Here is a 61249-nt window from a genome sequence, read left to right as displayed (position 1 = left end):
CAGCTACTGTCAGGAACGCCCTTCTGACAGTGGGCAGACATTGGTGCTGTTATAACGGCAAGGCTATCTCCAGCCCCGGGGGCACATAAAGGGGAAGCCAACAGTGTACTGAATTCCACGCACTCTCGGCTTTCTAGCGGTATATAAAACCGCATGCGCAGCCGGACATGAAAGGTCATCTTAGTAATTTTCTGAAGCATACCGGGCTCTATTTTGGAAAAAAAAATATATATATTTTTTGCAAAACTGCCTCTAAAACCTCTTTAGGTTAAAGCCCCGTGTAGCGCGAAAGCTGTTTCCATATATAGGAAGCCCTTCTACGTCTCCCTTCTGCTTCGTTCACTCTCTGCCTCTGTCACAGACTCTGGGGGGAGGAAAAAGTTCTGCACCGAGGAATTCTTTCACCATCATTTTCAGTCTTAAATTAAGGGACCCGAGGACTCCATTATAGCCAATGGGATCTGTCGGACTCTGTGTTACAGCTATAACAGTCCTCCATTGGACCAGAGCAGAGTCTGGCACCAGCACATAGAAGTGGTTAGTTTTAGCCTCCTTTGTTAAAAACCAAAAACTGGCACATCCCTTTAATTCGTTGTTATTGGAGAGGTATGAAATCCTATTAGGCTACACGTTGGAGGGTGACAGGGACCCCCGGACACAGCTCTAGTCAGTGCCCGGCCATCACAATAAATGTCTCCTGTAGTCACATATCACAAAGAGCTTCCGGTTTTCGGGCTTTGGGTCCCCCGGAAGTAGAACATTGCCCGGAAGTAATTGCGGAGTCACGTGACGGATGTTTTCTGCTCCGCGGGAAGTTTAAATCTTTGTGTCTTCCGCAGACTTGTCCCGGATCATGGCGGCGGAGTCGCTGAGTCTCCTGGAGAGGATCTCAGGCCGGCTGGCGGGGACTGTGAGTGTGAGAGAGAGCGCCACCTCCGGGGTGGAGCGGTACTGCAGCATTACAATACGGCTGTACCTCCCCCTCCCCAGGCCCTGTGGCTGCAGGCATCGCTCTGTGGTTCTGTATAATACAGCTATGGCGTTTCTCTGCTTTGTGTTGCCACAACCTGGGCTTGGATCACACTGCCATTCCTTCAGTCCATTGGTCTGATCCGTCACAGAATCAAAACCATGTAGAGAAATCTTGACAGAATGGCGGGTGCAGGTGGCGCCCCCCCTGCTGGTCAGTTTATTGCTACAAAGAGAAGCAGCAAACAAGACAGAAGGCGTCTATTGAATAGTGATAATGATGATGCAAATAGGGGAGGGGGATTAACCTCTGTCTGCGTCCCCTGTTCATGATGGATCAGAACAATGGCCTGAAAAACCGCGCTATAACTGTAGCATGAGATTTATGAATTGCTTTTTCCATCAGTGGAGTTGTACAAGGGTTTGGGGGCAGGCTGTAGTTTTTAGGGTTTTTTTTCTAATAGCAGATGACACTAGGGGGCGCCAGTGTGTCACTTTGGTTGTTGTTATTAGAAACTTTTTTAATTCATTGACATTTTAATGTTACAATTGTTTCTACCTGATCTGACACATTCGCTACGTAAAAAACGCAACTCTCTGAACACTCAGGCCCGGTTCACATCTGGGTTCAGTATTCTGTTTAGGGAGTCCGTATGGACATGCGGTGAGTTTATGAAAGCACGCGGACCCCATAGACTATAATGGGATCTGTATGTTTTCCGTACGAGACATGCGGAGAGGAAAGTAGTTCTCTCCGTATGTTCCGTGTAAACACCCCAAGAAAAACACACGGACCCCATTATAGTCTATGGGGTCCGTGTGCTTTCATAAGGTCACCGCTTGTCAAGGCGTTCGGTATTCCCTTCGGAGGGTCCCTGAACAGAATACCGAACACACTTGTCATTTCATTCATAAACATGCAGGAGGAAAGACAACCATGGGGCAGATTTACTAACGTTACTGCTTTACCTATTAGTGGACCGGGTCTACACCAGAATAATGCGCCAACGTAATGGGACCTGTGTTCTGCGCAGTGCCGCAACCTAGACTATGCTCGCTTTTCCGCAAAGCAATGTCCGTGTTTCCTACAAGTTGAAAAGGCGGCCTTAAACACTTGATAAATATTTTTGCCAGAAAATGACACCAGAATTATGTGACACGTGTTGTGCAGTGAATATCCCGAAGTGTTCCAGACCTGAGAATACAAGTATATAGAGAGACCCGACAGGAGAGGTGGCAGCTCCATTTAAATCCAGCTCTTTGCATCAATTAGTCGTCACCGTTCCATTGATTCCGACACAGTTGGATTTTTTTCTAGCCCCCACCATTCCTGAGCAATCAATGCTGTTAAATTTGGAGCCTGATAGGTTTAGTCTCTGTACTGTCAGGCAGGAGCAGACAAGGGGTGTGACTGTGACGCTAGGTTCTCACCTGCGTTCATGTGTCCGTACTATGGTTTCCGTCTTCTGCATGCCAGAAGACGGAAAGCACAGACCGGGTCTGGCCGTGAGCGGCGGTGAGCGTTTTATGCTCTCCGCCGCGAAACTGGATTTTTTAATCCAGACACAGAGTACTGCATGTCCGACTCTGTGTCTGGATTAAAAAACCCGGTTTTGCGGCGGAGAGCGCAAAACGCTCACTGCCGCTCACGGCCGGACAGCTTTCTCACCCATTCAAATGAATGGGTGAGAGAGACTCCTGCAGGTTTCCGTCTCCTGCCCCTGTTTTATGCAGGAAACTGAAACCTGCAGAACGGACACTGGGCGCAGATGTGAACGAGCCCTTAGCTCTGACACTGGCTGCCTCTGATTGGAGCTCTGAGTCACACACCCCTGCCTGACACCGCCTGACACCATTATCTCATCCCACTGTATATATATATATATATATATATATATATATATATATATATATATATATATATATATATGTGTGGGTGTATGTGATGGACTTATTTCCACGGTCACTCTTGGTTTGTATATTCTAGTCTTCAACAAGACAGAAGTCCGCACCCCAGCTCCTCAGTCCAGAAGCTGATTTCAGTCCACAGCTACCATCTTGTGCGCAGGAGTTACGTCTGACAGATTCAGAGGACAATACTCCCCCAAAGCCACTGACACAAGAAAACCAGAAGGTCAAACGTCCAGGTAAGGGCTCGTTCAGATCTGCGCCCGGGACTCCGTTCTGCAGGTTTCCGTTTCCTGCACAAAACTGAGCAGGAGGCGGAAACCTGCTGGCATCTTTCAAACCCATTCATTTGAATGGGCTTGAAAAGTGTCCGGCTGTGAGCGCCGGTGAGTGTTTTATGCTCTCCGCAGCTAAACCATTTTCTTTTTTTTTTAACCGGACACAGAGTTGGACATGCTGGACTCTGTGCCGGTTTAAAAAAAAAAAAAAAAAACAGTTTTGCCTCGGAGAGCATAAAACGCCGACTGGCGCTCACGGCCAGACTCGGCATGACAGGTTTCCTCAGAATGGAGACCGGACACTGGTGTGAACCTCACATTATTAAGGAGAACCTGCAATCCGTATATCAGTCAGCTCCTCCTGCTCTATAACATCCTGCCAGCAGATTGTGCAGCATTTTTTATAATAAATCTCCTTTAAGGGACCTCCATAATGGTTTTAAAAGTCCCTTTAATTATCTATAACCTAATATATGTATTTGGTTTTTCAGGACGTCAGTCTACACTGTCAAGTAACCCGTCCAGCACTGTGCAAGAGAAGCCGAGGTATCTTATTCCTGTACGCCTATTTGAGATTAACACTTGGCTATCTATGCCATATGTAAAGGACTTCACTGGGAATTGGGTAGAACAATATCAGGGCCCTTGCCCTTGTAGATGTCTCCATGCCCTTCGTAACTTGTAGGAGTTTCTTTTGCCTATATGGCGGCCAGTGCTGTTCTCTGTGTAAAACCTGTCCTAGAATGTTATTAGGATGTGTCCCCTGCTGCTTGGGGGGATAGAGTGAGAAAGGGTTAAAGAGGCTCAGTCCCAAAGTATAAAATAATAAATGCCATACACCGGTTACAGAATGTACAATGATCTTATAAGGTTTTCTCCTTGTCTAGGTCCGTGGTGGTTTCTGATTCCAGCGATGAAGAGTTTGAGAAATGTATGTGACTTATTCAATTTACAGATTTTTCATATAATAAATCTAATCGTGTCCTGAACCCTCCACCTACTCTGAATGTGAAACTATAGAAAATATGTGACGGCACTCCACACAGGATCATTAATAAATACTGTCAGGGTCCGGGGTTGCTCGGTGGGGTGGCAGAGACACACAAGTCCAGATTCTTTAGTCCAAAACAAAGGTAGAGTTTTATTTTCACTCAGAAATATAGTGCAGTAACAAAAGGAAACCATACAATAATAAATCCCTGCCCGGCTAGGCACTAACTAAACATAGAATAGGTTACCTCACCTAGAAGAACAGAAATCCAAAAAGCCAGTAGAATCATTCAGGACACAGCTCCACAAATATGACCTCTCTGTCAGCTCTCCAGCCAAGCTCTGCCCAAGTGTTGCTGCTGGAGCTGACTTCTTAAGCCTTCTTGATGAGCAGACTCTCTACAGCTGAGTCGCTGCCGGAACATCCCCAAAGTGTGGACTGGAGGGGGGGTGGAATGACAGGTCCCACTACCAATCCTACCTGTCATTCCTAAAAACCTAGCCCAATACTGAGCATTTACCAAAATGCTCAGCAGATGAAAGTTGTCTGCTGAGAACAAACATTCCTGAAGTTTTCTCATCTCACCCACCTGAGAAGTCTGGGAGAGATGTACACCCCCTCCATTACCTGACCAGCCATCGGCTTACATACATTATGCAAAAAAAAACAAACAAACAAACTGTATGCACACATGAACAGGTCATCAATATTAGATCAATGGGAGTTTGACACTGTGGACCCCCACTGATCAGCTTCTTGGTGAGACCTCAGCATTTAGGTGAGTGTTTTGGCCTCTTCACTATTATTAAGCATGGGATGTGCATTTTGTAGGGACTGTTATTACAGCTCACTTGAGTGAGACTGCGCTCCAAATGAGTCACATGGCATCATTGGCCCGCCGGTGAGCGCCCGTAAGCGTTATGTGCTTTCCGCGGCGACACCAGGTTTTGGGGGTTTTTTTATCAGACACAAAGTCCTGCATGTCCGAATTTGTGTCTGGTTAAAAAAAAAAAACTGTTTCACCGCGGAGAGCATAAAACGCTCACTGGCGCTTACGGACAGACACTTTTCAAACCCATTCAAATGAATAGGTTTGAAAAGTGCCTGACAGTTTCCGTCTGTCCAGTTTCTCGGGCAGGAAACAGGAACCTGCATAATGGAGTTTGGGCGCAGGTGTGAACCCGCTCTTATGAGTATTGGACTCCACCAACATGATATTGATGACCTATTGTAATAAGTTATCAATATTTAATCCTATAAAACCAGGGTTATGGAGTGAACGCCCCTATTTTTCCACAGCCAGACTCCTACTCTTTCATAAATAACTGACAGCCATTTTTGGAAATCTCTTTTGATATGCTGAGTAGAAAATCTGTATACTTGTGTAATGTTGTATGGTTTCTTCAGTTTTAGATAAGCAATTGGTGACAATGACAAGTTTTTCTTTTATAGTTTTAATACAACTGAAAACGCCAAAAACCTCATCAAAGAAAGTTCTGAATAAAGAGAACAGGTAAGTTATAAGTACATGTGCTCCAAGGCTGAATATTATACATTTACCTGGTTCAGTGAATGGGGCTCCTTCCATATTACTCCTTATACTAAGTATATATACTATATTGGGGAGAAAAAATAGTTTTACACAAGCCCCTGACTCTTTGAAGAGTGGAGGGGAAGAGGAAGAGGCTGCTGGGAAGGGCACTCATAATTGATATAATGGCGCTGCCCAAACTCCCGGGCCTTAATGAACAGGGACACATAGGCAATCGCGGCCCAGTGACGCACACACAGTTGTGTGCATGTTGCCTAATTCTAAGAGAGTGGACCCATGCGCCACTGACCGAGGCGCCGGAGGGGTTAATGCCCCTGATCAGTACGGGCACCGACCAGGGGCATTAGCGCTGGGTGTCTACTGTATAAAACAGTAGACACCCGGTGGGATGACGGCCGCCAAGGCTCCCAGGCGGCCGCCATAGTTAGACACCCGGCATGCGCTGTCCTAGTACGGCGGATGTCGGGAAGGGGTTAATGACCGTCTATAAATAGGTTTATACGTTTCACTTTGTTTTCTCAGTTTGAAGGATTTCATTGTTGGATCCGATGACGATGAGTTTGATTCCGTATTTTCCAAAAAGACCACAACTAAAAATGGTAGGTGATTGTTTAATTTTTTTGACCTTGTTGGCGAAAGCCATTAGAGACTTGTTCGAGGCGGCTGATGTTTCTGATCTATATTCGTAGGCATTAAGCCGTGTGATACAGGATCAGAAAGACCTCAGACCATTGTTTCCTCTTGGCGGTGGGATTCTCCAGTGTTTCTAAGTGACAGCGATGATGATGATGACTCCATAGTAATTAAAAGTACATGGCGGGAGCAACACCGGACAAAACCTAACCTAAAGGCTGATGGCAGACAGAAGCTGAACTCTGTGAGAAGAAATGGCAAAGAAATTGCATCGGAGAACAAGACCTTGGGTAGAGGGGTAATGGAGGACTCTGCTGGGCATCAGCCCAAGTTGTGTATTCCTGGGAGCTCTGATGAGGAGTTTGAATGTCTCATGGACCGCATAAAGAACCGCACAAAGACCCAAACCCCGGGTTCAACTGCAAGTAAAATCAAGCCAAAGACTGCAGCAACAGGTCAGCCCTTGAAAACCTGTATTAAGATATAAGGGAACATGCGTCAATTTATTGTTTAATGGGCAGAAGTGATACGTTCCTATGCTTAGTACCCGTCCTGGGAGGGCCGTATGTGGCACTTTAGTGTTCTTTAAACTTGTCATATGCTGACACTAAGGCTGCTTTCACACAAACAGTCCATTTTGAGCACAATGTAAAAGACAGTGTATAAAACCCTCACTAGATGCTGCAGCTACATCTTGTTGTCTCTCTGTCTTCCTCAGCAGCTCGTCCTCCTCCCTACTTGGGTACATAAATAGGTGAAGGTTTGATGCTCAGTCAGTCAATGTGTGACATAGGCTGTACTAGCACTAGTGGAATCAAACCAGACTCTGCACCAGTCCTAGAGGTACTATTACACTAATATAACTCTGTATGTCCTATCTGACAGAACCCGCAAAGGTGCCGTGCTTTGATCTAACAAACACTGAGACGAGGAAACCTTTATCACAGACAGACCTTTACTCAAGTCCATATTTCTCTAAAGACAAAGCTCTGAAGGAACCAACTCGTTGTGTGGAGAGGAACCCTGAAAAGAAAACGTGAGTTACAATGTTATAAGGAGAATGTCATAAGAAAAGGGCTATTAATACATATCCACAGGCCGGACCCGCTGCTGCTGCTAGTCTACCTACTGCTCGCTGGGATCAGGATGGGCCTAAAGTGGATATTTTGTTATGAGGATAATGGACTGTTGTTTGTTTGGAGACCATGACATGTTATGTTCTTCTTCTATTTTACCAGGACACCTCTATGTAAAGTCGAAGGCTGCTTCCTTCAAGATCTTTCCTGTCCAACATCTACGTATGTGAAGAATTTTAAGCAGAAAAAACTCGAGTTGACAACGCGATTGTACAGTCTTTACAACCAAACAATATTCGAGCAGAAGGTATCTTGTTTCATAACCATAGCTTATATACACACACTAGCTTATATACACACACTAGCTTATATACACACACTTATAGCGGCACGATGGAACCTTTCCTTGCCGGCCCTCCTTATTCCATCCTGCTTTGTATTGTAGAGATGACTCTTTCATACCCTTTCATACCTGATTATAAGAAACCTTGTAATAGATTTCATCAACAATAATCCCACTTACTCCACATAACATGGCCTCTCTTTCCTTTTCCCCCTTCCTCCTAAATTGACCTTCACTTTGATCTCTGCTAAATCTGTCTTGGATTCCCAAGATAACTGTTGGCTTACTGAGGTATTAAACAATACCATGTACATAGAAGTCTATGGAGGGGAAGGGGGAGATGAGAAGCAAAGGCACACACTGACTGAGAAGTTGTTGTGTGTCTTTCGCTGGGGCCCGATCTCCAGATTCCCCCCCAGGGCGAAGGACTGAAAGTCTCCCTAAGGCCGGGGCCCCACGGACCGGAAACGCCGCGATTTGTCCGCTGTGGGAAAAATTGCAGCGTTGTACAGTGCAGGCAAAGTGGATGGGAGTCATACTCCCTTTGCGGAAAAGATCGCAGCATGTCAATTATATCTACGGAAACGCCGGCGGCTTTAATGGGAAGAGAAAGTCCGCAGAGGAAAACTCTGAACTTTCTCTTTAAAAGCGCTGCGGAAAGAACCGCAATGCGATCACGCAGCGCTTTAGTGCTGCAGATACAGCCCGTGGGGCCTTAGCCTAAGGCCTCCTTGCGAATGGAGTTTGATTCACTTCTATGGGGCTGCAGCTGCTGCCAAAGATTAGTCTCAGCAGTCCCTTAAAAGTGAATGGAGTGCTAGTCACACAAGCGGACTGGTATGCCATTGCCTAGGAGGCCTTTGGGCGACTTGCAGGTCCCCGTTCTCATGATCACTGGGGTTCAGGAATAAGTGTCCATACAACCCCTTTAGATCACTGGAGCTGTCCTGTTCCTATGATGGATGGAGGCCTTATGAGGACATAGCATATTAAAACAGTAAAAAGTCTAACTTTTTTTTTTTTCTTTTTTTTTTTTTATATATAATATAATATAATACGATCTCGACAGCTGCTAAAATTTTCTGTCAGCCTTTTACATTGCGGGGCCTAGCCTTATTGCTTCCAGTGTTTTCTATAGCAGGTCTCTTACTATACTACAATATCTGCTCTTCTTCCTAAATTATATTTCAGCTTCCTGAGAATTTGGAAATAACTTGGAATAAAAAGATGAGAAAGACGGCTGGTTACTGTGTTACGGGGCAGAAACGGCCGACGTTGGGTCGATATGCCAGGATAGAGTTATCTGACAAAGTCTGTGACTCTGCCGGTAGGTTTCTCTGCATATATTGTATTGTATAACATATTTATTGGTGAAAAAACAAAAAGCCCAAAAGGTTTAACTACACAAAGATGAAAGCTATGGAGACTCGGGAGCCGTCTTATACTCATATAGAATCTCCTTGTCTTCAGATCGTCTCCGAGATACGTTAATCCATGAAATCTGTCACGCTGCCACTTGGCTCATTAATGGAGTAAGAGATGGACACGGCCAATACTGGAAATTTTATGCTCGGAAGGCCACACTTCTACACCCCGAGTTACCGATGGTGAGCCGGTGTCACTCCTATGAGATCAATTACAAGTTCACCTATGAATGTTCCCGCTGCAAGAACACGTAAGTTGCAAATTTGCATCTTGTCTGTGGAGAAGAAAATCTTCTTCTTTTTTTTTTTTTTTTTTTTTTTTTTTGAAGCTGATATGAGTCATGTCTAATTATATGGTAGGATCAATCCTTTTGCTATATATGCACCTCTGCTACCTGTGACCTTCAGGGGGAGTTCACACGGAGTAACGTGCCGCGTGATGTGGCATGTATGCGGCGTGTGAGACTTTGAGCACCGTATACGCTCCCATTGATTTCAATGGGAGACGGGATCGTATACGGCACAAAATCACGGCCGCAAAATAACACGGCGTATACGATCCAGGCTCCCATTGAAATCAATGGGAGCGTATACGACCCGCAAAGTCTCACACGCCGTATACGTGCCACATCACGCGGCACGTTACTCCGTGTGAACTCCCCCTCCCCCCCCCCCTCAGGCTTCTGTTTATATATGATCCTCTGCTGCCTGTGGCCTCCGGGCTTCCGTTATGTATGGGCGTCTGCCTCTTTTTGACTCCCCCTGCCGCCTCTAGGCCTCTGGGCTCCCCCTGCCGCCTCTAGGCCTCTGGGCTCCCCCTGCCGCCTCTAGGCCTCTGGGCTCCCCCTGCCGCCTCTAGGCCTCTGGGCTCCCCCTGCCGCCTCTAGGCCTCTGGGCTCCCCCTGCCGCCTCTAGGCCTCTGGGCTCCCCCTGCCGCCTCTAGGCCTCTGGGCTCCCCCTGCCGCCTCTAGGCCTCTGGGCTCCCCCTGCCGCCTCTAGGCCTCTGGGCTCCCCCTGCCGCTTCTAGGCCTCTGGGCTCCCCCTGCCGCCTCTAGGCCTCTGGGCTCCTCCTGCCGCCTCTAGGCCTCTGGGCTCCCCCTGCCGCCTCTGGGCTCCTCCTGCCGCCTCTGGGCCTCTGGGCTCCCCCTGCTGCCTCTAGGCCTCTGGGCCCCCCTGCCGCCTCTAGGCCTCTATCTTGATGTCTGCTTTTGACTGACTAGTTTTACCATTATCTGCATGTTCTAGCCTAAATCAATCTGGTTGGTAGAACAGCGGGTCCACAATCCACAGCCTGTTACAGCCACAGTCAGATTATGCCAGTTTAGTTTTACGGGTCCAAAAAATTCCCATGAAATTCACAGATGAACCTTTCATCTATGTGCAAATGTGCACAAATACAACCTGCTGTTACCCAAACCTTCACCTTACCTAGTTTCACTTACTAACTAACGCTCCCTTTTTTGTCTTTAGAATTGGACGTCACTCCAAATCTCTGGATACAGAGAAATTTGTCTGTGCTTTGTGTAAAGGAAAGCTTGTGCTACAGACCGCCACCCGGAAAGATGGAAGCCCTTCTGTTACTCAGCTTACGCCATTCGCTAAATTTGTTAAAGAGAACTATGGATCTGCAAAGAAAGAAATGACTGGAATGAGTCACGCAGAAGTCATGCGGAAACTGAGCAGTGATTTCTCCACCAAGACAAAAATTTCCAATTAATGTGAAAATTTTGAAAGAATTTATTGCATGGAAAATGCCTTCTATCTGCAGGCAGCATGTTATAGAGAGGAGATAGAGCGTTATAGGCTAAGATGTCAAGACGGAGGTCCTACTCGGAGATTGACAGTCTGCCTTGTGAGGGTGCACATATATAGCTGTCAGTCTTGGAGTAGGACCTCCGACTTGACGTCTCGGCATACAAAGGTAAGTGATCTAATGAATAAAACACCAGATAGACTAATCCTAGCCTGCGTCTACTCCCACAATCCTCCATAACGTGCTGCCTGTGCATCAGTGTGCAGGATCATGGTGACCGCTTCCCTTTACCTATGAATTACTGGTTTGTCTTAAGGACGAGCCTTGTCAACCTGTCTGGAAGAATTTAACAGAATAAACTGTGTGATTTTGTCATGTGACTGTGCATGTAAAGAGACTCGTAGGACTCTGTAGCTTTACTGTTTGTTCTTTGTATGTTTGTTTTTTTTTTTTTTTGTTTTTGTTAGTTAATAAATTTATTTTTTTAGAAGATCTCTGTATATTTGTCTTAACTGAGGAGATTTTCCTAAAATAAGGAATGCAAGACTGGATTCTTTGGAAAAAATCTTGGTAAACCTTCCCTTCCCCTCCCCCTTGTCACACTCACTATATTAATACTCCGTAGAGCCGTCTTTCACTGCAATCCCAGCTGCAAGTCTGTAGCTCTGGCTGTAGGTTTAGGGCCATCGTCTTGCTGGAAGGTGAATCTCCTTCCCAGTCTCAAGTCTTTTGCAGCCTCTAACAGGTTTTCTTCCAGGATTGCCCTGTATTTAGCTCCATCCATCTTTCCATCACCTCTGACCAGCTTCCCTGTCCCTGCTGAAGAAAAGCCTCCCCTCCCCGCAGCACGATGCAGAGTGTCCTTATAAAAACCTTACATGTTCATCTCATTTTTATTCCAAATATAATTTACACTCTGGTATTTTTTTTCTAGACTGGACAGGAGGTTGTTGCAGTGTAGAGTATTATGGTCTATCAGGGTGACACTATATATTTGGGCTCTATACACTCTGTATCAGGGTGGCATTCATATCATAGCTGGAAAACATATTTTTGGAGGGATGTTTGTTTTTTGGTTTGTATTGTTATTCTTTGTATTGTAAATGTACCCTTCTTATTTATTTTATATTGATTGCAAGCATGTTTGCAAAGTTAACATTGGCCACTAGGTGTCAGTACAACTTGCATTCCTATATGAGTAATAGAACACTGCTTTATAGCGTCGCACCTCTAGAGAGAAGTAACAACACACAGATGGAGACAACTTACCGGCCGGTGGCGGTGCCAGAAAAGGCAAAGGGCAGCGGCGCGGGTGAATTATTTGAGCAATGCCAGTATGGTCAGACGGTATGGAGGGTGACAGGGGAGCCCAGCCATCTACCCCAAATACTTCAGAATTTTTCCTCTTTGTCTCCATGCTTACATATCCATGTTTAGAAGCAAAGCAGTATTACAAACCAAATCTAATCCTGGATCGTGAGGGCTCGGGAGGACATACAGAATCCAGGTGCTGTTTTCCTGGTGCTATATAAGGTTTCGATCAAAACAATCCTGTCCATAGTAGACGGACAGAGATCTGACTCTATGAAGTCCAAACAGGTTTTGGGGTTATCCAGCACCACTGCACCCATTTTATCATGAAGGAACTTCTGCACCTACACAACAATCCCCTGACAACAGGGAAAGTCCAAAGAAGATGAAAGAACATTCCCGGGGCTGCTCCACATTTAGGGAATATATCTAGTGAAGCCAATTGATATGATGTACATCTGATACTAATTTCAGGGCTTTCCTATCCTCCTACCATTCCTCTTTTCTCTCTTACTCCTATCGTCTGTCCCCCAGCCAGGCCTAGATCTAAGCGGGGACCTCTGTATCAGCCGACAGAAGATTTGGATGTAGGATTGAGAGAGTTTCACGCCCAGGAGGTTCCAACACAAATTAAGTGATAGTAAATGAGCACAATAAAGTGTTAGAAATGACCGTACAAAGGGATTCGCCCATGAGTGACATTGCTCAGCTATCTGCTAGACGGGCGGAGGTCTGACTGCTGGTACCTAAAGAGTTAATAGAGCAGGGACCCCGGCCCTTGTTCCTCCTTCTATGGATAGCTGTATTTCCGCCTAAGTGTATCTAGAATGATCGATCATTCCAAAGGCAATGGATGTGACACCGAGTATACTGATATTGATGGATTTAGATTTCTCTTTTCCTCATTCACTTAATGTTGTTAATGGACAAAAATAAACTATTAACCCTTCTCTCTCCAGCAGCATTTGTTTCCACCGCTGACTTACAGAAACAAGCAGAGGATTGATCTACAATTTTCTAAATCCCATTCCTGGCCCTCTGTGTCTGCAAACGGCTTTGTATAACCTGTCAGACATTGTGCGGCGGCTTAGGAGAAGAATACGTCGCTCTTTATTATCAGCTAGAACATCGCTGTCTGTTTTATTATTGCGCCCGGGGCTGATGGATGGGACAAAGGAGACGGCAACACCCAAGACGTCTGAATGAATTAGTAATGGTTCTTGTCTCCGGACTATCAGGTGTGCTTGCAGTCAGTGAGCAGATCCATCACATACGGAGCCCTGTATCACTCTGACACGGCACATTGCAAAATGGAACACATTGTAGTCTCAGGCCCAGTTCACATTTGTGTTCAGGCCTTTCCTTTCCCCTCCTCGCATGAAATATGCAGAGAGAGAAGTTCTGTAAGCAGCACTTTTCTCTCTGCATTTTTCGTGCGGAAACCACACGGACCCCATTATAGTCTATGGGGTCCGTGGGTTTCCTTTTGTAACCGATTTTTTATGCAGACTCCCCGAACAGAAATCCATGCGCCTTAGAATGTTCCATTATTTTGTCAAAGCCAACTCTTGTGGGTGGTGTCTGGGATTATCTGGTGGGTCAGTCCAACTCATGGTACATTAGATGTATCTATCAAACCCATCACCAAGTAGGTCTGAAGCCTGCCGGAGCCCAGGAGAGGTAAGTAACAATGTTTTTTATGTTCCCTCACCACTCCTGGGCCTCTGATTATTGTACTCGGGGGTAAGTCCTCACAGTGTAATGATAGCAGTGTTTGTTGGGGCTCACAGGCCCGCCATCTTACTTTCCGCTCCCCGCTTCTGATCACAACCGTCTCTGCAGAAATGGAGGCACCAGTGGCCCTGAATAGGAGTGGGATCAGTAAATAACTAGGGCCCGAACCTGCTGTGGTTACTCTACGGCCTATTTAAAAAATAAAAAAAAAGTTGTGCAGCGGTGGCGGCTGTTGCTGGGCCCTCTAATGTCCCGGGCCCTGTGGTAGCCGCTACTGCTGCTCCCCCGGTAGTTACCTCACTGGTGCTCCTGCAAAGCTCAGACAAGATGGCAGACCCCATAATTACGCTCAGATAATAACAATCAGGTCATAATTAGTAAGAAAAAAATAGCTGAGACATTGCCAGTAAATAATATACTATTTTCTTCGCCGCCTTCCACACAGTGTTGTTTAGTCCATTGTTCTCATCCATCCTATGACCCGAACAATGGACTGAAAATCTAATACAATGAAGAATGCAGATGGCGTACATTCTGCCTGCGTCATCATCAGTCACTGTAATGTTAAAACCATGGACGCTATCTTCCGTCCCGTTTATATTTGCTTAGGAAGAATAAGTTCTACTTGCAGGACATTCCCTTTAAACAAGGGTTAGTGCCATCCACTGAGCCAAGCTCTGCATGGAGTGTAACTAAGACTGCTAGAGACATTGTCACATCCAAGAATAAGAAGCAGACTTTATCTATGCACTTGGTTCTCTTTCGGGAAGGAAATTAACAAATTGTAGCTCCATTTTGGAATTCCCTGAGCGTAAGGTGCAACATACTCCATATTACTCACCCATCTGCTAAGTATAAGAGGCGACTCGTAAAAAGCCCTGACTCTTATGTCACATAGAGTTACTGAATATAATTATACTGCATTGCTACATAGATGTGCAGTATCAGGAAGTCTGAGGCTGACGCCCCACGTTGCAGAAAAGCAGCTTTTTCGTTGTGTTTTTTTTTTTTGAGCCAAAGCAGAAGGTAGAAGTATAAGATCTTCCTATAGGCTTCCAGTTGTCTTTGGTTAAAAAAAAATCCCTGCAATGTTTCAGCATAGTGGGGCCTTAGTCTTAAAGAGGTTTTCTGGGACTTCTTGATCCTTAGGATTGGTTATCAATTGAGGATGTGAGAGATCTGACACATAGAACCCCAAAGGTCATCCATTGAGGAAGGAGTGAAGGAGCCCGGGTGTTGGTTGTTAGGTGGAAGTTGGTTAGTGGCCCCCAGAACAAATTCCTCTGGGGAGCCCTCGGCCCTTCAGTCCGACACTAATGATAACCCATGTTCTTGTGGCTTCTGTGACCAGTGTAGGCTTCACACCAGTTGTCTCACCGCCAGACTGTTATCACCAAGCCCACTGCCTCCATACTGAGTAACATTCTGTAGGGTCACTGCATTATCCTCAAGGGGAGATCCTAAATTCATTAAACCGCAAATCATCCTGGTAGACCCTGGCCCTAATACATAGGACCCATATAGAAATAAGAATGACACGTCAAACCCTTGAAGTACAGGAGTAGAGAGATAAGTGTAAATTGCTAATATTATGGTGACCATCATGATGCGGCAAGAATTGCGACTTCCTTCTTCAGCGCCCTGTACTGTAATGTCTTCTTCCTTGGTCACATTAGTCACCCGGGGGATTTCCCTGCCCTGAATTAGGTAAATGATTAAGGTGGAAGAGCAATTCCTGTTTCCTTCTAGTGAGAGTCTTCCCTCCCCAGGCCCCGAGCCCACACCCTGTGTCTGTGTATATAAGACAGGAGTCAGCAGCGGCCTCAGCACTTGTCTCACCTGCAAACCCTGATCCTTGTCTTCTACCCGAACTCTCCCATCACTTGCATTTAACATGGTCAAGAAGGTGGCAGTGATCCTGTCTGGCTGTGGGGTGTACGATGGCAGCGAAATCCACGAGGCCTCTGCAGTGTTTGTTCACTTGAGCAGAGATGGTGCACAGGTAAGATAAGGGGTACAAGTAATATAAATGAGGAAGGGGAAGGGGAGCCCTGGACTGGACTTTATGCAAAAAGTTACATCCAAGTACTACGATAATATATTATGTAACCGCCAGAGAGGAATGACATTGTGGTTGCATTTCCTGACTCGTGTTTTCTAGTCTTAAGGACGCCGTGGACTATGTTCAATGAATACAGATAAAGGTTACAATGTAATAATGCAGAAAGGATGAAGGTTATTCTGTAAACTTGACTTAGTGATAGAATATAAATGTATCATGTATAAATGTATAGGAATGCATGTTCTGTTAAATAACTAGATGTGCAACACACGTGTCCTATCTGTATTTACCTCCGCACTTCTGTCTGCATGTCTTCTGTCCATACTGGTTGTTGCCGGCTCTTGTCAGTGACATTACCTGTTCTAGCTCAGCCTTACTTTGCATGCAGTGGCGTAACTTGAGGAGATGCAGAGGGTGCCCAGGAGCCTTAGGAGGGCCCATAAGCACTGCCATCAGTATTGAGATTGCAGCTTCCATCTGGCCCATAAACCAAGGAGATCCACAGATTACCCAACCACACTAAGGTGGATGAAACTCCTCAGCACCCGGAACCATCACTATTAAGAATTCACTGTAGGGATGAGGTAGGGGGCCCCGGACGAAAGATTGCAGGGGGCAACACGGTGGCTCGGTGGTTAGCACTGCAGCCTTGCAGCACTGGAGTCCTGAGCTCACAATGAGACTCTCTAGCTGTAATACTGATAACTATACTGTGTATGGGAAGTGATAATATAATGAATGCACAATACGAATATGATTGTAGTCATTAGTATTGGGCAGGGGCACCGAGATCCCACCAGAAATATTCATTCTGGGTCCACTGTACAAATTCCTAAAATGTCAACAGTGCAAATGTATATTTCAGTAGTACTTTGCTTGTTTCTGTCCTGGGGTCGTGTCAGTAGCTGCCGCCTGACTCTTGCCTTGAATTAGCACCCCCAAGATCTGACCCTGTGCATTGCATTTGCTTCAGCCATAATAGTATTCTACTAATAGTCAGCAGAGCCAGGGGTGAAGGATCTTTCGCCTTCTCTGCAGAGTCATGTCTTGATATTTTCTTTGTAAACTTATCTGATAATCGGACGCCCGTACACATCGATTACCTATTATGTCACGCCATTATGGAAACAGTTATGAGATATATATATATTATTATATACTATATAAATACAATGCATTGTCTATCACCCCATGTCTGAGGAGGGGTCACATTATATAAAGGCTTTTCTTGGTATATTGAGAGCTTTCCCTGCCTTCTTCTTCCATAGTATGTGGTGTTTGCACCCAACATAGAGCAGATGCATGTGGTGGACCATATAAAAGGACAACCCTGTGAGGAGAAGCGCAACGTCCTAACAGAGAGCGCTCGCATTGCAAGAGGGAAAATTACAGACCTTACAGAACTAAAAGTCAGTGAATTTGACGCCCTCATCATCCCAGGTACGACATGTCCTTGTTATAAGACGAGTAGACAAGATATACTCTGGACAATTCTCACACCATTATCTTTTCCCATCTCTCTATTAGGAGGTTTTGGAGTTGCTAAAAATCTTTGTACTTGGGCAGTTGAAGGGAAAGAATGTACAGTGATAAAACCCATAGAAGACGTTATTAAAGGATTCCACGCCGCCAAGAAGCCGATCGGCCTGTGTTGTATCTCACCTGTGCTAGCAGCAAAAATTCTGCCTGGGTGTGAAGTCACTGTGGGCTGTGACAAAGAGTGCGAGAAGTAAGTGGATTACCAAAGTATCTATCTATCTATCTATCTATCCATCTATCTATCTATCTATCTATCTATCTATCTATCTATCTATCTCCTATCTATCTATCTCCTATCTATCTATCTATCTATCTATCTATCTATCTATCTATCTTCTATCTATCTATCTATCTATCTATCTATCTTCTATCTATCTATCTATCTATCTATCTATCTATCTATCTATCTATCTATCTTCTATCTATCTATCTATCTCCTACCTACCTATCTATCTATCTCCTATCTATCTATCTATCTATCTATCTATCTATCTATCTATCTATCTCCTATCTATCTATTATCTATCTCATATCTATCTATCTATCTATCTATCTATCTATCTATCTATCTATCTATCTATCTATCACATTCCAATAGTTACAACTGGACACAATTCTGTCCAGTGTTCTTATCCCAATGCAGATTTACAAGCCCTTGAATTCTGTTGGTGAATATCATCTTATAACTTGATGCTATTTGTCTTTTCTACAGGTGGCCATATGCAAAAACTGCAGAAGACATTAAACAGCTGGGCTGTAAACACGTCAACAAACAGGTCAATGAAGTCCACGTAGATGAGAAAAATAAACTGGTCACCACCAGCGCCTTCATGTGTAACAGCCCCTTGCACAAAATATTTGATGGCATTGGTGAAATGGTTAATGCTTTGCTCAAGATGAAATAATTTATAAAAATATCCTACAAAACCGCCGGATTTCGCAGTGCGAATAATTCATAAAGACGACTAATAATAAAGATTGTATTTATTTGTACACAGAAATAAAGTATCGCTTTGCAGTAAAGTAACTGCTGACTCCAGTATCTTTTATCTTATAGTGCTGCTCAATGACTTCAATATCCTAGAAGTCTGCAGACACTTGTACACACATATAATGGCATAGAAGGTGGTAATAAGTATATTAAATATATATTTTAAAGGCAGCCTATCACCAAGAAAACATAAGAGCGGAAGCAGCTAAGCAGATTGAGATATACATATCCTATTAATATTATAAAGGTGAAAGTTTGTGAGTTTGGATGTTTGTTCCTCAATCACAGCCAAACGGCTGAATGGATTTTGGGGAAGTTTCACACACACACACACATTTCCCAGGAAAAGGTAATAGGCTACTTTAAATGTGGGTCACTCACCCAAAATCGCCACCGTTACCCTCCAAAGAATCCCCCGGCTCGGCTGTAGAAGCTGGCATTCCGCCAGCGCTGGTCTGTGCACGCACCGCCTATTGGTACATGGCTGGGTGTGGGCGGGCTCTGGAGCCACGGCTGTGGCACCATAGGCTGGTGGCTGAAGGTGGGCGTGCCGATTCAGCAGGGACACAGTGAGCAAGATGGCGGTAGCCCACATGGTCCCGGCGCCGCAGCTATCCCTGGCCACCTACAGACTTCACGGACGGAGGAGGCTGCTGCACCCAACACATACCAGGTCAGTGCAGCGGGTACAGAGGGTTGGAGAGGGGGTGTCCCGGGGGGGGGGGGAGGCGGGGTGTTCCGAGAGGGATGTCCCCAGGTCAGTGTCCCTAGGGATCAACCACATTCCCTAGCTTCATGTCCCCCCCTACATTGGCCCCAGTGTACTTGGACTCACCTTGCCGCGCTCTCTCCGCTCGCTCGCTGCACATAGGTTTCGGGCGGCTGGCTGCGTACCGCAGGTAGACTGCAATAGAGGCGCCGGTATTCAGCAATGCACTGTATAATACCAGCGCCTCTATTGCAGTCTACCTGCCTAGGCTGCAATACCAGCGCACGACTGACAGGCCAGGGAGGCAGCGCAAGGCTCCGGCTGTCATAGCAACCTGACGCTGGCCCTCCCTCTGCCTCATATATGCCACACGCAGCCAGCCGCCCGACAACTATGTGCAGTGAGCGAGCAGAGAGAGCAGCGGGGAGCGTGGCAAGGTGAGTCCAACTACACTAGGGCCAATGTAGGGGGGGAACATGAAGCTGGGAGCAGAGATGGGGGGACAAGAAACTGGGGGCAGAGATGGGGGGACAATAAACTGAGGGAAGAGATGGGACAAGAAACTGGGGGCAGAGATGGGGGGACAAGAAACTTGGGGCAGAAGTGGGGGAAAGGGAACTGGGGCAGATGAAAGGGGGGGAAAGAAGCTGGGGGAAGAGAAGGGGGGGATAAGAAACTGGGGGCAGAGGTGGGGGACAAGAAACTGGGGCAGATGAAGGGAGGGACAAAAAACTGGGGGAACAGATGGGGGGATAAGAAACTGGGGCAGAGATTGGGGACAAGAAACTGGAGGCAGAGATGGGGGACAAGAAACTGGGGGCAGATGAAGGGGGGGACATGAAACTGGGGGCAGAGATGGGGGACAAGAAACTGGGGCAGATGAAGGGGGGACATGAAACTGGGGGCAGAGATGGGGGACAAGAAACTGGGGCAGATGAAGGGGGGACATGAAACTGGGGGCAGAGATGGGGGGCAAGAAACTGGGGGAAGAGGTGGGGGACAAGAAACTGGGGGCAGATGAAGGGGGGACAAGAAATTGGGGCAGATGAAGGGGGGGGACATGAAACTGGGGGCAGAGATGGGGGACAAGAAACTAGGGGCAGATGAAGGGGAGACATGAAACTGGAGGCAGAGGTGGGGGACAAGAAACTGGGGGCAGATGAAGGGGGGACAAGAAATTGGGGGCAGAGATGGGAGACAAGAAACTGGGGGCAGGGATGGGGGGACAAGAAACTGGGGGCAGATGAAGGGGAGACATGAAACTGGGGGCAGAGATGGGGGGACAAGAAACTGGGGGCAGAGGTGGGGGACAAGAAACTGGGGGCAGATGAAGGGGGGACAAGAAACTAGGGGAAGAGATGGGAGGACAAGAAACTGGGGGCAGAGATTGGGGACAAGAAACTGGGGGCAGATGAAGGGGGGACATGAAACTGGGGGCAGAGATGGGGGACAAGTAACTGGGGGTAGAGATGGGGGGACAAGAAACTGAGGGCAATGATGGGGGGACATGAAACTGGGGGCAGAGATGGGGGGACAAGAAACTGGGGGAAGAGATTGGGGACAAGAAACGGGGCAGATGAAGGGGGGACATGAAACTGGGGGAAGAGGTGAGGGACAAGAAACTGGGGGCAGATGAAGGGGGACAAGAAACGGGGGGCAGAGGTGGGGGACAAGAAACTGGGGGCAGATAAAGAGGGGGACAAGAAACTGGGGGAAGAGATGGGGGGACAAGAAACTGGGGGCAGAGATTGGGGACAAGAAACTGGAGGCAGAGATGGGGGACAAGAAACTGGGGGCAGATGAAGGGGGGGACATGAAACTGGGGGAAGAGGTGGGGGACAAGAAACTGGGGGCAGAAGCAGGGGGACAAGAAACTGGGGGCAGATGAAGGGGGGACATGAAACTGGGGGAAGAGATGGGGGACAAGAAACTGGGGGCAGGGATGGGGGGACAAGAAACTGGGGGCAGATGAAGGGGGGACATGAAACTGGGGGAAGAGGTGGGGGACAAGAAACTGGGGGTAGAGATGGGGGGACAAGAAACTGAGGGCAATGATGGGGGGACATGAAACTGGGGGCAGAGATGGGGGGACAAGAAACTGGGGGAAGAGATTGGGGACAAGAAACGGGGCAGATGAAGGGGGGACATGAAACTGGGGGAAGAGGTGAGGGACAAGAAACTGGGGGCAGATGAAGGGGGACAAGAAACGGGGGGCAGAGGTGGGGGACAAGAAACTGGGGGCAGATAAAGAGGGGGACAAGAAACTGGGGGAAGAGATGGGGGGACAAGAAACTGGGGGCAGAGATTGGGGACAAGAAACTGGAGGCAGAGATGGGGGACAAGAAACTGGGGGCAGATGAAGGGGGGGACATGAAACTGGGGGAAGAGGTGGGGGACAAGAAACTGGGGGCAGAAGCAGGGGGACAAGAAACTGGGGGCAGATGAAGGGGGGACATGAAACTGGGGGAAGAGATGGGGGACAAGAAACTGGGGGCAGGGATGGGGGGACAAGAAACTGGGGGCAGATGAAGGGGGGACATGAAACTGGGGGAAGAGGTGGGGGACAAGAAACTGGGGGCAGATGAAGGGGGACAAGAAACTGGGGGCAGATGAAGGGGGGACATGACACTGGGGGCAGAGATGGGAGACAAGAAACTGGGGGCAGGGATGGGGGGACAAGAAACTGGGGGCAGATGAAGGGGGGACATGAAACTGGGGGCAAAGATGGGGGGACAAGAAACATGGGGCAGAGATGGGGGGACAAGAAGCAGGGGGCAGATGAAGGGGGGACAAGAAACTGGGGGAAGAGATTGGGGACAAGAAACTGGAGGCAGAGATGGGGGGACAGGAAACTGGGGGCAGAGATGGGGGGACAAGAAACTGGGGGCAGTGGTGGGGAACAAGAAACTGGGGGCAGAGATTGGGGACAAGAAACTGGGGGCAGATGAAGGGGGACATGAAACTGGGGGCAGAGATGGGGGACATGAAACTGTGGCAGAGATGGGGGGACAAGAAACTGGGGGCAGAGGTGGGGGACAAGAAACTGGGGGCAGATGAAAGGGGGGGACTAGAAACTGGGGGCAGAGGTGGGGGACAAGAAACTGGGGGAAGAGATGGGGGGACATGAAACTGAGGGCAAAGATGGGGAAACAAGAAACTGGGGGCAGATATGGGGGGGCAATAAACTGGGGGAAGAGATGGGGGGACAAGAAACTGGGGGCAGAGATTGGGGACAAGAAACTGATGGCAGAGATGGGGGACAAGAAACTGGGGGCAGATGAAGGGGGACATGAAACTGGGGGCAGAGATGGGGGACAAGAAACTGGGGTTAGATGAAGGGGGGACATGAAACTGGGGGCAGAGATGGGGGACAAGAAACTGGGGGCAGGGATGGGGGCAACAAACTGGGGGCATATGAAGGGGGACATGAAACGTGGGGCAGAGATGGGGGACAAGAAACTGGGGGAAGAGGTGGGGGACAAGAAACTGGGGGCAGATGAAGGGGGGACGAGAAACTGGGGGAAGAGATGGTGGGGACAAGAAACTGGGGGAAGAGATTGGGGACAAGAAACTGGAGGCAGAGATGGGGGACAAGAAACTGGGGTTAGTTGAAGGGTGGATATGAAACTGGGGGAAGAGATGGGGACAAGAAACTGGGGGCAGATGAAGGGGGGACATGAAACTGGGGCAGAGATGGGGGACAAGAAACTGGGGGCAGAGGTGGGGGACAAGACACTGGGGGCAGATGAAGGGGGGACATGAAACTGGGTCAGAGATGGGGGACAAGAAACTGGGGGCAGAGGTGGGGGACAAGACACTGGGGGCAGATGAAGGGGTGACAAGAAACTGGGGGCAGATGAAGGGGGGACAAGAAACTGGGGGAAGAGATGGGGGGACAAGAAACTGGGGGCAGAGATTGGGGACAAGAAACTGGGGGCAGAGATGGGGGACAAGAAACTGGGGGCAGATGTAGGGGGGACATGAAACTGGGGCAGACATGGGGACAAGAAACTGGGGGCAGAGATGGGAGACAAGAAACTGGGGGCAGAGATGGGGGGACATGAAACTGAGGGCAAAGATGGGGGAACAAGAAACTGGGGGCAGAGTTGGGGGGGCAAGAAACTGGGGGCAGAGATGGGGGGACAAGAAACTGGGGGCAGAGGTGGGGGACAAGAAACCGGGGTAAATGAAGGGGGGGGCAAGAAACTGGGGGAAGAGATGGGGGGACAAGAAACTGGGGGCAGAGATTGGGGACAAGAAACTGATGGCAGAGATGGGGGACAAGAAACTGGGGGCAGATGAAGGGGGACATGAAACTGGGGGCAGAGATGGGGGACAAGAAACTGGGGGCAGAGATGGAGGACAAGAAACTGGGGTTAGATGAAGGGGGACATGAAACTGGGGGCAGAGATGGGGAACAAGAAACTGGTGGCAGGGATGGGGGCAAGAAACTGGGGGCAGATGAAGGGGGACATGAAACGTGGGGCAGAGATGGAGGACAAGATACTGGGGTTAGATGAAGGGGGGACATGAAACTGGGGGCAGAGATGGGGAACAAGAAACTGGTGGCAGGGATGGGGGCAAGAAACTGGGGGCAGATGAAGGGGGACATGAAACGTGGGGCAGAGATGGGGGACAAGATACTGGGGGCAGAGGTGGGGGACAAGTAACTGGGGGCAGATGAAGGGGGGACAAGAAACTGGGGGAAGAGATGGGGGGACAAGAAACTGGGGGCAGAGATTGAGGACAAGAAACTGGAGGCAGAGATGGGGGACAAGAAACTGGGGGCAGATGAAGGGGGGGACATGAAACTGGGGGCAGAGATGGGGGGACAAGAAACTGAGGTTAGATGAAGTGGGGTACATGAAACTGGGGGCAGAGATGGGGGACAAGAAACTGGGGGAAGAGATGGGGGGACAAGAAACTGGGGGCAGAGATTGGGGACAAGAAACTGGAGGCAGAGATGGGGGACAAGAAACTGGGGGCAGATGAAGGGGGGACATGAAACTGGGGGAAGAGATGGGGGGACAAGAAACTGGGGTTAGATGAAGTGGGGGACATGAAACTGGGGGCAGAGATGGGGGACAAGAAACTGGGGTTAGATGAAGGGGGGACATGAAACTGGGGGCAGAGATGGGGGGACAAGAAACCGGGGGCAGGGATGGGGGGCCAGAAACTGGGGGCAGATGAAGGGGGACATGAAACTTGGGGCAGAGATGGGGGGTCAAGAAACTGGGGGCAGATGAAGGGGGGGGACAAGAAACTGGGGGAAGAGATGGGTGGACAAGAAACTGGGGGTAGAGAGGTAGAGATTGGGGACAAGAAACTGGGGGCAGAGATGGCGGGACAAGAAACTGGGGGCAGATGAAGGGGGGACATGAAACTGGGGGCAGAGATGGGGACAAGAAACTGGTGGAAGAGGTGGGGGACAAGAAACTGGGGGCAGATGAAGGGGGGACAAGAAATTGGGGGCAGATGAAGGGGGACATGAAACTGGGGGCAGAGGTGGGGGACAAGAAACTGGGGGCAGAGATGGGGGACAAGAAACTGGGGGCAGATGAAGGGGGGGCAAGAAACTGGGGGAAGAGATGGGGGGATAAGAAACTGGGGGCAGAGATTGGGGACAAGAAACTGGAGGCAGAGATGGGGGACAAGAAACTGGGGGCAGATGAAGGGGGGGACATGAAACTGGGGGCAGAGATGGGGGACAAGAAACTGGGGGCAGAGATGGGGGGACAAGAAACTGGGGTTAGATGAAGTGGGGGACATGAAACTGGGGGCAGAGATGGGGGACAAGAAACTGGGGTTAGATGAAGGGGGGGACATGAAACTGGGGGTAGAGATGGGGGGGACAAGAAACTGGGGGCAGATGAAGTGGGGATATGAAACTGGGGGAAGAGATGGGGGGTCAAGAAACTGGGGGCAAAGGTGGGGGACAAGAAACTGGGGGCAGATGAAGGGGGGACAAGAAACTGGGGGAAGAGATGGGGGGACAAGAAACTGGGGGTAGAGAGGTAGAGATTGGGGACAAGAAACTGGAGGCAGAGATGGGGGGACAAGAAACTGGGGGCAGATGAAGGGGGGACAAGAAACTGGGGGCAGATGAAGGGGGGACAAGAAACTGGGGGCAGAGATGGGGGGGACAAGAAATATAAGTGGTTCAGCGACACCGCCAACCTGCAGACGAATTTGCGGGTAACTGCTAGTATATATATGTTTGTAGGACAAAATTAAATATAACAGTATTCTGCCGTCCCCGACCATGGACTACACATCATCTATTCTCTTGCCTTATACCTCACTGATACACATTGGTACCAACTGAGCCTCTTAATAATTCGGGAGCACCACAACATGTAACCCTTACTAATTCTTCACATATACTCTGAAGCCAGTTTTCTAGCACAACATATAATAAATGTGTCTACAGATGAATAATATACTGATGTGTTACAATTTTAGGACAAATGAACATGTGGCTTGTTTGTTACATACTTGGCATATAGGTACAATGTACAGGTCATAGCACAGGGCACATGGATGGCCATTTACTAATCTCATCCACAACTCTGGACTTTTATGGCTGGTTCCTTATTCAGATATTTGCAGCTTTTGAAGACAATACTGGGTGTAGATCTTAAATCATGAGATTGTATAATGGACAGATGGTATTCTAGAAATATTCTGTTCCTTATGTTCCATTTTTGGCTTTGGAAAACTGCCTCAAACGTGTCCTTTAGTCTGTACAGTGTCCATTCGCTAGACCAGGTTTTCCGAGGCGCCTTGGACATTCTCCAGGGGCTGATAAATGGTAACGATGTGTGATATGAGCCGGAGCTCAGGATAGTGGTAGAAAAAAACACTGATCCCACCGTCATCCCACGGACCAGGACGCCATCCCAGCACTACGCATTTTGGCTCAGGCCTTTGAGGTGGCCATTCAAAACAATAGGCAGCATAGGAGAGCTAATAGGACTGATGGAAGAGGGGTTTCCCACATGTGACGGCCTCTTTAAAGGGGTCGCCTGTCAACAAAACAACCCTATTTATGTCCTGTTCTAGAATACAGACACAACGCAAGGGTTCTCTTTATTTGTAATATATTGTGATTCATAACCATGTTGTGAAAGTAAAAGTGGCGTGTGCCGTGACTCCATTGTGTAACCTATTAGTCACCCATGTAAAGGGTTATGATAAGACTGAATGACTACATTGTAAGGATTTTATACCCATTCTATACAATCATTTCCATAGAAGAAGAAATTACAATGTCTTGGTGAAGAAGTTCAGAGCATTGTCCTTAAATTGATTATATTCGCCTGTTCCAGCTACCAGGACGGTATCCGTCATAGCATGAACTGAACCACATTTTGCATATCTCTAGATCACACTAATTTGTAGACAGGATTAGTAATCTGCTGCTTACAAGGATTACACGTTACGTCACTCACTACTTGTATCAGTATGTCATTATGTCAAGAAACCGCTGATTATTAATTGTCTCCGAGAATAGAACAGAAATCTAATGACGGATGTTTTCAGATCTCGGCCCCGTGTTCAGCTGGAAGTTGTTTCAGGTGAAGGTGACGATGGAATTTCCAAGTAACTGAGTCAAGTTCTTAACAGGAATCCTATTGTTTCTGTATAAGATATTAGGCACGTTCCATTGTTAATTATTACAAAAAAAAATGTTATCTTAAGATTGATAGCTGCTTATCCAAGATAGATTAAGGTGAAGGGTGTTGTGATCCCTCATTTCTCCGTCAGTTTCATATCCCCTTTCATCTGCCCCAGTTTCATGTCCTCCCCTCCATCTCTGCCCCCAGTATAATGACAAACACACACAATCTATCTCTCTCTCTCTCACTCTCTCTCCTGCATCTCACATCACCCCCTCCCTTCTCAGTACCTTACACAGATCTCTTCATCTCTTCATTGCCCGAGACACTGACACGCCCACCTAGTCATGTGACCATGTGATGTCACACAAAGGTCCTTGAACCATAGTGAAGCATTCCTCCGATCACCAGAGCCTTTTTTTTTATTATTTGGTTTTCATTGAGAAAAATTTTCCAACATATAAAGTCGAACAACAAAACAAGGGTACAGATCACCAGAGCCTTTTATCTGTTATAAGAGCTGATTGTTCAGAAAAACATTAAAGGGACATAGCGGGACATGCAGGGAGCTGTGCGGGACTGTGGGACAGGGTTAGGAAAGCGTGAGTGTCCCGCCAAATGCAGGATGGTTGGGAGGTATGCACACAGCCGTCATTTTCAGGGTCCTGTGCACGGGCTGAAAATCCAGGCCGCAAAATAAAATTCAAAGGACAGAAATAGCAAGGCCAGAGCAGCCTAGATGGCGGCCAATTTGTTACGGCTAAATCCAGTGGCGTAACTAGGAATGGCGGGGCCCCGTGGCAAACTTTTGACATGGGTCCCCCCCCCCCCCCGACCGACACCGACGCCGAAGACCTCGACCGACCCCCTCCTACGCATTCCTGCATGCTCTATTATGCCCCATAGTGACTCCTGCACACAGTATTATCCCCCATAGTGGCCCCTGCACACAATATTATAGCCCACAGTGGCCCCTGCACACAGTATTATCCCCATAGTGGCCCCTGCACACAGTATTATGTCCCATAGTGGCCCCTGCACACAGTATTATCCCCATAGTGGCCCCTGCACACAGTATTATGTCCCATAGTGGCCCCTGCACACAGTATTATCCCCCATAGCAGTCCCTGCACACAGTATTATCCCCCATAGTGACCCCTGCACACAGTATTATCCCCATAGTGGCCCCTGCACACAGTATTATGTCCCCATAGTGGCCCCTGCACACAGTATTATGTCCCCATAGTGGCCCCTGCACACAGTATTATCCCCATAGTAGCCCCTGCACACAGTATTATCCCCATAGTAGCCCCTGCACACAGTATTATCCCCATAGTAGCCCCTGCACACAGTATTATCCCCATAGTGGCCCCTGCACACAGTATTATCCCCATAGTGGCCCCTGCACACAGTATTATCCACATAGTGGCCCATGCACACAGTATTATCCCTCATAGTGGCCCCTGAACACAGTATTATCCCCATAGTGGCCCCTGCACACAGTATTATCCCCATAGTAGCCCCTGCACACAGTATTATCCCCATAGTGGCCCCTGCACACAGTATTATGTCCCCATAGTGGCCCCTGCACACAGTATTATCCCCATAGTAGCCCCTGCACACAGTATTATCCCCATAGTAGCCCCTGCACACAGTATTATCCCCATAGTAGCCCCTGCACACAGTATTATCCCCATAGTGGCCCCTGCACACAGTATTATCCACATAGTGGCCCCTGCACACAGTATTATCCACATAGTGGCCCATGCACACAGTATTATCCCCCATAGTGGCCCCTGCACACAGTATTATCCCCATAGTGGCCCCTGCACACAGTATTATCCCCATAGTAGCCCCTGCACACATTATTATCCCCCATAGTAGCCTCTGCACACAGTATTATGCCCTGTGTTTGCTGGCTATTGTGACTCTGTCCTGTGACTTTTCTAAGCTGGTCTCTTGCTATTGTACAGTATTTCTGACAATACAATATTTCTGGAGGGACACAGTCTGTGCGGGGGATCTCTGCTAATTGTGTTAATTGAGAATATGGAAAATGGTGGTTGACATGTGACGGCCTCCTCAAAGGGCTACAGTATTCTAGGGAACATGGACACTTTTAATATTCTTTAATATTTGCTCAATATATACCCATATATAACTCTTCATATACTCATTGTGAAGGTAACAGTGGAGTCAGCAGCTATTTCTTATACAACCTATTAGAATAGTCACCCATGAAATGTGGTTATGAGACAGACCAATGTGTTGCGATTGAGTCACATTTTAGGTCTTTGTTACCATTGGCTGGAAAGTTAATACACAAATGTATCCATTTATATACCGCACTTTATTTTACAAAACTTTATACAAATCCAGCAAAGGACAATGTAGTATAATAAGTTATCATGTTACAGGACAATATATTGCATTAGTATAAGTCAGTCATTAAGTAACGAATAATACAACAATGGAGAAGGTGAGAATAACATAGTGCAAGCGTAACTGGAGGAAATACAAGAGGAAACTAACTGCCATACATTAAGAATGATTATATTAATACAATAATTCTTATATCTTGGAGTATTTATTAAAAAAAATAGTTATATAAAATATTTGAGATAAGTATGAAAGAAGTAATGTATAGTCTAACATGTACGCAGTCTTCTGTAGCTTCTTAGGACTCCCATTTACCATGTGGGCTGAAGCTGTAGGACTACATTGTAAGGATTTTATACACATTCTACACAATCATTTCCATAGAACATGGAATTACAATGTCTTGGTGAAGAAGTTCGGAGCGTTGTCCTTAAAGTGATTATATTCGTCTGTTCCGGCTACCAGGACGGTCGCAGGGAAAGTCCTCGGACGTTCTGGGTCCTGTAATAGAAATGGGAGATTATTTTTAGCTCAGTTAGGGTTAATTCTGCTGGATACAGGGCAAGACTATGGGAGGGATTCATCCAGGCCTTGTGAATGATGACCAACTTGGCACAGCCCCCAGCATGCCATCTCCACTCCTCTTTTTTGGAAGACAGCAATTACATAGTTACATAGTAGATGAGGTTGGATGAAGCCATCAGTCCATCAGTCCAACCTATAACCCTGCAATCCCTACAGTGTTGAACCAGGGGAAGGCAAAAAAAAACCACGAGGCTCCGGCCAGTTGCCCCATTCAGGGGAAAAAATTCCCCTATATCTCTTTTTGGTCCTATAAAGCCTTGTCATGTCTGTAACTGAATATAAAGCCACACAACTATTACCGGCCTCATGGACAGGGTTCTCTTACCTTGACAGGATAAGCCGTCGTAGGGACATAACGGATGACAAATCCACATCTTCTTCTGTCAGACATGTTGGGTTCACTGGCATGAACAGTCAGACCATCATGGACCTGTCAGAATAGAGGAACATACACAGAGATCGGTCAGTATACAATCCTCCCACATCACATGGCCCAACAGATCCCAGATATCCTATACAGTGTCTATAGGACATCATGTTGTACTTACAGACATCTGACCGGCTTTCAGGGGACACTCCACCAAATCTTCTACGTTCACCAGGTGCTTTGGGATCTCCTGGTTTGCGGTCAGCATATTCCCGGCCGTCTCGGCAGTTCTGTGCTCCAGTATACCTCGCTTATGGCTCTCTGGGGTATTATATATGACAGACAATGTATATAAGACTCATGGAAATAATCCATAGTGAGAAATTCTGATATCATAAATGTGACCACCATAGGGCAGTACCTGGAATAATCTGTAGGACTCCATTTTCTGCATCAACATCATCAAACGCCAGCCATACAGAAGCCACCGGACCTCCCTCAAATCCCCAGTATCTGGAAAGATGTAATAAGTCACCTATAGGTTACACACGGACAACAAGCCCATCGTCTTACGGCTATGAATGTCTACCCAATGTCATACTCACTTGATATCCTGATGCCAGGCCACATAAGGGGCAATGTTTTCTTTGTGAGGAACCTCCGAGGCGGGATATTTACAGATAAATCTGGAGTCCAGAAGAATGACATTGGGGCCCAGGACAGCGGTGATGGCTGCCAGTAGATTGGGATGTGCGGCCAGGTCCATCACCCACTCATACTGCATATGGATGTTGTGTAGGTTGTACTGAGCGTATTCTTTACCTGAAAGATAACATATATGGCAATCAGTAGGATCTATATGATAACATTATATACAGAGAGGATTTGTCTGCAGATTACATCATTCCCCTTTGCAAAAAATATTCTGATCATGGGTTTTTTTATGAAATTTTTGTGTTTGGACGAACCCCAAATTTTTGCAAATGTTGTGTCAAATCCGTTCGTAAATGAATCGTTCGCCCATCTCCATTTATATTGCAATAAGGTCAATTCTTAGTAAACTTACCAAACTTCTCTTCCAGCTTTGCATGCTGTGCCTGAGCTTGGAGCAATTCCTTCTCATCTAATACATGGACTGCGGTCAGGAAGCCATTGGCCTCGTAGAATTCCTTCATCTTCTTAGTGTCAGTCTTCATGGTGCAGTTACTAGGATGCTACAGCTATGCCAAGAATGACTGAACCCTGGATACAACAATCTGCTAGTCATGGACTTATATACTAAATCTGCTGCAGGCCCAGCCCTTGTCATTCTTCTAAGGAACAGGTTTTAGTGGTTATTGTGTTAATCTTGGTATTTTCTTAAGGATGACTTAGTAAAAGTGATAGCCCTGAGCGATTCTTTCTGACATCCAAGGATACAACACACATTGCATAAGAGCTGCAGGATTTCCTTGTTCTTTCTATATTTAGTATATCAGCATTCTTTATGACTGACACCTGACAAGAACTCAATATGGGAAAATCCAACAATTCAAGAAGCAAATATAAGACGCAAGAAGGTTTTACGATGGACAACTCATTACGTGTAAGATTTCTTGCTCTGAAATTTCATATCTTACAACTATAGACTCTTGAGAAAAATATCAACATCAAGGATCCTTGAGAAACCGATATGAGTAGCTCAGGGCAATAAGCCCCTTACTCAAAGTCTAACAACACACACATATATAGTCGGGATTTAAAGGAACCGCATCAAACACATTAATAATAATAATAAATTTTATTTATATAGCGCCAACATATTCCGCAGCACTGTACAATGAGGTGATGAGGTTGTCAATAACCAACCAGCTGATTTACCATCTTGCCAATACGAGAAGTTCCGTCACATAAGGAGGTCTCAGGATTGAAATTCAGGCAACAAATTGCTGTTTTACAGTGATATGAATTACAATCACAGTATATAGTATATGTTAGTAAATGGAGTTTGTGTAACGTAGGATGTTCCATTAGACCCATCAGAATCAGGAATTCTGAACATATATCGGATTGGGGTAAATCTATTTCTGATATTACGTCCAATGCATGGAAGCTTTATCTTTCTGTACATCGAGGTAACTTGACTGCTTTCACAAATTTTGCAATTGAACAGGTTCCGCAACCAATACGGGGAGGCCATTGGCGACAAGAGAGGCTTTTTGGATCTGGAAACCAAATTGGTCTCAATATTAGATCTGACCGTTGTGAGAGAGTGAAGGGTGTGGTCTGGGAGGACAGGTATATTCCAGCCAGGCACCTAAAGGGTGTATGGTAGAGACTCACACCAGGGAGGTCAGCTGAGCAATCAAGGCCTGATAATAGTCTGAGTGTGAAGACTAAGAGGGTGGCACCACACTGACAGAGCTGACCTCCAAAGCAGGTATTGTGCCACCCGTTATTGTTGCCAAGGTGGGAGGCTGGTAGCCAGTGTCCTGTATAGTCAGGGAAAAGTTTCCTTACGTTTAAGGGTGCATTCACACTAAGTATACGCTGAGCTGATTCTGAACGTAAAACACGTTCAGAATCAGCGCGTACAAAGCAGATCCCATTCATTTCAATGGGTGCCAGCATACACGCGTATCACATTGAAACCAATAGGGAAAAAAGCAGCCCATTCATTTCAATGGGGAGCACTCGTATGCCGGCTTCCATTGAAATGAATGGGATCTGCTTTGTACGCGCTGATTCTGAACGTGTTTTACGTTCAGAATCAGCTCAGCGTATACTTAATGTGAATGCACCCTTAAGTTAGTTTCTCAGCCGAGAAGGGTTTTGTTTTGTTTATTCTGTGCCCCTGAAAAGGCAGTGTATGCGTTACAAGTGAATAAAGCCTGCTCTTGTGTGCAATCCAGTGTCTGTCCCTGTTTCCTGCACTGCTACAAGCATCTACCTGAGCGATTCCCCACACCGTCTATTAATCTATTCATTTACTGCTTTATATTCTGTCCATATTGCTGTTTGCTGTTGGATCTGATTTTACATCAATTTATTAATTAACTGGTTTATGCTTAGCCGATTTTCAATGCGATAACTAAATTCTGAATGCGTGTGTGTTTTGTTAGGCTATGAATAAGGGGCTTATTGCCCTGAAACGCGTGAGCTACTCATATTGGTTTCTCATGGATCCTTGAAGTCAATGTTTTATGTTGTTATTGTTATGGATTAAAAGTTACATTTTATTAAACATAACCTTGGACGCTGGAATTTTGTACCCAGTTTCCACATCTGCACCTTATTCCCTTGGGGTCCAGGGAATTGAATTTCCGTGCATCAACTTTTTCATGGTTGGACTTGGAAGTTTAAACTCCTTGGAGAATTTCCTTGTCATCTGATACATCGACTGCAGTCAGGTAGCCATTGGTATCATAGAATTTGGAATTTGGTTAATTATACTTTGTACTAATAGGTGACTAATATTTCCTGGATGACATTAACCCTTATAGACCTGATGTCATCACTATCCAAGAAATTCCTTTAATAATAGCCACAGAATTTCCAGGGTTCATTGTACATGTAGAATACCAGCAGATATTATGTTGCAATAGCCCAGTCCTGGGGATTTTACTGCAATTCAGGAAGAAAATATAATATGTTATGAGGTTTAATAAGTCACCTCTCTATTGTATTTTGCAAGATATTGTATGTCTGTAATATGTATATCTGCCTGCGCCGCCAAACAAAGGATTAACTCGGAGTCTGGTGAGCACCGCCACGCTTTCATTTCTTTTCATGTTCTACCTGCGAGCTAAAAGTTTCATAAGGTCACAAATTGCCGCAATAATAAAACAGAAACCTGACAAATGTGTTCGTGTTTAATCGAATAAACTGGAAGATTCTGGGCTAGAAACACCTCTCTGATCTCATCTCGTTCCGTCACTCGCACTTGTGTTGTATCTGATGTCATCATGTCAAGGAACCGCAGATTATTAATTGTCTCCAAGAATAGAACAGAAATCTAATGACGAATATTTTTAGTTCTCAGCCACCTGGAAGTTGCTTCAGGTGAAGGTGACGATGAAATTTCCAAGAAACTGAGTCAAGTTCTTAAGAGGAATCCTATTGTTTCTGTACAAGCTGTTAGGCACGTTGCATTTGTTCTTTTTCTTATTTTTCTATTTCCTCTTAAGATAAAAGATCCTGGGCATTGTAATGTGAGGGTCGCTAAGATGGAAAAGTGTTTTTGTTGGATTGTTTTTTTAGGCTATGGCCCCACGCGGCATCCCACAGCAATAAAGCACTGCGTGAAAAACCGCGGCGGCAATGCATTGCAATTCTTCCTGCAGCGCTTTAGAAATAATGTTCGCAGGGTTTTCCAGGATTTCTGTTACAATTATACCTGTGGGGAAACTGCTGGCTTTTCCATGGGTATAATTGACAGGCTGGAATTTCCAATACCGCGCCGTTTTTTGAAATCATGATGTTTTTACAGCAAAGTGGGCATTGGATTCGCAAGAATCCCATCCACTTTACCATTATTGTAAAACACCGCGTAAAACCAGGGACTCACACAGGATAAATGCAGATAAATGTGTGCGGGGTCACGGTGCAATTTTATTCTGCACTTTTTCCCTTCACTTCTGCAGCATCTTGCTAGTTGTCTTCTCCAGCGTTTCGGTGCAGTGTGTGACGTTCTTTAACATGACCCCTTCCCCACCTCAGCCATGATTTCATTCCCAGTTTTTGCTCTGCACTTTCCATAAGCCATCACTTTTGGATTTTTCAGTTCACAGAGCTTTATAGGGGATTATTTTTTGCAGGACAAAGTGTATTTTGTAATGGCATCAATTGACATTCCATAAAATGGAAAAAAAAAAAACTCAGAATAGAGATGAATTATTTTAATAATTTTAGGGGATGTCCAATGTTTTGATCACTTTTTATACAATCTTTTGGCTGCATGATAGAAAAAAACAGGGTAGGGGCGTCAGAAGAGACTCCAGATACTACGATTGATACAGGATAAATGTGATTATCTTTGTGATGATATAGAATTCTATCTGATAAGACCTATTATCAGGAACATGTGGAAGATCCCATCCTGCACATTTAAGTCAATTCAGTCAGTTCATTTCACATGGGTTCCATACGGGGGTTTTAAATCTTAAGGAAAGAGATTACCTCTTGGTAAAAAAAAAAAAAAAAAAACACACCAGGGGTATTTTACCATCTCCCAAAGATTCACAAAAGTCTTGTGAATCCCCCTGGACGCCCAATTATTTAGGGCATGAACGCTCTAACACGGAACCTGTCCGAATATATTGATTTACAACTTCAGAAACTGGTACAAAATCTCCCATCGTATTTGCGGGATTCCTCAGCTTTATTGAATGATTTATTACTAGAGATGAGCGAACACTAAAATGTTCGAGGTTCGAAATTCGATTCGAACAGCCGCTCACTGTTCGAGTGTTCGAATGGGTTTCGAACCCCATTATAGTCTATGGGGAACATATACTCGTTAAGGGGGAAACCCAAATTCGTGTCTGGAGGGTCACCAAGTCCACTATGACACCCCAGGAAATGATACCAACACCCTGGAATGACACTGGGACAGCAGGGGAAGCATGTCTGGGGGCATAAAAGTCACTTTATTTCATGGAAATCCCTGTCAGTTTGCGATTTTCGCAAGCTAACTTTTCCCCATAGAAATGCATTGGCCAGTGCTGATTGGCCAGAGTACGGAACTCGACCAATCAGCGCTGGCTCTGCTGGAGGAGGCGGAGTCTAAGATCGCTCCACACCAGTCTCCATTCAGGTCCGACCTTAGACTCCGCCTCCTCCGGCAGAGCCAGCGCTGATTGGCCGAAGGCTGGCCAATGCATTCCTATGCGAATGCAGAGACTTAGCAGTGCTGAGTCAGTTTTGCTCAACTACACATCTGATGCACACTCGGCACTGCTACATCAGATGTAGCAATCTGATGTAGCAGAGCCGAGGGTGCACTAGAACCCCTGTGCAAACTCAGTTCACGCTAATAGAATGCATTGGCCAGCGCTGATTGGCCAATGCATTCTATTAGCCCGATGAAGTAGAGCTGAATGTGTGTGCTAAGCACACACATTCAGCACTGCTTCATCACGCCAATACAATGCATTAGCCAGTGCTGATTGGCCAGAGTACGGAATTCGGCCAATCAGCGCTGGCTCTGCTGGAGGAGGCGGAGTCTAAGGTCGGACCTGAATGGAGACTGGTGTGGAGCGATCTTAGACTCCGCCTCCTCCAGCAGAGCCAGCGCTGATTGGTCGAGTTCCGTACTCTGGCCAATCAGCGCTGGCCAATGCATCCCTATGGGAAAAAGTTTATCTCACAAAAATCACAATTACACACCCGATAGAGCCCCAAAAAGTTATTTTTAATAACATTCCCCCCTAAATAAAGGTTATCCCTAGCTATCCCTGCCTGTACAGCTATCCCTGTCTCATAGTCACAAAGTTCACATTCTCATATGACCCGGATTTGAAATCCACTATTCGTCTAAAATGGAGGTCACCTGATTTCGGCAGCCAATGACTTTTTCCAATTTTTTTCAATGCCCCCGGTGTCGTAGTTCCTGTCCCACCTCCCCTGCACTGTTATTGGTGCAAAAAAGGCGCCAGGGAAGGTGGGAGGGGAATCGAATTTTGGCGCACTTTACCACGCGGTGTTCGATTCGATTCGAACATAGCGAACACCCTGATATCCGATCGAACATGTGTTCGATAGAACACTGTTCGCTCATCTCTATTTATTACCCTTCAAATGGAAAGCCACATATCTATGGGCAACTTTAGATGTTGCGGCATTATACTCTAACATCCCCCATAAAGAGGGTTTATGTGCAATTAGAACAGCACTGGATACTAAATCTTCCCTACCGGAGGTTCAGAAAGACTTCATTATTAATGGAATAAAATTCATATTGGAGCACAATGTGTTCCGGTTTGGATATAAGATCTAACTCCAGACCTGTGGCACAGCAATGGGGACTAAATTCGCCCCAAGCTATGCCAACTTCTATGGAGGAGAATTTGAACAGAGCTATATTCATGATAATTCCAACTGGTATAGACATGTAGTACATAGCATATAGAAAAGGATAGTAGGATCCGCTCGACCAGGTAAGTTAAAAAATAACTTTTAATCCGACATGGTTAAAAAACACACAAAAGAAAATAGATGTGAAATGACAAAAAAGAAGAAAAATGGTGATTAAAACCACATTCTGATAGCTCTAGCTGACGCGTTTCAAGACACAAGGTCTCTTACTCATAGCTTTGAAGCAAAGCTATGAGTAAGAGACCTTGTGTCTTGAAACGCGTCAGCTAGAGCTATCAGAATGTGGTTTTAATCACCATTTTTCTTCTTTTTTGTCATTTCACATCTATTTTCTTTTGTGTGTTTTTTAACCATGTCGGATTAAAAGTTATTTTTTAACTTACCTGGTCGAGCGGATCCTACTATCCTTTTCTATATGCTTCAACTACAAAGTGCCTTAGTCAGAGGCCAGGATCGTGCACCCAGGAATTATAAGGACTTATCAAGCTAACTGGAGGTGGTGAGCTATATGCTTATTTTTCTTATCTATTTACATGTAGTACACTATAGACAATCTATCGACGATCTCTTATTTATATGGGAGGGATTGGAGGAATCCTTTGGAGATTTTGTGACGTATCTGAACAGCAATCAATGGGGATTAAAATTCTCAGGGAAGATAGAGAAATCTCCCATTGAGTATTTGGATCTTATCCTTATGAGTTCAGATGAAAAGGTTACAACCAAAACATTCTTCAAGACTGTAGACTGTAATGGTCTATTGGATTATAACAGCCTCCATTATAGTCAATGGAAGAAGAACATTCCATATGAACAGTTAAAACGAATCCAACGAAACTGTACTAACGAAACAGAACAAAGTGGGATTATAAGATTATAAGTGAGAGATTTGTGGCAAAAAATTATCCATGTCCAATTATTGAGTCAGTTAGGGTCAGAGTTAATAAATTAACCCAGATAGATTGTCTGGTGTCAAGACCTAAAACAAATAATGATGACTACTTTTAATGGCTCCCATGACACTATACGTGCTATTCTCTCTAAGTACTGGTATATACGGACCCGAATTAATAAACATCGATCCAATATTTTGAATGGTTACCCAAAACATAGAGTATCTCGTCATTTCTCTATGAGACATAATAGGGACTTTGGAGGTTGTAGGGTAACGCCTATTGATTTCATTCCGACTAATCAATCAAATAGATTTGAGACACTTAGACGTCGCGAGATCTATTGGATCTATCAATTGAATACTTTAAGCCCAATGGGTCTTAATGAAATGTTAGAGGATGCCACATCTTAATAGCTTTTTCTTTTTCTTCCTTTTTCTTGAAACATAATTGTTGATATATGTATATTTTAGATTTTTAGGGAGATTTGGTTTGTACCTATCTCTTATATGTTATATGGTATACATTAACTATTCTATTTTTTGTATGCTTTACAGATCGATAGATTTAGATTGTCACCTAATAGAATTGATTTATAGTATTAGAATATCATTATACAGGTATGTTCTATATTTAATATTTTTTATTTTTTTTTAAATGTAGTCTTTTTATTTATTTATTAGTAATTAATGCATATAATGCACTAGGTGCTGCGCGGTGCTGTTTTGTGTTTTTTCCAGATACTACGATTGTCTCTGTGAATACCACAAGGCTCCAAAAAGTTAAAGAAACTATTTTTTACTGTTAAAAATGTTCTTTTCAGCATACATATATGTAATGGTGTGAACTGTAACTTGTTTCTTGATATGGGACATGTTTCAGGTAAATAGAACTGGATGGCGGATTCTTTTTACGTTGCTTGATATGTCTGGGTTCTCACCTGTGGCTGCTTTCTGCCGGGGGGTTCCATTCCCCAATCGGGGCGGATACTGGGCAGACCCCATAGACTATAATGGTTTTCACGGGTAATCACTTTTTAAGCGGATTAGGTTATGGTCCAAATGGATCCTCCGAACGGAAACCTGAACGCATGTGCGAAACTCGTGTGAGTAGTTAGTATTCATGTAAACCGAAAGGAAGGAGGGTAAGGCTGGATTCACATGGGGATTTTTGGGATTTTTAATGTAGTCACATCATGTGTTTAGTTTTGTTAACATTGTTGTGCATATAAAGAAAATGGATGAAAAGTCATATGGAAAGTCATACAAATAAATCCATTTCTATATAGTTTATTATACAATATCAGCAAAGGACAATGCAGTGTAATAAGTTATCATGTTACAGGACAATATACGGCATTAATATAATGTGTTACTATCTTTATATAATGAAAGGGACAACAAGGAGACAGAGAAGACTGGCCGATCTACAGCACATGTATATGTATATATAACAAATAGTTATACCAATCTACCATGTGGTCTGAAGCTGTATGACTACATTGTAAGGATTTTATACCCATTCTATACAATCATTTCCATAGAACAAGAAATTACAATGTCTTGGTGAAGAAGTTCGGAGCGTTGTCCTTAAAGTGATTATATTCGTCTGTTCCAGCTACCAGGACGGTCGCAGGGAAAGTCCTCGGACGTTCGGGGTCCTGTAATAGAAAGTTAGGGTTAATTCTGCTTTCGGGTCCCCGATGTACAGCAATGTTATTGTCACCTTCCTTATTGTATATACAGCCCAAGGCCTACATATAATGATGGGCAGCAGATTAAACATCATGTAAATGTCCCCATATTGGTAATGAATGGAGCAGCACTATGGGAGTGATACATCCACACCGGCTTATAGATTAGAGGCATCAATGGTGTCATGTCTGTATCTGAATATAAAGCCGTACAACTATTACCGGCCTCATGGACAGGGTTCTCTTACCTTGACAGGATAAGCCGTCGTAGGGACATAACGGATGACAAATCCACATCTTCTTCTGTCAGACATGTTGGGTTCACTGGCATGAACAGTCAGACCATCATGGACCTGTCAGAATAGAGGAACATACACAGAGATCGGTCAGTATACAATCCTCCCACATCACATGGAGACGTCTTATCAATGTGTCCTGCGATGACCAACAGATGATCTGTGTAGTGTTTGGGCGTCGGACCCCAACAGATCCCAGATATCCTATACAGTGTCTATAGGACATCATGTTGTACTTACAGACATCTGACCGGCTTTCAGGGGACACTCCACCAAATCTTCTACGTTCACCAGGTGCTTTGGGATCTCCTGGTTTGCGGTCAGCATATTCCCGGCCGTCTCTGCAGTTCTGTGCTCCAGTATACCTCGCTTATGGCTCTCTGGGGTATTATATATGACAGACAATGTATATAAGACTCATGGAAATAATCCATAGTGAGACATTCTGATATCATAAATGTAACTATTCATAAACCGCCATAAGGAGGTACCTGGAATAATCTGTAGGACTCCATTCTCTGCATCGACATCATCAAACGCCAGCCATACAGAAGCCACCGGACCTCCCTCAAATCCCCAGTATCTGGAAAGATGTAATAAGTCACCTATAGGTTACACACGGACAACAAGCCCATCGTCTTACGGCTATGAATGTCTACCCAATGTCATACTCACTTGATATCCTGATGCCAGGCCACATAAGGGGCAATGTTTTCTTTGTGAGGAACCTCCGAGGCGGGATATTTACAGATAAATCTGGAGTCCAGAAGAATGACATTGGGGCCCAGGACAGCGGTGATGGCTGCCAGTAGATTGGGATGTGCGGCCAGGTCCATCACCCACTCATACTGCATATGGATGTTGTGTAGGTTGTACTGAGCGTATTCTTTACCTGAAAGATAACATATATGGGACTCAGTAGGATCTATATGATAACATTATATACAGAGAGGATTTGTCTGCAGATTACATCATTCCCCTTTGCAAAAAATATTCTGATCATGGTTCGTTTTTTCTATGAAATTTTTGTGTTTGGACGAACCCCAAATGTTGTGTCAAATCCGGTCGTAAATGAATCGTTCGCCCATCTCCATTTATATTGCAATAAAGTCAATTCTTAGTAAACTTACCAAACTTCTCTTCCAGCTTTGCATGCTGCGCCTGAGCTTGGAGCAATTCCTTCTCATCTAATACATGGACTGCGGTCAGGAAGCCATTGGCCTCGTAGAATTCCTTCATCTTCTTAGTGTCAGTCTTCATGGTGCAGTTACTAGGATGCTACAGCTATGCCAAGAATGACTGAACCCTGGATACAACAATCTGCTAGTCACTGACTTATATACTAAATCTGCTGCAGGCCCAGCCCTTGTCATTCTTCTCGGGAACAGGTTATTTGTTATGTAGTGTATTTTTTGTCATATTAGTTCCTGGATGACATAGTGACATCCATAGCCCTGAGTGACTCTTTTTCATCTCACCGGTATACGACATATTTATTAGTAGTAGTTACAGGATTTCCTTGTGTCATTCCATATTATCACACATGACTGAGAGGTGACAAGGACGTGGGGAGGGAAATTCCATCGCAATTCAGGAAGCAAATATAAGATGTTATCAGGTTTAACAAATGAGTTTTATGTGCAAGACATCTCGTTTTTGTATTTCAATCTTAAGAGCTTTTTTTTTTGGAGATTGTGAGCCCCACATAGAGTTCACAATGTACATTTTTCCCTATCAATATGTCTTTTTGTAATATGAGATGGAAATCCATGCAAACATAGTGAGAACATGCAAACTCCTTGCAGTTGTTTTTTTGCCCTTGGCGGGATTTGAACACCAGGACTCCAGTGGTAACCACTGAGCCACCGTTTGGCCCCTAATATTAAGAGCTTTTGACAAAAATAGTAGGAATCCAGAATAGAAACTAAAATTTTCCAAAAAAATCTCCCTTCTGGTGTCCTAGATGTCTCTAAAAGGGTCATGTCCTGTATTATAGAGCAGAGGACCGGGCTTTAGTGCGACTACGTGTTGTTTTAATGGTGGTCACACAGTTGTATTAATATTACTGTATGTGAATTTCCTATTCTTGCCCCCTTTCAGGGATCCCTCAATACACTATCATGGACATTTTGTGCAGTAATTTTGTCCGATGTTCATCTGAATGGAGTCTTAGAGGTTTGGTGGATTTTTCTGCACAGATTTCTCTTTCTAGTTTATTTTTCTAATATATTTCCAGGACAGTTTTGGGTCGTTAGGATGGGACTAGTCTTAGGAATTATAAATGGAAAATTTATGTGCCGTGTAAGGCCTGGTTTACATCTGCCTCGGTAACCCGTTCAGGGGAGTTCGCATGGGGACCATATTTTTAAACTCTCTAGTCTAGGGGATCATTCACACGGTCATGTGGCAGACATGTTTGCAGCAGCCATCCTATGGCCGTTTTGACAACGCACATTCGCATTTTTATAAACTACGAACCCTGTCCATACAGACATTTATAAATTCAGAGTGTTTCTAGAAGCTCCAAAATTCTGACTCTCTGAGTTTGACCATGAGACGAATATTTGGTGCAAAACATGTAGTCAAAATCTCATAGAGATGATCGAGTAGTATCCGATCGAGTAGGAATTCAATAGAATAGTACGGTATACGAAATACTCAGACTCATTCGAATACTACTCGCTATTCGCAGTAAAGATTCGATTCAGAACCAGCGTTGATTGGCCGAATGCTATACAGTGTGTAGCATTCGGCCAATCAACGCTGGTTCTGCCGGAGGCTTGTCTGTGACGACACGGAGTCTAAGATCGGACTACAACAGTCTTCATTGTGGTCCGATCTTAGACTCCGCCTCCTCACAGACGAGCCTCCGGCAGAACCAGCGTTGATTGGCCGAATGCTGTACACTGTATAGCATTTGGCAAATCAACGGTGGTCAATGCATTCCTATGAGAAATAGTCAGCTCCCACATAACGCAAGCTGCCAGCTCTCCGGACTAGCAAAGACGAGCCTGCTGCAGAACCAGTGTTGATTGGCTGAATGCTATACAGTGTATAGCATTCGGCCAATCAATGCTTGTTCTGCAGGACGAGTAAGGGCCGGTTCACATTAGCGCTTGCCTCCCATCCAGAAGGAGTCCACAGGAGGACCGCCTGAACAGAATATCAGCGCAACTGCAAGCGCTGTGCAGTTAAAGCACACGGACCCCACAGACTATAATGGGGTCCGTGCGCTTTCACTGCACAGCGCTCCTCCTAAACACTCTCCTCCTGCTACTCGTGGACTTGGTGACTCTCCTTTAGTCGAATAGTGGTCATTTTTTTCCCATAGACTATAATTGGATTCGATATTCGATTGAGTAGTGGAATATTGAGGCTGTACTCGAAACGAATATCGAATCTGGAATATTTCACTACTCGCTCATCTCTAATAGGCAGGTTAGTAATCTGCTGCTGACAAGGATTACACAATAAACTGGATCATTCTGAAATAGAAACACCGCACTGATGTCACCTACAGTTTCATCTCGTTCCGTCACTCACAACTTGTGTTGTATCCGACGTCATCATGTCAAGGAAAGTACAGACTAATAGTCTCCGAGAATAGAACAGTAATCTAATGACAGATCCTTTATGATACAGCTCTGGATGTTGTGTCTGGTGAACACGGAGGTGGAATTTCCATGGACCTGAGGTAATGACTTTCTTAAGATAGATTTCTCTTTATCCCGGGTGAGATAAGATGAGATAAGATGCTAGTAAATAAAGTGTTTTTTTCTGAACTGCTTCTTAACAGTCTGTAATATAATATCATGTTTTCTGAGATTAGACCTTTCGTCATGAGTGGAATTTTGGAGTCCGGTTTTGGTATCCATGTGTTAGCTACAATCTTTGATCTTAATTTTTGTCTTTGTCATAATTTTTCGGGGATTCTGCTAAATGCCCATTTTTAGCCTATTTTGGGCAGAAACACCATTATGGTCTATGGTGTCCACGGTTTTCCGTGGATAACTTTTTTTTTAGACTAGGGGCCCCACGTTGCGGAAATGCAGATTTTTTTGTTGCAGTTTTTTGAGCCTCATTTAAGCTGCATTTCCACAACGTGGGACTTTATGCATGACCCACATCTGCGTTTGGTAATCCATTCAGGATTCTGCATGTGGACCCCCCTCCGAAAGGTATCCCAAACACATTGGCAAGTGGTGTGCAGTGAAAGCACACAGACCCCATAGACTATAATGGGGTCCATGTGCTTTCCGCATGCTGCCTGCACTAATCATGTGGCACTAATCATCACAAAGTACTTTTCTGCAGACACCGCGCGGAGAGCACACGAACCCCATTATAGTCTATGGGGTCCATGTGCTTTCACTGCACACCGCTTGCCAATGTGTTTGGTATTCCATTCGGTGGGATCCCATGCGGACTCCCCAAACGGATTACCGATGCAGATGCGAACAAACCCTTAGCCTTAAACAGATTAGGACCTCCTAAACGTAATCCCGAATGCAGGTGTAAACCTAGCGAAAGTCGTTGCTCAACAAATTGCAACAAACAAATAACTTTACAAAAATGGAATTCCACATCAACGTCCCCCTAACCTTCCCAATGCAATGGATTCTTATTTTTGGTATTCAGGTCTCCAACGCAGCAGAGGAACGGAAACAACTATGTCGATAAGAACCTGCAACAGGGAAGAGATAATATCCAACAACATGGAGAATACATCTGTCAGTTTTTTGGATCACAGAACAGATACAGAAGCCTATTATATGACTAACTATTATTATTCCTAAAGGTGAGGATAGGGAATTCACCTATATATATAGTCCTATGTATAGTATGTCACGTATGTATAACCGCAGCAGTAATGTAGTAGTAGCAACATCACTCGTATTGCTCAAGGCTGTGCACTACGCCAGGACTAGCAGAGGAGAAGAACAAGATAAACCTGTCGCTTTTCCTTGTGGCTTCAGGAAATGGAAATTCTAGGAGAGGAAACCAGGCACGTGTGAGCCGGAGCGGCATGTTTGTGGGTGGATACCATGACATAATACGGTGACATAATACTGTATAAAGTCTCTCAGGAGAGAGCAATGAGAGAGTGTGAGAAGTGCAGCAGCTATGAGCGAATCTACAAACAGAGGCGAGTCGCTGTATCTCAGCACCGGTGTCCTGGCTATTAGTGCAGGTAGGAGATACTGTATATAACCTATACCTGGCCAGTATATACCAACTGGTTGCAATGCATGCTTAGGTAATGCTTTATTCTTCTGTTCTAGGGAGTCTGCTTCTCTCAGTACAATATTATAGCACGAATGCCTCTGCGTCTCTGATACCCCCGACTGCCCTGGGCATCCTCCTCCTTATCCTGGCAGCTGTTTTAGGATACGCAGGTATGGGTCTATATAGACTTTGTTTAGTGAACTGCCCTGAAATGTCATCATAGGTATAATGTATTGTGCCCCCAATATCATCATAGGTAAAATGTTCATTGTGCCCCCCAATATCATCATAGGTATAATGGTCAATGTGCCCCCAATATCATCATAGGTATAATGTTTCATGTACCCCCCAATATCATCACAGGTATAATGTCCAATGTGTCCCCCAATATTATCATAGGTATAATGTTCAATGTGCCCCCCAATATCATCATAGGTATAAGGTCCAATGTGCCCCCAATATCATCATAGGTATAATGTTCAATGTGCCCCCCAATATCATCATAGGTATAATGTTCCTTGTGCCCCAATATCATCATAGGTATAATGTTCAATGTGCCACCCGATATCATCATAGGTATAATGTTCAATGTACCCTGAAATATCATCATAGGTATAATGTTCAATGTGCCCCCAATATCATCATAGGTATAATGTTCAATGTGCCCCCCAATATCATCATAGGTATAAGGTCCAATGTGCCCCCAATATCATCATAGGTATAATGTTCAATGTACCCTGAAATATCATCATAGGTATAATGTTCAATGTGCCCCCCAATATCATCATAGGTATAATGTTCAATGTGCCCCCCAATATCATCATAGGTATAAGGTCCAATGTGCCCCCAATATCATCATAGGTATAATGTTCAATGTACCCTGAAATATCATCATAGGTATAATGTTCATTGTGCCCCCCAATATCATCATAGGTATAATGTTCAATGTGCCCCCCAATATCATCATAGGTATAATGTTCAATGTGCCCCCAATATCATCATAGGTATAATGTTCAATGTGTCCCCCCAATATCATCATAGGTATAATGTTCAATGTGCCCCAAATATCATCATAGGTATAATGTTCATTGTGCCCCCAATATCATCATAGGTATAATGTTCAATGTTCCCCCCAATATCATCATAGGTATAATGTTCAATGTTCCCCCCAATATCATCATAGGTATAATGGTCAATGTGCCCCCCAATATCATCATAGGTATAATGTTTAATGTGCCCCCCAATATCATCATAGGTATAATGTTCAATGTGTCCCCCAATATCATCATAGGTATAATGTTCAATGTGCCCCCCAATATCATCATAGGTATAATGTTCAATGTGCCCCCCAATATCATCATAGGTATAATGTTCAATGTGCCCCCCAATATCATCATAGGTATAATGTTCAATGTGCCCCCCCAATATTATCATAGGTATAATGTTCATTGTGCCCCCCAATATCATCATAGGTATAATGTTCATTGTGCCCCCCAATATCATCATAGGTATAATGTTCAATGTGCCCCCCAATATCATCATAGGTATAATGTTCAATGTGTCCCCCAATATCATCATAGGTATAATGTTTAATGTGCCCCCAATATCATCATAGGTATAATGTCCAATGTGCCCCCCAATATCATCATAGGTATAATGTTCAATGTGCCCCCCCAATATTATCATAGGTATAATGTTCATTGTGCCCCCCAATATCATCATAGGTATAATGTTCAATGTGCCCCCCCCAATATTATCATAGGTATAATGTTCATTGTGCCCCCCAATATCATCATAGGTATAATGTTCATTGTGCCCCCCCAATATCATCATAGGTATAATGTTCAATGTGCCCCCCCCATATCATCATAGGTATAATGGTCATTGTCATTATTGTCTTTATTGTCATTTGAATAACAGGAATCCGTAAAGTCCGAGGCGATGTCTCCCTGTGGGTCTCGTTGTTCTGGACAATGTCAGCTTTGTGGTGTGGATATGGAGTCAACTTGATACTGAGAGGAAACAATGTCATCAGCATCTCCGAAATGAGGAACGCGATTGTCCCTGGCTTAGTGGCTTTGATCCTGGGGCTGCTTATTATTGGTGTAGTGGGGGTTCTTCAGAAGGAAGTGGTCCTTGCTTTGATGTCCATCACCCTTTGTCTTGCCAACATTCATGAGCTAGTTATATTCTATGACGCCATCGGCCCCTCGGTGGTTGCATGTAATTACCTTATAGTGGTGTTACTTGGGATATACTTTATTGGTGGTCGGTCTCTTCAGAGTCTTTGCAAGAAGCGAATTAGTTTGCCGGGAACAGACATAACTCACAAAAGCAATGAGCAAGGAGCATCTAGCGGATCTAGTAAGGTGCCACTATTAGCCACTTGTCTCATTCTTAACATGGTGGCCTCCAGTGTGTTTGGCTGCCGGCTCCTTGGAATAACCAGTAGCCTTTTTGTTGGCCAGGTCGCATGGCTATGGATGGCCTCTGTCTACCAGACAGTTATCTGCGTCCTCTCATATCGTAACTATCACATGCTAGAAGCCACGCATTTTGCATTTTTCTCCATTTTGAGATACGCCGAAGGCTACTCTCTACTGTATCAGTTCTTGAACACCAGTCAGGTAACCTATCCCCTTCCATTCTTGGTGGTCTTTTCTATACTATTTTTTGTCCTGGCTCTCTTTACCAGTATTCAGAGTCTTATACAATCTATATACTTATTGTTCTTTGTCGCCTACTGCATTGCATTAGCATGTAACCCCAATGGGTTTTTTCATGGTGGACCACAGGGAGTGGATATTGCAATATACATAGTTTCGGCCATTATCGCTCTAATTACTCTTTACAATGCAAAGTCCCCGGTAGGTGAGGGCGTCATTAAGAAATTGTTCATGAACAACAAGTTCAAGCTCCGCCAGGATAAAGATATAAATGAACCCTACCTTGGTTATTCCAAGTATGGCGATGCAGAAATCCTTGCACACGCGTGCAGTATCTTGGCTGCCTTTGCTATGACGATGCCAGGGACTCTTGGAGAACCATTGGCTACAGTTGTATTGCCATGGGTTGTAGTTGCTGGAGGACTTTATAATGTTATTTGCGGGTCCGTAGCTTTCTCCCGTGGGAAGACACTGGAAAGTAGCGCCTTCTTTCTGTATGGAGTGATGTGGGTGATATGGGGGATTTTCCGTTATAGTGGGGTCTATAGCACAAGCAGGGGCTTCAACACTTCTATAGGAATGATCTGTTTCATCCTCTTTAATGCTTTTATTGTTTTCAGTACGCTTTTCCTAAGTAAAGCTTGGTTTGTGTACACACTCACCTTCCAACTTATATTAATAAGCTTCCTTCTCGATGCCCTCAACGCGCTTCCCGCGGGCTATGACATCGCGGTGACTATTATATTCGGCCTTGCTGGCTTCTACCTATTTCTTTCATCGCTCCATAACACCACTTTTGAGACCCCCCTGTTACCAGTCGGCAGCCCCTTTATCAAAATTAGCGGCTTTACGAATGACAGATCCAAATGTCCTCATCTTGTTTCCACCAAGACCAGCTCGGTCCAAAAAATTGCAGGTAAGGTCAGAACACAAATGTCTCCATTGGCAAAATAACTTAAAGTGTCTTAAATAGTCTTCTTTGCATTCAGTTTTGACTGTAGCAAATAACAAAAATGTAGATTCAAAAATATGTTTATTTAAAAAATTTACGTAATTCTAATTTTCATGTTCCTATTTTTTTTAGAAATTATGAAAAATGGAGGAATCTGTGGCGTACCTACAGACACGGTGTACGTCCTGGTGGCAGCTTGCAACCAGCCAGAAGCCGTGGAGCGGGCATACAAGTATGTTTAGCTACAATTTATGGAATTTATGGAATTGCATATGGCAGAATTCTTAGCAATAAGTCAGCACAACATCGAAAAATATCAGATAAAAAATATTGTATTCTTGCAGAACAAAGCGTCAAGCTCAGGATCGCCCAATGTCTCTATGGATCTCAAGTCTAGATCAATTGAAACCTGCCAAACATTTGCTTAGTCCCTTGATATGGGACTTCATGGAAGCAGCTTGGCCTTCATCTATCAGTCTTGTGATCCCGAGAGGTGAGTACTTACCATGGTGTGGCCCACGTTGCATTACAAAAGAATTTGCCTTAAAGGTAATGATGACTTTATTCTATTGGCAGGTCCCTGGTTGGATGTGTTAGGTGCTCGAGAATCTGCAAAATACATTGGAACTCCTCAGAGCATTGCCATTCGGATACCGGACTGTACAGTGACTACTCACTTAATTGATATGGTAAGTTATAGGTCCAATTCCATTATAGGGATTCTATCATTAGAATCCCATTTTTAATTACGTACACGTCGGAATAGCTTTAAGAAAGGTTTACCTTTCTTTTTCTGATCTGCCGTTCCTGAGAAATTTCTTATTACTTCCATATGGAAATGAGCTTTCAGACAGCACAGAGGGGATCCCTTGTACTGTCCAAAAACTCTCCAGTGACGCCTCTTCATTGGGTGATCGGCCGCATCTTCAGCCAAAAGCGCAGACTGCGCATGTCCGTCAGCCATTTTCCTATGGCTGAATGGGCGCTCGTGTAATAGAATGGCAGTGCAGAGGATAAGCAGCCACTCCATTTAATTTGGTAGTACATGGGACCCTTATTCTTGGGATTATGGGGGTCTGCATGCAATTGCAATTTTTTTCATAAATAACATTTACTACAAAGAAAACGATATTAAACTCTATCCATTCTACAGGTCGGCCCCATCGCAGTCACGTCCGCCAACCCGTCTGGAGAAGCCGACACTACTCATCACAATCAAGTTTTTGCAAAATTAGGAGATAAGGTAAATCCATTGGCCTGCGTATTAAGGTAGTTACAAGTTACAAGCCGAAAACCAGTAGGTAATAGTGTCTATGCTTTCAGGTCGATGGCGTACTGTGTGATGGCGCATCCCCTGAAAATATTGCTTCTACTGTGGTGGACTGCACCAAAATCGAAACGGGTAACATTGCCTTCTTCAGAGTGGGCATCGTACCCAAGTCACAGGTAAGGCAGATACAATGATATTCTATGTATTTATTTTTTGATTTTTTTTTTTGTTACTTTTTTTTCTAACTCAAATTATTATATTTTTCAGGTTTTACAAATTTTAGACCAAGTGCAGAAGAAGCACAAGGGGGGTCTTGTCAACAGGGGCTTCTCTGGGTCTACAGACGAAATTGCACAGGAGATACACGAATCTGATAACAACCCAGACGGGAGGCAAGACGGCGGCGACTCATCCCATGTCAACAATGGCTTTACAATAGACGATGAATCGTAGTAGTCTGTGAATGGGAACGTTAAGAAACGGAACGATTTAAGGCTTTTATTTTTGTACTTATTTATATTGTTTCAATACTAGAGAATGGATAAATTATTAAATTATTTTCTTTTAATTGTTGTTGTCTTCAATGCCGTTGGTAGCCAGTAGGTTTGGGTGGGTTATAGAAATACACCTACAACTTCCTCCAAAAGAAAGACGCCATACACAGCTCCATACACAGAAATATAATAAAGTTATATAGTTTGGTTACCCAGAGAAAGACATAAAAATAAGACCCATCGGAAATTGTCACAAATTCAGTTTTTTCTAATTCGACCCCATTCTGAATCTTGTTTCATTTTCCCAGTAAATCATATCGAATATTAAATTGTACCAACCTTATGAGTAGTCCTGCAAAAAATAAGTCCTCAGACTGCTCTGTGAGGGAAAAATAAAAAAGTTACCGCTTTTGGAAGGTAGAGAATAAAAAACAAGTGCAAAAATGAACAAACTGCTGAGAAGGAGGTAAATCCCATTAAAAACCATATAAATCACACAAATAGCAGTCCAGACATAAGGCAGTATGTTATATCAGTAAGGCAGTATGGTCTCTACTCATTGTGAGGGGTGTGATCAGTGGTGTAACTAGGAATGGTGGGGTCCCGTGGTGAACTTTTGACATGCCCTCCCCCCCGGACCGACACTGAAGACCTCAACCAACTGACCCCTAAAGCCGCCCCCCCAACCTCCCGCGCACATTTCTGCGCACACAATAATACCCCATACTGGCCCCATTATGTCCCATAGTGGCCCCTGCATACAGTATTTTCCCCCATAATGGCCCCTGCACACAGTATTATGTCCCATAGTGGCCCCAGTACACAGTATTATGTCCCCCATAGTGGCCCCAGTACACAGTATTATGTCCCCCATAGTGGTCCCAGTACACAGTATTATGCCCCATAGTGGCCCCTGCACACAGTATTATGTCCCCCATAGTGGCCCCAGTACACAGTATTATGTCCCCCATAGAGGCCCCAGTACACAGTATTATGTCCCCCATAGAGGCCCCAGTACACAGTATTATGTCCCCCATAGTGGCCCCAGTACACAGTATTATGTCCCCCATAGTGGCCCCAGTACACAGTATTATATCCCATAGTGGCCCCTGCACACAGTATTATATCCCATAGTGGCCCCAGTACACAGTATTATGTCCCCCATAGTGGCCCCAGTACACAGTATTATATCCCATAGTGGCCCCAGTACAAAGTATTATATCCCATAGTGGCCCCAGTACACAGTATTATGTCCCCCATAGTGGCCCCAGTACACAGTATTATGTCTTTTCAGACCCCAGAGTATAATAATCGGAGACTCAGAGGGGGATACAAATATAACAAACTACTGTTACTTACCTATCTCCCGGCTCCGCTGCATTCTCCATCGCTGTCGGCCATCTTCCGGGACGTCATGTGACCGGGGCCCTGCATCGCGGATCATATGACGTCACGCAAGTAGGCCGAAGCCTGTCCGGAGCCTGGAGAGGTAAGTAATACAGTTTTTTATGTTATCTTACCTCTCCTGGGCCTCCGATCGTTATAATTGGGGGTCCGAAAAGACCCCTGAGTATAATAGTGCTTGTGGAGCCCGCTGCCTCCGCTGCTTCCCCTGTAGTTACGCCCCTGGGTGTGATATATTCTTATGACCATATTACATCTATATTATATATCATCTCTGCAGTATTTCTCATCTGCGTGAAATAAAAGACACTTATGGGACATCTTGGCTTAAAATGGTGCAAAATTATGGCGCAAAGTAAAAGCCTGGTGTAAAGTAAGTAAAGATGAGCCCGATATATCATCCAGCATGAACCACAGTGATAAAGTGGGGACATCTTAGGCCTTGTTCACATCTGCATCAGTAATCCATTCAGGGGAGTCTGCATAGGGACCTCCACGAACGGAGTGCTGAACGCATTGGCAAGCAGTGTGCAGTGAAAATACAGGGACTCCATAGACTATAATGGGGTCCATGTGCTTTCCGCACGGTCTCCACATGGAACATGCGGACAGAAAAGTAGTTCACAATCTACTTTCCTGTTCGCATGACTCGTGCAGAGACCGTGCGGAAAGCACATGGACCCCATTGTAGTCTATGGAGTCCCTGTATTTTCACTGCACACTGCTTGCCAATGCGTTCGGTAGTATCAATGGGCTCTGTTTTGAAGCGCCGTGCTCGGACACATGTATACGTGTCTAAATGAGCGGCGCGCTTACGCCGTGTGAAGGAGCCCTTAGGGTGCCTTTATATTGTGTAAATGTAAATTTTTTACAAAATGCCTTATAACAATGGCTTTCGTTTCTACCTCCAGGAGCCACAACCTGCTTATGTTTGGAATGAGTTCATAGCGGCTTGTCAGATGTTATCTGATCTGCAAGGTATATAGCTTGCGGTGTAATAGCGAAGGACTCTGATACAAAAACCTGTTCCTATTTTTACAGACAGGTTTCGCAGCTAACATAAAATAATTCATTAACCCGGGGGCCACACGGTGGCTCAGTGGTTAGCACTGCAGCCCTGCAGCGCTGGAGTCCTGGTGTTCAAATCCCGCCAAGGGCAGAAAAACCATCTGCAAGGAGTTTGTATGTTCTCCCCGTGTTTGCATGGATTTCCATCCCATATTCCAAAGACATACTGATAGGGAAAAATGTACATTGTGAGCTCTATGTGGGGCTCACAATCTACATTTAAAAAAAAAAAAAAATAAAATAAAATAATTCATTAACCCATTGGATCAATCTACTTAATATTAGATCATGTCTTTAGAAAGATGTTACAGTTATTTGCTTTGGATTGGTTGTCAGTTTGCCTTTCTCTCCCCATGGTGGTAACAAAGAGGCGCCAAAGGTGAAGTTCCATATGTGGAGGCCAGAAAGTTATCTGGGGCCTTAGTATTGCTGCTGTGGTTCCATCACTACTGGTTAAGCCCAATGTTGTACATTCTATGGGACTGACCGATGTATGCAATACCACTGAGAAGAGGAACCGGAACTCAATATTACAGTCTTGGAATTCCCCTTTAAGTTCTAAGTGTAACGCCTAGTGGGCCTAAAACAGCTACGCATTGTAGCCCAGGAATTTTACATTGTCCCCTGTGTATAGGTATGAGGTAAAGATTTGTATGCAATGTAGCAATGTAGGACTTCACTAGAAAGGTATTTGACCTGTCATGAGATAGTTGTGAAACAATTTCTTTCTAAGGCAGGTGTCATTTTTGCAAAACGACATATAGGATATTTGGTCCATGGCGGACAGGAAGTAAAACCGAAACGTACGATGTTGCAAACACATATATAATGTATAACCTTTAGTCTTTTATATCTATTGATACATCGGATGTTCTTATATTTAGATTAATAATATCATTATCTATATGTATATATGTAGGTTTCTGTCTGTTCGTTCTTTATGCGCGAACAAACGACTGGACCGATCTTCACCAAATTTGGCACACAGGTACATCAGGTGTCCGGGAAGGTTTTAGGCTTCATGTTACATGAAGATATATAAGAAGTTAGTGGGCCACTTTACTTGATAGCATCTTCCTTGTTCCTGAAGGAAATCACTCTGTAGCTTTCCATGGTCATTTCTTTATCAGGCAATGTGACTAAGACCAACATCAGGTCTATTTTTAACTATTTTATTGCAGTAATTTCATGGGATTTTTTCTGTAGTGTTTTCTCTATCATTTTATCGCAGTCCTATTTCTTATACCATAAAATAACATTTACGTCAGATGATATTTTTAGTTCTGTGTTGACCACACTTTATGCTGTGTTTGTTTCTAGGTTCTTTGAGAAGTCTACTTTTCTTACAGAAAGATGCACTTAAGACATTGGATGACATTGGAGGATGGGATTTTTAAACAAAATGTCAGATTCCGGATAATATATCTCCATTTCCACTTTATCTGCATCCTCAGGACACAGTTATAGGTAAATACAATGGCGAAGAATGGAGAAGAGGGAAGAGGGCTGGTCTATGGGAACCATACTAAATGAGAATGACCTATTTTATTTTTATGCCGCAGCTTCTGTGGGAGGAACGTGAATGAGGCGATTATCTGTATGAGGACCACTAAGGAGGCATTATACTGTGCGAGGACCACTCAATTGGCACTATAGTATGAGGAGGCAACTAAAAGAGTGTTATTCATCCACTAAGGTGGCACTTCACAGATTACATTGTAGGGGTCACTAAGTTATATGGGAGGTATAGGTGGGGGCAACAGAAAGGACATTATATTGTGTAGGCCACAAAGGGGGCATTATACTGTGTACAAATAGATGATAGGGTTCCATAGGGTTTGGGATAGGATGTAGAGGGGTACGGAGAAGTACCATGCACATAGCTAGGAAACCTAAGGCTGATTAGATTTGGCTTGGTTGTGCTGTATATTCTCTACCAGCAGACGGCTGAAATGTTCGGCACAGTCGGCCACTTTGGGTCCATATTCAGCCAACTTGTGTCATCTCAATGCTCCTTGTTTTTAGCATCTAAACTGCCCAATTGGTGCTGAAATCAGTGGAGAGACAACTATCAAAGGATACAAAGAACAGGAGATGGTGGAGGTAAGTCCGGTGCTGTTGGTCCTAGGGAGAGGGAAGACTTTCCTAAATGGGAAAACCCCTCCAAGTAATGTATAACTGACTCAAGGAAACGCCATGAATAGAATGAATAGGAGGAGTGGTATCGTTATCTCTGAAACCTACAACATGGAGCACCTTCATGAGATACCCCAAATGTCTTACATCAATGAGTCACAACTCTCATACATGTGAGCGCACTATTAACATGTTTCCTGGTATCTTGTGACATGTGAATGTCACATATATTCACCGTCAGACTGTCACATATATTCACTCAATATATTCACCTGTAATATGATAGTAATGTCTTCAGAAGTAAAATTAGAAACCAGTATTAGGTCTCCAGCTATGAACCAACTTTTATGAGCAAACTGAGATCAAGGAAATGAAGATGAATGACATTTATTATCAATTTTGCACGACACTCCGTGTATACAAGATTGGAGAACTTCTTTAACTATTTCTATCCTGCATCTTACACTTTATATATACATTGCAGCAAACCAGTAGTAAGTAACACAAACTGCATAAGGGCCAGGGAAGACTCACTCCTGCTCAATCCTCCCCCCATCCCCTTTATCCCTTGGTCTGCTATACTTTCCATTGTTTCCTCCTAGGGAGATTTAACCTAATGGCCAAGAAGAAGCCAAGATGGAGTCCTGTGTCAGATGACATGGCCTTCACAGTCACCCAATTAAGATGGTTTGGGTTGAGTTGGACTGTAGCCTTAGAAGCAGCTAACAAGTGCTCAGTACATCTGGGAACACCTTCAAGACTCTTGTAAATCCATTCCAGGTGACGACCTCACTAACTGATTGAAAGAATGACAAGAGTGTGCAAAGCTGTCAAAGCAAACCCTATTCATGTTTACTGATTAATGCTTATGCCTTCAATAATGGTAGTAATCTGCTATCATTGCAGAATGTATATTGTATCAGTGCACTTACAATACTGTGCAATGAAGAACTCAAGTTGTGTCTGTGGGTATGTCTATGTGTGTGTGTGTGTGTGTATGTCTGTGAGTGTCTGTGTGTATGTCTGTGAGTATCTGTGTGTATGTCTATGTGTGTGTGTGTATGTCTGTGAGTGTCTGTGTGTATGTCTGTGAGTATCTGTGTGTATGTCTGTGAGTATCTGTGTGTATGTCTGTGTGTATGTCTATGTGTGTGTGTGTATGTCTGTGAGTGTCTGTGTGTATGTCTGTGAGTATCTGTGTGTATGTCTGTGTGTATGTCTATGTGTGTGTGTGTATGTCTGTGAGTGTCTGTGTGTATGTCTGTGAGTTTCTGTGTGTATGTCTATGTGTGTGTGTGTATGTGAGTGTCTGTGTATATGTCTGTGAGTGTCTGTGTGTATGTCTGTGTGTGTCTGTGTGTATGTCTGTGGGTATCTGTGTGTATGTCTGTGTGTGTCTGTGTGTATGTCTGTGGGTATCTGTGTGTATGTCTGTGAGTATCTGTGTGTATGTCTGTGAGGGTCTGTGAGGGTCTGTGTATATGTCTATGTGTGTATGTCTGTGAGTGTCTGTGTGTGTGACTATTTGTGTGTGTGTGTTTCAGTGACAAAAGTGATCTTGCACAACAATAAGGCTGACAGGTAATTTGATGCTGAGGTGATACCAGAGAATCTTCATTGTTCCTTAAAGGTTTTGACCCATAATAAACATTTACAGCATACAGTCTGAGTTTCAAGGTGGTGTTCAGTCTCTCAGGAGAGTTTTGTCATCTGTATGGGAAATCCAGGGTGTGTATCCTATAGGTGCCAGCGATCAGGCCAACCTGCCATGTCATGTATGTTCATTGTTTAATCACATAATCACAGGTTGTTCCATTAATGTGTAGTACACAAAACTGGGATAGAGAAGAGGTACGTACTACGTGCTGTGTGCAGTGTATGGCAGTTTCCCCCTCCTAACCCTGCTCAGGGACAAGTTCCCACTACAGATCACCTTTGTTGTGTCCCTAGGGTGATAAGCCATCCCCTAGGCTTTAGCGGCATTGACTGATCACGTCAGAATTATTGATTATTGATTCATCCAGGAAGCAGCCGGAAACTAACGGCTTGTAAGAAACATTTCCTGGTATGAATTACAAGGAAAATCTGAAGTCTCAAACAATGAATGACGTCTGAACCATTAATAGAAAGGCAAAATCTGTTTGTCTTTGGAGACCTGCACCAAGGTCATTTCTTGTGTGATTGTTGTGGGGTTTACATGGCATCTCCTCTTCTAACAAAACCAAAACCAAATCTTTATATCAACTGGTCTTAGGGGGACTCATAAAATAACATAGTTAGGTTTGGTTCACATCTGTGTTTGGTAATCCATTTGGGGAGTCCACATGAGGGCCCCTGAATGGACTACCGAATGCATTTGCAAGCGGTGTGCAGTGAGAGCACACGGACCCCATAGACTAAAATGGGGTCCGTGTGCTTGCCGCGAGATCTCTGCACAGAACATGTGGACAGGAAAGTAGTTCACAATCTACTTTTCTCTTTGCATGATTCGTACGGGCTGCATGCGGCAAGCACACGGACCCCATTATAGTCTATGAGGTCCGTGTGCTTTAACTCCATACTGCTTGCAAAAGCGTTCGGTAGTCCATTCGGGTGGGTCCCCATGCGGAATCCCCAAACAGATTACCAAACGCATTTGTGAACCAACCCTAAGTCCTTCAACTCTAAGGTATAATCCTGCCCCCTTGATCCAGACAAAGACAAAGGCGGCTGCTAATTCTCCCATATAAGGAGAAAAAATTCTTTCCCGATTATAAATATGGCAATCTGAATAAATCCTTAGATCAGCAGCCTGTCCCAAAAATTCTAGTTCCCATTACCTGGGATATTTTTAATTTCAGGAAAGGCCTCAATACCTCTCTAGACCTTGTACAGGTTATCAGCCATCACAAAGTCCTGAGACAAAAACTTCCATAGTTTGGGGGATGCGAATCCCTATTCTTATATGTGTGTTGTGTATTATCATGATTTGTCCTAGTGTAATCTGACAGGTGTAAACTGACCCTAAGAAGTCTCGCTCCTGTTTTCTATGGAGCAACATATTGAGCTCCAAGGAAGTCCGGGGTTCTAGGTTCGGAAATACGGGTCTGGATGATTTACAGGGACCAGAGCCTAATGCTTCACTATTGCGTATACTGCAGGTGTTGGAAGTGCCCACCGCCCATTGATCAGGATAGGCCATTACAAATAGATCCTGGACAACCCCTTTAATGAACCTACATGGCCTAATAAGCTGTAAAGTGTTACATTAGACTTACAATAGACCATAGATTGTGATCAATCCACTACAATTGTCCTGTGTACTTGTAGAATTACACAGATTGTGTCTATTAGTAACTCTCATTTTCTCGCTTATAACGTCATTACAAGACGCCTATTCTTGTTTATCAAAGTTATAGATGTTCCCTTGTTATAAAGAGTGATAACCAGAATTACAGATAACTGACTCAATAGTCAAGAAAAGTTACAAGTAAACAATGAGATAAAGTAATCGGCTATCACGTAATATTTATATATAACAGTCTGCTATATAGATGATCATACAGCACAGCGGAAGAGAGTTTCCTAGGAAAACTGTATTCTGTGTGTGTGCATGTGTATGTCTGTGTGTATGTCTGTGTGTGTGTGCGTGTATGTCTGTGTGTATGTTCCGTGTGTGTGTGTGCGTGCGTGCGTGTATGTCTGCGAGTGTCTGTGTGTATGTCTGCGTGTGTATGCATGTGTGTCTATGTGTCTATGTGTGTTTTTCAATGGAAAATAGTAGATCATAGTAACATGCTATTCCGTTATGACAAAAGTGATCTTGCACAACAATAAGGCTGACAGGTAATTTGATGCGGAGGTGATACCAGAGAATCTTCATTGTTCCTTAAAGGTTTTAACTAGAGATGAGCGAACACTAAAATGTTCGAGGTTCGAAATTCGATTCGAACAGCCGCTCAATGTTCGTGTGTTCGAACGGGTTTCGAACCCCATTATAGTCTATGGGGAACAGATACTCGTTAAGGGGGAAACCCAAATCCGTGTCTGGAGGGTCACCAAGTCCACTATGACACCCCAGGAAATGATGCCAACACCTCTGGAATGACACTGGGACAGCAGGGGAAGCATGTCTGGGGGCATCTAACACACCAAAGACCCTCTATTACCCCAACATCACAGCCTAACAACTACACACTTTACACACTCAATACCACCTCTCTGACAGTAGGAAAACACCTTGAAACATGTGTATTTGGCACTTGCAGTGAGGAGAGCTTGTCACCAGCAGTGAATTTGGCCCTTGTAGTAAGTTGAGGTTGGCACCAACATTTGTTTTGAAAATCAGGGTGGATTGAGCCTCTAACCAGCAGAGTTTGGGCAAATTCATGGTGGAGGGAGCCTCTAAAAACCCCAGTTTGGACCAATTCATGGTGGAGGGAGACTCTAAAAACCCCAGTTTGGACCAATTCATGGTGGAGGGAGACTCTAAAAACCCCAGTTTGGACCAATTCATGGTGGAGGGAGCCTCTAAAAACCCCAGTTTGGACCAATTCATGGTGGAGGGAGCCTCTAACCAGCCCAGTTTGGACCAATTAATGGTGGAGGGAGCCTCTAAACAGCCAAGTTTTGGGAAATTCATGGTGGAGGGAGCCTCTAACCAGCCCAGTTTGGACCAATTCATGGTGGAGGGAGCCTCTAACCAGCCCAGTTTGGACCAATTCATGGTGGAGGGAGCCTCTAAACAGCCCAGTTTGGGCAAATTCATGGTGGAGGGAGCCTCTAAAAAACCCAGTTTGGACCAATTCATGGTGGAGGGAGCCTCTAATTAGCCCAGTTTGGACCAATTAATGGTGGAGGGAGCCTCTAACCAGCCCAGTTTGGACCAATTAATGGTGGAGGGAGCCTCTAACCACCCCAGTTTGGGCAAATTCATGGTGGAGGGAGCCTCTAACCAGCCCAGTTTGGACCAATTAATGGTGGAGGGAGCCTCTAAACAGCCAAGTTTTGGGAAATTCATGGTGGAGGGAGCCTCTAACCAGCCCAGTTTGGACCAATTCATGGTGGAGGGAGCCTCTAAACAGCCCAGTTTGGGCAAATTCATGGTGGAGGGAGCCTCTAAACAGCCCAGTTTGGGCAAATTCATGGTGGAGGGAGCCTCTAACCAGCCCAGTTTGGACCAATTAATGGTGGAGGGAGCCTCTAAACAGCCAAGTTTTGGGAAATTCAAGGTGGAGGGAGCCTCTAACCAGCCCAGTTTGGACCAATTAATGGTGGAGGGAGCCTCTAACCACCCCAGTTTGGACCAATTCATGGTGGAGGGAGCCTCTAACCACCCCAGTTTGGACCAATTCATGGTGGAGGGAGCCTCTAAACAGCCCAGTTTGGGCAAATTCATGGTGGAGGGAGCCTCTAACCAGCCCAGTTTGGACCAATTAATGGTGGAGGGAGCCTCTAAACAGCCCAGTTTGGGCAAATTCATGGTGGAGGGAGCCTCTAACCAGCCCAGTTTGGACCAATTAATGGTGGAGGGAGCCTCTAAACAGCCAAGTTTTGGGAAATTCATGGTGGAGGGAGCCTCTAACCAGCCCAGTTTGGACCAATTAATGGTGGAGGGAGCCTCTAACCACCCCAGTTTGGGCAAATTCATGGTGGAGGGAGCCTCTAACCAGCCCAGTTTGGACCAATTAATGGTGGAGGGAGCCTCTAAACAGCCCAGTTTGGGCAAATTCATGGTGGAGGGAGCCTCTAAACAGCCAAGTTTTGGGAAATTCATGGTGGAGGGAGCCTCTAACCAGCCCAGTTTGGACCAATTCATGGTGGAGGGAGCCTCTAAACAGCCCAGTTTGGGCAAATTCATGGTGGAGGGAGCCTC

General features: G+C 44.8%; 5 protein-coding genes across 5 annotated transcripts; 3 read left to right on the top strand and 2 right to left on the bottom strand.

Annotated features, from left to right (window-relative positions):
• The first annotated feature begins 806 nt into the window (after positions 1 to 806).
• Positions 807 to 10891, top strand: GCNA (germ cell nuclear acidic peptidase). Its single transcript, XM_075259236.1, has 12 exons — positions 807 to 916; positions 2957 to 3116; positions 3647 to 3701; positions 4043 to 4086; positions 5599 to 5659; positions 6221 to 6297; positions 6388 to 6786; positions 7217 to 7367; positions 7570 to 7714; positions 8942 to 9077; positions 9221 to 9425; positions 10645 to 10891. The coding sequence occupies exons 1-12, from the start codon at positions 854 to 856 to the stop codon at positions 10889 to 10891; spliced, it is 1743 nt and encodes a 580-aa protein (XP_075115337.1). The 5' UTR covers positions 807 to 853.
• Positions 10892 to 15789: 4898 nt separating this feature from the next.
• On the top strand, positions 15790 to 18578 carry LOC142184939 (putative glutamine amidotransferase-like class 1 domain-containing protein 3B, mitochondrial). The gene is made up of 4 exons (XM_075260092.1): positions 15790 to 15974; positions 17303 to 17474; positions 17562 to 17763; positions 18286 to 18578. The coding sequence occupies exons 1-4, from the start codon at positions 15867 to 15869 to the stop codon at positions 18476 to 18478; spliced, it is 675 nt and encodes a 224-aa protein (XP_075116193.1). The 5' UTR covers positions 15790 to 15866; the 3' UTR covers positions 18479 to 18578.
• Positions 18579 to 29664: 11086 nt separating this feature from the next.
• LOC142184295 (L-threonyl-[L-threonyl-carrier protein] 4-chlorinase-like) lies at positions 29665 to 31433 on the bottom strand. Its single transcript, XM_075259077.1, has 6 exons — positions 31290 to 31433; positions 30829 to 31045; positions 30645 to 30736; positions 30405 to 30544; positions 30182 to 30286; positions 29665 to 29772 (listed from the first exon to the last, which is right to left on the bottom strand). The coding sequence occupies exons 1-6, from the start codon at positions 31417 to 31419 to the stop codon at positions 29665 to 29667; spliced, it is 792 nt and encodes a 263-aa protein (XP_075115178.1). The 5' UTR covers positions 31420 to 31433.
• An 8309-nt stretch (positions 31434 to 39742) lies between these two features.
• Positions 39743 to 41439, bottom strand: LOC142184310 (L-threonyl-[L-threonyl-carrier protein] 4-chlorinase-like). The gene is made up of 6 exons (XM_075259092.1): positions 41310 to 41439; positions 40855 to 41071; positions 40671 to 40762; positions 40420 to 40559; positions 40132 to 40236; positions 39743 to 39850 (listed from the first exon to the last, which is right to left on the bottom strand). Exons 1-6 carry the CDS (start codon positions 41437 to 41439, stop codon positions 39743 to 39745), a joined length of 792 nt encoding a protein of 263 aa, XP_075115193.1.
• A 3864-nt stretch (positions 41440 to 45303) lies between these two features.
• LOC142184764 (uncharacterized) lies at positions 45304 to 50746 on the top strand. The gene is made up of 9 exons (XM_075259827.1): positions 45304 to 45370; positions 45462 to 45575; positions 47326 to 48987; positions 49156 to 49255; positions 49368 to 49516; positions 49600 to 49712; positions 50177 to 50266; positions 50347 to 50469; positions 50561 to 50746. The coding sequence occupies exons 1-9, from the start codon at positions 45304 to 45306 to the stop codon at positions 50744 to 50746; spliced, it is 2604 nt and encodes an 867-aa protein (XP_075115928.1).
• The last annotated feature ends 10503 nt before the right edge of the window (positions 50747 to 61249 follow it).

The sequence above is a fragment of the Leptodactylus fuscus genome, chromosome 11 (genome assembly GCF_031893055.1).
Source record: "Leptodactylus fuscus isolate aLepFus1 chromosome 11, aLepFus1.hap2, whole genome shotgun sequence".
NCBI classification, from domain to species: domain Eukaryota; kingdom Metazoa; phylum Chordata; class Amphibia; order Anura; family Leptodactylidae; genus Leptodactylus; species Leptodactylus fuscus.
This window is presented reverse-complemented; position numbering and strand designations above follow the sequence as displayed.

Coding starts and splice junctions, on each gene's coding strand:
- GCNA (XM_075259236.1), top strand. CDS start 854: ATGGCGGCGGAGTCGCTGAGTCTCCTGGAGAGGATCTCAGGCCGGCTG. Junction 3,117..3,646: donor CCAGAAGGTCAAACGTCCAG/GTAAGGGCTCGT, acceptor TTGGTTTTTCAG/GACGTCAGTCTACACTGTCA. Junction 3,702..4,042: donor ACTGTGCAAGAGAAGCCGAG/GTATCTTATTCC, acceptor CTCCTTGTCTAG/GTCCGTGGTGGTTTCTGATT.
- LOC142184310 (XM_075259092.1), bottom strand. CDS start 41,439: ATGAAGACTGACACTAAGAAGATGAAGGAATTCTACGAGGCCAATGGC. Junction 40,560..40,670: donor AGTCCTACAGATTATTCCAG/GTACCTCCTTAT, acceptor ATAATACCCCAG/AGAGCCATAAGCGAGGTATA. Junction 40,237..40,419: donor TGAAAGCCGGTCAGATGTCT/GTAAGTACAACA, acceptor CTATTCTGACAG/GTCCATGATGGTCTGACTGT.
- LOC142184295 (XM_075259077.1), bottom strand. CDS start 31,419: ATGAAGACTGACACTAAGAAGATGAAGGAATTCTACGAGGCCAATGGC. Junction 30,737..30,828: donor GCCTGGCATCAGGATATCAA/GTGAGTATGACA, acceptor ACATCTTTCCAG/ATACTGGGGATTTGAGGGAG. Junction 30,287..30,404: donor TGAAAGCCGGTCAGATGTCT/GTAAGTACAACA, acceptor CTATTCTGACAG/GTCCATGATGGTCTGACTGT.
- LOC142184764 (XM_075259827.1), top strand. CDS start 45,304: ATGAGCGAATCTACAAACAGAGGCGAGTCGCTGTATCTCAGCACCGGT. Junction 48,988..49,155: donor CTCGGTCCAAAAAATTGCAG/GTAAGGTCAGAA, acceptor TATTTTTTTTAG/AAATTATGAAAAATGGAGGA. Junction 49,517..49,599: donor CAGTCTTGTGATCCCGAGAG/GTGAGTACTTAC, acceptor TTCTATTGGCAG/GTCCCTGGTTGGATGTGTTA.
- LOC142184939 (XM_075260092.1), top strand. CDS start 15,867: ATGGTCAAGAAGGTGGCAGTGATCCTGTCTGGCTGTGGGGTGTACGAT. Junction 15,975..17,302: donor TGAGCAGAGATGGTGCACAG/GTAAGATAAGGG, acceptor CTTCTTCCATAG/TATGTGGTGTTTGCACCCAA. Junction 17,764..18,285: donor TGTGACAAAGAGTGCGAGAA/GTAAGTGGATTA, acceptor TCTTTTCTACAG/GTGGCCATATGCAAAAACTG.